The 72,089-nt window shown below is 34.6% G+C and overlaps 4 protein-coding genes across 5 annotated transcripts in view; 3 read left to right on the top strand and 1 right to left on the bottom strand.

Moving 5' to 3' along the window:
* The window catches only part of LOC145603685 (DNA mismatch repair protein MSH5-like), a 14,204-nt gene extending 5,242 nt beyond the window's left edge, over positions 1–8,962 (top strand). The window contains exons 14-34 of the mRNA XM_081659640.1: positions 483–584; positions 672–716; positions 1,839–1,916; positions 2,163–2,213; positions 2,306–2,387; positions 2,832–2,905; positions 2,991–3,090; positions 3,277–3,373; positions 3,468–3,557; positions 3,649–3,713; positions 3,853–3,911; positions 5,326–5,402; positions 5,488–5,574; positions 5,820–5,881; positions 6,012–6,073; positions 7,501–7,554; positions 7,650–7,735; positions 8,049–8,080; positions 8,177–8,200; positions 8,433–8,548; positions 8,768–8,962. Of these exons, the coding sequence (XP_081515766.1) occupies positions 483–584; positions 672–716; positions 1,839–1,916; positions 2,163–2,213; positions 2,306–2,387; positions 2,832–2,905; positions 2,991–3,090; positions 3,277–3,373; positions 3,468–3,557; positions 3,649–3,713; positions 3,853–3,911; positions 5,326–5,402; positions 5,488–5,574; positions 5,820–5,881; positions 6,012–6,073; positions 7,501–7,554; positions 7,650–7,735; positions 8,049–8,080; positions 8,177–8,200; positions 8,433–8,548; positions 8,768–8,851 (1,527 nt within the window). The 3' untranslated portion in view covers positions 8,852–8,962. The remainder of the gene's footprint in view (positions 1–482; positions 585–671; positions 717–1,838; positions 1,917–2,162; positions 2,214–2,305; positions 2,388–2,831; positions 2,906–2,990; positions 3,091–3,276; positions 3,374–3,467; positions 3,558–3,648; positions 3,714–3,852; positions 3,912–5,325; positions 5,403–5,487; positions 5,575–5,819; positions 5,882–6,011; positions 6,074–7,500; positions 7,555–7,649; positions 7,736–8,048; positions 8,081–8,176; positions 8,201–8,432; positions 8,549–8,767) is intronic.
* A 45-nt stretch (positions 8,963–9,007) lies between these two features.
* On the bottom strand, positions 9,008–11,835 carry LOC145603686 (uncharacterized). Of its 2 annotated transcripts, none has more exons than XM_081659641.1 (3): positions 11,223–11,364; positions 10,246–11,057; positions 9,008–9,757 (listed from the first exon to the last, which is right to left on the bottom strand). In XM_081659641.1, exons 1-3 carry the CDS (start codon positions 11,230–11,232, stop codon positions 9,449–9,451), a joined length of 1,131 nt encoding a protein of 376 aa, XP_081515767.1. In that variant the 5' UTR covers positions 11,233–11,364; the 3' UTR covers positions 9,008–9,448. The 2 variants fall into 2 exon arrangements, with proteins under 2 accessions (XP_081515767.1, XP_081515768.1); XM_081659642.1 differs by lacking the exon at positions 11,223–11,364 and adding an exon at positions 11,712–11,835 and having other exon boundaries at positions 9,015–9,757.
* A 5,572-nt stretch (positions 11,836–17,407) lies between these two features.
* LOC145604381 (subtilisin-like protease SBT5.4) lies at positions 17,408–25,904 on the top strand. Its single transcript, XM_081660293.1, has 11 exons — positions 17,408–17,470; positions 19,529–19,635; positions 20,066–20,163; positions 20,424–20,597; positions 20,964–21,072; positions 21,675–22,239; positions 23,317–23,432; positions 23,534–23,788; positions 24,626–24,740; positions 25,048–25,234; positions 25,360–25,904. Exons 1-11 carry the CDS (start codon positions 17,408–17,410, stop codon positions 25,902–25,904), a joined length of 2,334 nt encoding a protein of 777 aa, XP_081516419.1.
* A 3,449-nt stretch (positions 25,905–29,353) lies between these two features.
* LOC145604380 (subtilisin-like protease SBT5.4) lies at positions 29,354–34,456 on the top strand. The gene is made up of 9 exons (XM_081660292.1): positions 29,354–29,469; positions 29,573–29,643; positions 29,777–29,951; positions 30,711–31,269; positions 31,718–31,818; positions 31,929–32,183; positions 32,962–33,076; positions 33,468–33,654; positions 33,891–34,456. Exons 1-9 carry the CDS (start codon positions 29,354–29,356, stop codon positions 34,454–34,456), a joined length of 2,145 nt encoding a protein of 714 aa, XP_081516418.1.
* The last annotated feature ends 37,633 nt before the right edge of the window (positions 34,457–72,089 follow it).

The raw sequence follows: 72,089 nt of genomic DNA, 5'->3' as shown, positions 1-72,089 counted from the left end.
TGGAATACTATTTTACAGGCCTGGTCCATTATGTAGATATATTTGGGTTTTTTTTGTTTGTGAACCTGATTTATTATATAACATTCATCACTTAATGGCTGATGTTTTCTAAACTTCTAAGTTTGACTACGTGATTTCTACTTGTCGTGCAACACAGTTTATTGTGTTTCTGTGCTGACATAGTAGGCTATTATAGACTTATAGTTGCATTAGCCTGTCATGTCAAAATTTCTTGTTTAGTATTGTTCTAGGCACTGTAGTATGATATACATATCACTGTCTATGTCGTTATAAAGGTATGCATTGATGTACAGTGCACCATAATTACTGATCAGTACGCTGTTTGGCATTCAACTTAAGTTTGTCCATTTAAAACACTTGGGTTTCTTTTGTTCCCTCTTTGACCAGTTGTTTGCTAGTTCTTGTACTTTTTTGAAATTATCATCATGCCTACGGTGTATGATTTTAACCTTCTGTTCTAGAGCCTTTCTTCTCTCCTTCACCTGAACAAGATATTCGAAGTTGGCATTTCTGACAGTTTAAGGGGGCATGCCAATCAATTTTATCTGGATATTGCCGAGAAGGTAACAATAGATGACGATACTTTCAATCTCTACACTTTAAATGTTAAAATATGTGGAAACTCTTTATCATCTTTATTAATGTTTCAGGCAGCCTCATGTGTTACAACAGAGCTCTCTTATATATATGAACTGGTAATGCTCTTTAATTCTTTCCAATCCTCTTGCCTATCTATTACCACTTCCATACCTACATGTCTTGGCTATTGCTATATCAGCTGATGAGAGCATTTTGCAGTCCATATTTTGAGGCCACTCCGCCACTGAGGTTGAAATTATCTGCTGTGACTGCATTGATTAAACTCTGAATTGAAACAAATTTGGTAGTGTTGATGATCATCCATTGAGATGTTTTTTCCAAGGTTTCTCAAGCATATGGGAATTTTCTTTCATTTTTGCAGTGGGCCTTGTTGGCTGTCAATATGTTCCTATAATTTTATTTATAGCATTAATTCGAATACCTCTAATGGCAAGATCATCTGTAAATAGAGTGGTAACACATATTAGGATAAAAGCTGCTAAGCACCAATATTTTGGGGGAGGGGCACTTTAGGTAGTAGAAATGTAGAATTATAACTAACTTGTTAGTAGCTTGAAAGAGTAATATATATAGGTAGTTTGTTAGGGAGAGAGAGTTACGTGGAATATTATTGAGAGTTTATCATTAGTTTGCTTTACATTTTGGAAAAGAACAAGCCTCTCAAATGCTTGTAACTATTTTTTATTATTGCTGTTTTAATCAATTGAACTTAATCTTCTTCCCTTTTTATCTATCGTTGTCGATTTAACGGCGTCTAAGCTAAGTTTATTCTTTGCCAAAGCTTACGTGAACCAAATAAACAATGTATTGTTTGGTTATCAGTTTGGGTAGTCCTTTTGTATACTTCTTGGTAGGGAAGATCAGTTATTTTGTGCCTTTTTTCACATTTAATAAAAGTGGAATAACTGTAATTACCCTCAGGTTTTTATAAGAAATGTAAAGCATCTTGACAGCATTTCCTCTTGCTACTGCAAGCATAGCCTTAAGTAGTTAACAATGTCATAGCAAAGAGAGTGTACTTTGTCATACATCAAGGTCATCAACACCATGAGCTGAGGGTAAACAGCTAACTGGAAATTAAACCTTTTATATTAGACACTTTCTAAGTTGTTTTCTCCATAAATATTTTTCTTGTTCACGTAATATTGTGGCAATGATATTTCATCTATAATGTTGCGTACTTAATGGCCGTCAACAAGATAATATCGATTATGCAGGTTATTGGCATTATTGATGTCACTAGAGAAAAAGAGAAAGGTTATGGGACAATTGTCAAAGAGGGTTTCTGTGAAGAGGTTAGATTTCTAGTGCTTCACTTCTATGCTGAATGCTGTATGTTGCTTGTCTCTGCATTGCCTGTATTGACTTTGTTTTTTACCTCCTTACTTCATATTTTCTTTCAGTATTACTTGTTGGACTCGTGTTCATTTTGCTTTTCTACAGACATTGTTCAGTATTAAAAAGCGAACATTTTCTTTATTTATTATGATATCCATGAATGCGCCTAATCAATATTCAATATTCAACGTCTTCTTACGTAGTTAGATGAACTGAGACAAATATACGAGGAGCTGCCCGAACTTCTGGAAGAGGTAGCTATTAAGTCAAACAAGTCATCAAAGGGAGCAGTTTTCACATTCCTGGCTTTCATGTCCGACTTCATAGCAATTGTTCAAATGTGTAGGTGTCGTCATTGGAGCTTGCACGACTGCCTAATTTGCAACGTGACGAGCGTGTTCCATCTATTGTTTACATACATCAAATAGGTGGGTTTACAATCTGCGCTCTTGTGCCTGGGGTTAATTATGTCTTTTATAGTCTTTACACATTAAATAGGCTGAAAGCATGCATATGACATCTTACAACTTTAGATGTTAGGGGCCTAGTTCATATGCTTCCTTGCCTGAAAATAATTTGTGGACAAGATTGAGCAAATCAGCCTGTTTCCAATGTCCAGCAAGAGAATGTGAGATCCATACTAGTTTCCCAGAATCCGGTGACCTCTTAATTTTGACATTTGTCTTTGCAAGAAAATGCTTTGTCTGGCTTTCCTTGCTAGATGCGATTCCGTCTCATGTCGATACTATTCTATTTCATGAAGCTGATCCAGAAATTTATGCTTTTTTATACCCACATCTTATATTCCCTGGTCCTATGACTCTATGAGATTCCAAGTATCTTATAGCTAGACAACTTTGTGTGTTTTCCAGGATACTTGCTGTGCAAATTTGATGAAAAATTTGATGAGTGTACTCTACAGACGCTTGAAGATCTTGAATTTGCTGTAAGAGTAGTGGATTCCACTGAAAATGTTACTACAAAAATTTAGCAAAAGTACTTTAGTGACTGAGGTGTCAACTCTAATGCAGTTTTCTGATGGTGAAAATGAGCCAAAAAGGTTTTTCTATCGTACCTCAAAGACACGGGAGTTGGACAATCTTCTTGGGGACATATATCACAAAATTCTGGGTACTTTAAATTGTTCTTGTTTTCATGGCCTAATGTTATACTGTAATGTACTGGCAGCTTGAAGCCTTGAACTACATTTGACGAGACAGATCAGAGAGTGTTACTGTCTTATTTATTGTGTGAAATATAAACTTGCAAATTTTCCAAGGGATATTTCATAATTGTCTTCTTTGATAATTGTTTTAGACATGGAAAGGGTGATTACAAGGGACCTGATATCACATGTTCTCTTATTCTCAACACATTTGCTTAAAGCTATGAACTTTGCTGCAGAACTTGACTGGTAAATGTAAGCTTTATGGTTGAATTTTGTCATTTATGTGGTCTGGTTCATTGGTGCTATATTTCTGACTTCAAATAATTGTTTTCATTCGTAGCTTTTTGTCTTTGGCTTTGGTTGCTCAACAAAACAACTATGTAAGGCCTAATTTGACTACTGATGCCATACTCAATGTACGAAATGGAAGGTTATCAACATACTGCTGCTTCCTATATTCTTGATATTTTAATGAGTTGTTCTTTATAAAAGAATTTCTGATAAGAATGCATCCTCGCCAGACATGTTTTGCAGGAAATGACAGTAGATACATTTATCCCAAATGACACTAACATACTTGATGAAGGTCCGAGTATTCAAATTTCACCAAGCTTTCTTGTCATTTTCCTAGCTGATATTCATCTGAACTGAATCAGAAATATCATCTAAGCGGTCATCATTATATAGATGACTCAAATTGACAATTGGCATTTAATATTTCTCAGGAAAAATTAATATCATAACTGGCCCAAACTATTCTGGGAAAAGCATCTATATAAAACAGGTCTGCTATTATCTTTTAATTTATTACTTTCATATCCCCCTTCCTTAGTTTGGATTCTTTGAAAAACCTATTGGCGTTTGGTTCGCGGAATATAGGTATGAGGTATGGGTTTAGAATGACTAAAACCCATACCATATGTTTGGCTGTCAAAAGAATGAGTTTTAAACCCATACCTCAAACCCATGAGGTATGGGTTTTAGAAACCTTGGGGGGGAGGTGGGTTTAGCTCATTCCATTCCCTTAGATATCAAATAAAATAAGGAACTAGTTAGAGATTCCATTCCAGAATTGAACCAAACACATGATATTAAGTATCAAGTTCCAACCCGATACCACCTTAACCCCATTCCCGATTCCAAACCCATAGCACTCTACAAACCAAACGCCCCAGTCTTTGAATAGCTTTGAATAAGACTACATACCATTCGACCTCCCTAAATTTAACCCTGAGGAAATTCAATTAGATTCTTGTTGCTATAATCGTTTGATTGGACCTTCCCCTGATTAAATCTAAGTGGCCATTTGGTCAAACTATAGATGTAGAATTCACACTTTCTAAGGAAATTCAATTAGATTCTTGTTGCTATACCGAAAATGACTTGGTTGGAAGGAGTTAGGAAGGATATGAAGTATATGGATTTGTATTAGGATGAAGCATTGGATCGTAAGGGATGGAGGAGGAAGATTTATGTCGATGACTACACGGAATAATCAAATTTGGTTCATGTTAGCCGACCCCACCCCATTGTTATGGGATTAAGGCTTTGATTGATTGATTGATGAGAAAAGTATGGACAGATATCACATATCATAACTAGCTCTGCTGACTTTCAACTGCAGATTTTTAATTTTGCAATCTTCATACAAAGGTCAAAGTTGTGAAGAGATTTTTGAGTCTGGTTTGATTAAAAAGATACATTCACCTTGCTCTGAATCGTGTCTTCCAAGAATTCTTATGCTACAATGCAAGCTTTTATTATTATTGGCTTATTTTGAAGGGTTGAAATTGGGATTATTTATATATTTATTTAAGATGCAAACTTCAACTTAAAGGTTTGGTTTTGGGGGCTCTAGTTTTGAGGTTTTGGCTGTAAAACAGGTTTTGGCCACATATGGTCACAAATTTTGTTGTAATGTACTATGGACTATGGAGTACCTTTTTCTTTTCAACTTTGCAGATTTGAGTTGTATGATCTGGACCCTTGCTATCTCTAAATATCTTTTGAGTCTAAAATATATGAAGTGTTTTATTATGTAGGTTTTTTTTAATGTTTCATTGAAGAGAAAAAAGAAAAAGAATAGTTAAAAATCAGATTTAACCTTATGTATGTGACTTATGGAGGCTTCTTACTGTCTCAAGTCGTGTGATAGATTGTACAAGATAGTTATGTTTCATATGTATTTTTTTCTGCAGGTAGCATTGATTGTTTTCCTCTCTCACATTGGGAGTTTTGTACCTGCGGATGCTGCTGTGGTAGGATTAACCGATAGGTATGTTTATGATGGTCACATGCCTCTTTATGTGCTGGTGGCATATTTTCATAGCTGTGATAGGTTTTATTATACTTATTGACAGGATATTTTGCGCAATGGGAAGCAAGCTCATGGCTGCTGAACAGTCTACATTTATGATTGATCTACAGCAAGTAGGCATGATGTTGAGGTATACAGTTGTGAGAAATTGCTGAAAGTAATGTCTTGTGCTTGCTTGCTAATTTAATCATTTATTCTTAAATACTGCTAGTCAATTTCTGGTAACTGGTCAATTGGTCATCATATCTGTATTTGTATAAAAATTGGAAATTTGTGGTGAAATGTCTTTTATATATGTTAAATATGAAACTTCTTTACCTCATTATGGACACATAGTTTACTAGTGTACTTTGGAAATTAATATAACTTTTATAGGCAAGCTACGTCACGATCTTTATGCCTCTTGGATGAATTCGGTAAAGGCACACTTACAGAAGGTAAAAATTTATAGCCTCTTTTAAAATTGTATCTCTTCTATTCCAGACATTATGCTTCAAGATGTAATCGATGCTTATTTGCATACTTTCTACTCTGCTCAATAGATAATGCATCTTGTGTCTTTTTCAGACGGCGTTGGTCTTCTTGGTGGAACTGTGAACTATTTTGCTGGTAATGATGATACTCCAAAGGTTAGAGGTTAAATTTTCCCCCCTGAGTTTTCAGTCCTTCAGCTAACAAGTAAAGGCACAAAAGAAAAGGAGGTTATAGACCGAGTAAAATCAATAAACTGTTGACTGTTGATCATTTGAGTAAATTTTGAGACCTATATTACTGTCTGTGCTAGAGATATCTGACTAACTATATGCACTGATACAACTATGAGTCTCTCTATTCCATTTGTGCTTGAAAGGCTCTTGATCTTGTGACTCTTGTCTTCTGTATATCTGTACATTTATAGATCTACCCTCTATCCATCACTAACCATCATTTATAGTTGTACTTTAGTTTGATTTGCATTTTTGTAGGGAAGAGGAGGGCAAAGAAAAGAGTGGTAGGAAAAGGAGGTGAGAGGAGGGAAAGGTTTGAATGAATGTGATTCTATTTCCCTTCCAAATGTATTTGAAAAAAGGGGTAGAATTTGGTTCATTAATAGGCAAAGGAACCTGGATCCCTTCAGTTGTATCTTTCCTATAAATTTCTTTATCAAAACACACTATGAAGGGTGTATTAAGAAAGCCAATCATAAAAAAATGAGCAACTGTTTTAAGAATGTGATTATTTTTTCCAGCCATCATAAAATTGCTCATCTGACTATTAGTTCTGCTCTTCTGAACGGAGGGAGTACATTTCAAGTATAAAAATTAGTTTCTTCATATTATATATTATTATAACCAAATTTATTGTAATTGCTGAATTGGATGGCTCTCTTGAGAGATTAATTGAAGTTAGTTCTTTGAGGCATTCTCCCTAAAGATTGGTGGAGTTGATGTGTCCTGGTATTTTTGCTTGTCTTATTTGGGTACTCTCGCATGGGATTTTAACATTTTGCAGTGCCTTTCATTTTCTTTTGTTTTTTCTATAATATAGTTATTTGATGGTTTTATACTCTACCACTCTTGATGTCTAGATTAAGTCCTAATATCTTTGTTACATGTAAAGATTTTAATCATAGTTACTAACTACAGTCCTTGAAGAATTTATTGATTGACCTTCCACACAATTGTCAAGGCACTGCCCAATTTGGAACTTTTCCAAACCATGTGAGATTGATAGACCAGTCTATTTCCTGGAAGATGGCTGAAGTTAGAAGTTGTTCATGGCCTTTCCAGTTCTCCCCTCTAATAAAATGAAAACAGAAAGGGCAAGAGGGAAGTGAGAATTCTAGAGTCCTGCTTTCTGCAAAATAGCTCTTGAAGTCTACAGTATGTGCTTTTTGAAATATTTATTGAACCATTTGAGTTATACAGTAACTTTATATTAACACAAAATTGTACTACCATTTGTTTGAACATTAACCTTCATTTCTGATGAATCTGGCTTTTTGGTACGGTAAGAGAGTCTTAAATATTGACAGGAGTTTTGACTTTCAGCTCATGACAGAGACTTTGTATTGCAGGTTTTTGTTTGCACTCACTTGACTGAAATATTTCACAAGAATTTGCTGCCGAAGGTTTTCTCTTTGCCAATCTCTTAGTAGTAAGTACTACTGGATCATGGATTTTTAGTAACCCAACAGAATAATGATATTCTTTGAACTTTGTGCAGTCTGAAAAAATCAACTTCTACACTATGAGTGTGCTGAGACCTGAAGAAAGCAGTATGCCTTCAGAAGACATTGTGTTTCTGTATAGGTACCTTTCCGTAGCATACTGGTCATATCCTTTCCATTTTCTTTATTTACAATACATGTCTGTATGAAGTCTCATCAAGAAATGCCATTTGGCCAATTCATAGCTGTTCAGAATATTTTCTTTTATGATTTTATCTACTTTTGGTCCTGTGATTCAAATAAAACTAAAGTAGTACTCCATATTAGTTGTTATTTATTTCTAATTATCCCTATGAAAGACATTCGGTGAGAATATTGCAAGTTTTGTCACTCTATTTCCATTTGGTATAGCATGATGTGTGAACTAATTATTTCCTGAATATGCAATGACACAGATTAGTTCCAGGACAGGCACACTTGAGTTATGGTAAGTACTTTTTTATTTTTATATTTAACCGAATTATTATGTTCACACAATCACACTCATAGAGGTTTCTTAATTCCAATATCTTCTTCTTTGCAGGCCTACATTGTGCAATGCTTGCTGGTATGTCTTAGATTTAATTTGTCATGATAAAGTAGGATTGCATTCCAAATTTTATCTGCAATTGCTGTTTTGTCGAAATAATAGATGGATTGCATGCTCTTCTAATATCACTGTGGTTGATATTGTCCTGCTTCCTAGCTGTGATTTACGTAAGTTGGGTGGGTTGGGGTGTGACAATTTCACTATCTAGTTGTGGGCATAAACATCCCGGTATTTGTTTATCTTCACACAGGTATTTCTGATGATGTTGTAAAAAGAGCAGCTGAGATACTAGATGCAACTGGGAAGGGTAATCATGTTGAGCGACTCTCTAATGAGAATATACAGGCTCAAGATCAACAATACCAGGTGTTGTATCTTATCTGTATAATGTCATTGAAGCCCTCATTTCATCTTTGGTACCTATCTTTGGTCATGGCAAGGGCATGGATGCTTGAGTAGTCATTCTCGATTAAAATCTTAGAAATTCATTAAGATAGCAAAGTTCGACCCTTGCTTATGTATTCATGAGATTATAAGAGCATGTCGTTTTTATTTTTTATTTGTTATTACAATGTCATTATGCAGGAAGCACTTGAGAAACTATTGGCATTTGACGCTAGCCATGACAGCCTCGACCTGTTTTTTGAAGGTATGTTTCTTGCTTCTTAGGCCAGACATCAAGAGAAATCAAGACTGAGGTATTTTGCAATTCTCGCGCTTTAAGACTGGACCTTTGCTCCACTTTTAAAATTCCGTTAATAATATGATATCTTTAATATATTTTATTTGAACGGAAACATGAAACTTGTTAACAACTTCCGTAGCACTTTCCAATCTACTACAATGTAGAGTACATATTGACATATCGTGTCTTCAACAGCTTGGACTACTAAACATTAGTAATTTAATGAAAAATTTAAAATACTCCTATTACAATGCTGCCTTATTCAAAATGACTTTCTTGGCCATGACAGGAAAAAGTGACAAAAAACCTGACTTCAAGCCTGACAGCCTAATTACCTTTTTTTGATGCAAAATAAAAAATACTCGTACTACGTAAAAATTACAAGAACTGATTTTGGTACTTTCGAAAATGATTTTGGCATTTTTAGGAGGTAAAAAACCAAAAAATCATGACTTGTTTTACTGCTATAAGTTAAACGAAAATTTATAGTAACCGCTATAATTAAAATAGTGATGAGAAAAAGTGTCCCACTTTATTAACTACTGAATGAACGCCTTCCGCGAAACGATGCATTCCGTCCGCTATAATATGACCCAAATGAGAAACTTGGTCATGAACAAAGTGTATTCCGTCACCAATTTTTTGGCTACCTCTACAACTTCATGACCAACTTCTTCTGCAACCTCTGGAATTTCTTCGACGAGAAAATCTGCGGCATCTTTCAAGCCATGGTAAACATTCACTACCACATGCTCTAGATTATCAACTACTTCGCTGAAAATTTTCTGTATTAGTGCATCACGTATAAGGTTCTTTAGCCAACCCTTTTTACCTAAAAACTTTGGCGCGGACATTACCAAACCCTTTTTAGTCGTTTCTGTTGCATACAACTGCAAATTGCAAAACACGAGAAAATTAGATCAATTAATAATCCGAATAAAGGCATACAAAGCATGAAAGCACTATATGTTGGATGTAGTGATTCAAATTATAGTTGTCATAAGAGATTAGGCCTTATAAATCGGCCCATTAACTAAATGCAATACTAAGTACAATATTAGGGCTTAACACACTGAAAGATGATACTTATTTTTTGTTATCAGGTTTGCATTCAATTAGAAGTTAATTAGTGTGGTGTAATGGACAAGTAGAGAGTTACCTATAACCTACTATAGTAGATTATTAGTAGTAGTAGCTGCATATTTGTAGAACTGTAGGGTTATTTGCTTCATTAAGTTAATTTCCTACCTTTATTAAGGCTAGCTGTTATCTTTTTATGAATACATTTATGAATTTTACTAACTTTGTTGCAAATAATAAGAAATGGAGGTAGTATAAAATATACATTATCTAGCAGATCGATTACAAATTGACTTACCATTGGCATTGAACCATCATCTTTAAGAGCAATGTTGGCATTGAAAACTTTCTTAACTTGTCCTCGTAATAATCCGGCATTCGCCATTTTACCAGTGAAATAATCCAAGGCGTCAATCCAATGTTGAAGGTCTAATTTCAGCATCCTTATGAGCATAGTAAAGAGACTTTGGAGGTGGTGTTGCTCAGTTTTATTTATCATTGGTGAAGGGTTGACCAAACATCTTGCTAACATTTCATAGTGTGACTCAATAGCCAAAATGAATTCATTTTTAAAATGATCATTAATATTATGGTTTGAAGAAGGTTTACTACTGTCAGGGAAGCACCAAACAACTAACCAATACCAAAGGGTTAATAAACAGACTGTAAATTTGGGTTGTTCATGAATGTGATTAAAACTATCTCTTAGCGTGCTTGTGCTCTTCGTATCACTCGCATGTACCAGAAGGCGGTGTTGGTAATCCTTAAGGACATGGCTAATGGATACAACTTCCTCCATCAAGGAATGGAGCTCCCCTATCCATACCTCATGCGGGATTCCGGATTCCAAGACGATGCAATTGAAGTGTCTTGCTATTTCAGGGATGTTGTTGCTGTGGTGACTATGAATGGCAAAACGAAGGGGCCTCATGCACTCGTATATTGATTCCATTGCTCTGTGTGTCCTCGGAATGCTCCTTAATCTTTGGGCATGTTTGTTTGTAGAATCTGCGAAGAACCATGCAAATTTGCAATGCCATAGGGACAAAATCAAGGCAGAATTTTGGTCTACTGATCCTTTCATTGTGATTGTTTGACTTGATAAATAAGCTGTAATATATAAGACCAAAAAAAAAAATAATTATAGGTGAGAAACAGCCTAATGAAAAAATATATGATGCAATAACACTAAATATTTCTAAGGTGCACACAACAACCCATATTACACATTACAGATGCAAATTACAACAAAACTTCGTCCAAGTGTGCACGTACACAATGACATAAACTACACTATTGATGATTTGATGACAAAGTAGGGCAGCATCAACTTTTAACCATTTATGCTTCAATATACGAGTAGTAGTGATGATTTGATGACAAAGTAGGGCAGCATCAACTTTTAACCATTTATGCTTCAATATACGAGTAGTAGTTTATGTCATTGTGTGCAGCCTTGGTCAGAGTTTCCGCTTCTTTTTGTACCTGCAATATTTTATGTTGTAATTTGTAAAAAAAAAAAAAAAAAAAAAAAAAAAAAAAAAAATAAAAAAAATAATGTATGTTGTTATATGCAACTTTATATATAGTTGATGTTGTTGCTGTCGATTTTCTTATTTAATTTCAAACAACATTGATGAATGACCAACAAACGATGATTTGCATGTAAGAATATATATTCCCATTGCCCCCATTTTTTTGCCCCATTGCAATTTGGTGAGTCAAATATTTAGAAAACTGAATTGAAAATTAAAAAATTTATACCGTAGCAGCCTACTTAATATATTTATAAATATATGCTCAATCAATGAATAGATAGACTTTATCGCTATGGCACTGTGTAGAGCGCAGTGTTTTTATTTGAGAGGAGATTGGTAGTGTAGTTCACTAGTTCTTGCTGTGTTCTTTCACCAGCTTAACCTATTTATAGAAGCCGTGACTCTCTTTCCAGTTTCCACCACTCAATTGTATTTTTGTTATTTTTATTTTTTATCCACAAAAAATAGTAAATGAAAAACAAAAGTTTTAAAGGGAGCGAACTAGCCACTTCTAAAAAACCAATTTCTAATTATATTATCGTGTAAAAAATTTATATTGACATCTTGTCGGTTGATTACACAAGTTAAAGTCTTTCAACCATCACCAACAATGATTTTGTCAAAAAATAAAACCATTAACAATAATACTCCTCAGAATAACTGACATTAATTTTATCATATATTACATAAGTAAATATTAATGAAAATTATAAAACAAAAGTTATAGTATGGAACTTTATATCAATACCTATACCAAAACCCCATACTAAAACTCCATACCAAATCAGTAACACCCTACAAGTAACCCCTGACCAAAATCAGAAACACCTATACAAGTAATCCCAAAATATAAGGTTCTCCCATATCTAGCGCAAATTAATTCCACTTTAAAGAAGGGGTGGATGAGATTCGAACTCGTGACCTCTATGTCACGTTAACTTTGATACCATGTTATTGAACCATTTCAACCAAAAGCTTAAACTGATGGTTGAGACCCAAGAATATATTATACTCTATCAATATCTAAATATATCTTAAATCAAAATGGATAATTAATTTGCCTCTTATAACATAATATGATCGATTTTTTATATATCAATATATGTATATGTTAATATTCGACATTTGCAACAAAAACTTTATTGTAAAACTTAATCAACAATAATCTAGACATCGTCCGGGCATAAAAATAGTGTGAATATATAATTTCTTATTATAAATAAATGGTAGACAATATAATTTGTGTGGTCAAAAATTGTAAAACTTGTCTCACAAAAACACAACGAAACAAACATAAAAAGTGAGGGATAGGAGAAAAAACAAAGTCGAATAAGGGTAGGAGGAAAAAACCAGTTCCACGGCCCATTCCGACACTTCCCCTCCTCCCACGTAATCAAGTAACCCCTAACTTTGTAGCTATCTAGACAGTCGACCCTTCCACATGCAACACACTTTGTTAAGTACAACTACATATGAATCCAAATGGATAAGAATAAGCCTATAATTGAAGATATGGAAGTCCCAGTCGATCTTGAATCTAATGGCCTGGAGTGGAGACCATCCTATTCAATTATTCAAATAATAGAGACCATCCTATACAAATTAGAGGTAGTTTTAATTCATCACAGTTGGACATTATATAAGCAAAATTGCATAATAACCTTTTTATACTACAGGTTGTCCTAATAGTAATAATGAGATGTTTTTTTAAGTACTACTAAGAGTGTCTTTTATAGTAGTGGAAGCATATATAGTACTAACGAAAATGTTCAATAGTACTATTTTACCTGTCAGTAATACTCTCAAAATTGTCATTATTACAAAATTGTCATTTATGCATGTATTTGTTTGTGTCTAACCGTGATGTATTAGGATTTCGTAATACAAACTACTGCTATGTGCTTCCCTTTTATTTGCTCAAGAGCGTGGAGTTATTTTTTTAAATTTTTAGTTGAAATTAGTTGATGAGAGAGAGAGAGAGAGAGAGAGAGAGAGAGAGAAGAGGTGGTGTTAGATGTAGTGGTTGTGAGTAGAGTCGTCAAAGCTAACAGACTTGATCCGAAACTGACTCACGCGCGAAAATAGCCAAGTTTACATTTCAACTTGTATGAATACACAATTTAACATGACTTAAATTTAAAAAAGATCTAACCTCATTACTTGACACGACCTCATTGAACTCGATACAAACACTCAAATTGACACTTGTACTTGTGAGATTAAAGTTATAGTTCTTATAACCTAAAATAATTTGAGACAAACTTAAATAAACGAACCAAAAAAGAAAAAAAGGAAATTTTGACATTTGCTACCACTAAAAACACCATGTTTCTGATTTGCTACCGGTTTAAATTTTTTTTTTTTTACTTTACTACCACCCAAATTAGAGTTTGTTAAAAATAACTACCTGATGCCTTATACCGTTACTATTTTCGTTAGTGAGACCTAACCATTGTTCAGCCACCTCCACCGACTCCCTCTCTATGAATTCAGCCCCTCCATTTTCGGCCAGTTCCCCACCCGTACTTCCCTTTTTGGCTGCCCTTCCCCTGCCAGCGTTTTTTCACCGCTCCCCCTTCACCTCATTCCTTATTAATTACCGGCCACCCCCAATTTCAATTTCCCGGCAACCCACCCAAAAACATTACGGAGTAGTATTTACTTAATGAAGTAATAAGCTGACAAACAATACCCGCACCTAGCATACTTGTTTATATATAATGCATGCATGAGTGTGCTGTGAGTTTGTGACTTTAGTTGTCGAATATATGGTTTGATTATAGGTGTAACAAAAGTTTAAATAAAACTTGTTATAAAAATTCAGAGATTTCGAGTTTAGGATTTGGTAACAAATGGGCTACCGGAGGGTATTAAGGACCATGGTAAACATCTCGGCAATTTTTATTTCCGGGTGAAAAAAGATAAAAAAATTCCAAAATTGAAGGCTATTATCCACGTTTTTTGAAGACTTTTGGAGGTTTCGAGACCCGGTATCAGAAAGTCTTGAGATGCTAGGGGATACATCTCGGGGTCATATAATGACGTTTGGAACCATATATGACCATTATATGTTGTCATAAATGTTCGTGGTGTAGCTTGATTTTATGAAATCAATGCAAGTTATAATCGGGTAAATTGACTGTTTAAAAGCATATTGGATGGTTTTACCCACCCAAATGGGCTAGCAGAGGTTATTAAGGACCATGGTAAACATCTCGACAATTTTTATTTCCGGTCGAATAAAGGTCTAAAAATTCCAAAATTGAAGGCTATTATCCACGTTTTTTAAGAAATTTTGGAGGTTTCAGGACCTAGTATCGGAAAGTCTTGAGATGCTAGGGGATACATCTCGGGGTCATATAATGACGTTTGGAACCATATATGAACATTATATGTTGTCATAAATGTTCGTGGTGAAGCTTGATTTTATGAAATCAATGCAAGTTATAATCGGGTAAATTGACTGTTTAAAGGCAAATTGGATGGTTTTACCCACCCAAATGGGCTATAGGAGGGTATTAAAGACCATGGTAAACATCTCGGCAATTTTTATTTCAGGGCAAAAAAAGGTAAAAAATTTCCAAAATTAAAGGCTATCCACGTTTTTTGAAGAATTTTGGAGGTTTCGAGACCCGGTATCGGAAAGTCTTGAGATGCTAGGGGATACATCTCGGGGTCAAATAATGACGTTTGGAACCATATATGACCATTATATGTTGTCATAAATCTTCGTGGTGTATCTTGTTTTTATGAAATTAGTGCAAGTTATAATCGGGTAAATTGACTGTTTAAAGGCATATTGGATGGTTTTACCCACCCAAATGTGCTACTGGAGGGTATTAAGGACCATGGTTAACGTCTCAGCAATTTTTATTTCCGGGCGAAAAAAGGTCAAAAAATTCCAAAATCGAAGGCTATTATCCACGCTTTTTGAGGAATTTTGGAGGTTTCGGGACCCGGTATCGGAAAGTCTTGAGATTCTAGGGGATACATCTCGGGATCATATGACGACGTTTAAAACCATATATGACCACTATATGTTGTCATTGTCATAAATCTTCGTGGTGTATCTTGATTTTATGAAATTAGTGCAAGTTATAATCGGGTAAATTGTCTGTTTAAAGGCATATTGGATGATTTTACCCACCCAAATGAGCTATCGGAGGGTATTAAGGACCATGGTAAACATCTCGGCAATTTTATTTCCGGGCGAGAAAAGGTCAAAAAATTCTAAAATTGAAGGCTATTATCCACGCTTTTTGAGGAATTTTGGAGGTCAAAATTGAAGGCTATTATCCACGCTTTTTGAGAAATTTTGGAGGTCAAAAAAATTCCAAAATTGAAGGCTATTATCTCAGGGTCATATAATGCCGTTTGGAACTATATATGACCATTATATGTTGTCATCAATGTCCGTGGTAGGCTTGAGTTCACGAAATCGGTGGAAGTTGCGAACGGGTAAATTGACCGTTTAAAGGCATATTGGATGGTTGCACCCACCCAAATAGACTCCCGGGGTGTATTAGGGTCTATGGTTAGAATCTCGGCAATTTTATTTTCGGGTCAAAATAAGTGAAAAATTGGCTAAAATTGAAGGCTAAAATACACGATTTCGAGTTAGTTTTTGACATTTTTTAAAAAAATGTATTGAGTGTGTTGGATGAAACTTGGGGTCATATAAGGTGGTTTGAAACCATCAGACACCGATAAAGATGTCCATAAAGTACTAAGAATGAGTTTTGACTATTTTGAATTCATGAAATATAGTGATGTCATATAAGTGTAATAATGTGATGTGACTTGAATATAATGATATCATGTAAGTATATTGAAGTGATGTGACTTGACTATAATGATTTTAACAAAGTATATGTATTAAGTGATGTGATTTGACTATAATGATGTCATATTATGAAAATAAGTTTTAATGATGTGATGTCATAATATGACTTGAGTTGACAACAATGATGTCATAAAAGTATAATTATGCTATATAAGTGATGTAATACGATTAAAATAGTGATGTGATGTAACCATAATAGTGATGTGATTTGACAATAGTAATGGAAATGAACACATTATATTGATTTGACAATATAGTGACTATTCATTATTACTATTCACATGTATGTTGATTTGACAATAGTGACTATTCATTGTTACTATTCACATGTGTGTTGATTAATATGATGTGTGATGTGTTATGTTGAGTTGATTGATATATTTCAACAAATTATTTATGTTTGTAATGTAAGTATCATATGTTATTTCATGTAAACAATCACCAACAACACAAACTGTCCCCCAATCACCCTATTTTGGGGTCAATCACTATATTCTTGGTCTAGGTCCCAAACCTCAAAAAAAGCACAATAAGGGAAATATGGGATGTAAAAAGTGTTGAAACCCCATTTCCCTCATATTCCCAACCTTTTCCCCATCTTCTAGACTGTTTCAGCAAATTTTCATTTTTTTTGCCAACTACCGCCTTTTTTCCCATATTTACCCTTTTTGGGGCCCACAAAAAATATTTTTTGAAAAAATAAAAGTGTCAAAATGTAGATTAATACCCAGTCTTTAGATTCCACCAAAAAAGAGGGTGTTATTATCACACTTCACAAGTTTTGACCCATTATTGTGTTATTGTTAATTGGGTGTTCATTAAAATTTTACAAGAGGTACAATATTAAGCTCTATAGGGGAAGGTGGGCAATACAATGTTGAATAGCTATAATATAGTTATTCAATGTTGATTCCTTCTCTGGACCTGAGGTAGGATGTGTGCATTGCCAGACGCTAGGAAGAATGCACACAAAAATCTCACCTAGGGCAAGGCAGAAAATATGACGGTGTCATAGCTTCGAGGCCGGGAATGTTGACCCGGCCATATGCTTGGAACGATGCAGACGCGACCTCGAATCTATGAAGTCGATATTGTTCGCCTTGCCTTCGACTAATCGTCCCACTGTTGATGTTATACTTTATGTTAGTTTAGGGTGTTTTTAGCTATATTTTCTCGTAATGACTTTTTGTTATTGCAGGACTCGTAGTTCGGGGATTCACTCGGCGAAGTAGTGGTATAGTATAATGCGACAAATATTCGTTGATGGAGAACCTATGTAAGTTTGGGGATTCCAGCTTTTGTTACCGTGGGAAACCTTGGCGAACTAATATAACACCATCTGTTGCCTTATTTCAGTTGTCTACAAAGGGGTATCCGCGAAACAATGAGGAAGTAGTGTTTAGGGTGGCTTGATGCGGACTATAATCAAATACAAGTGATAACGATTAGTATTATTGATATAGATAGATTATTTTTTCAATTAATAAATTATTAGTGTATTGTGTGGCTCGGATGATGCCTCAATATGTTACTTCTAAAATCATGACCATATTTTTCATTTAGTGGGACTACAAAATTTTACCTGTTCTTTTCTTTATCTTATTTATTTATTCCACAATCAAATGAGTATTTTAAAGAAATCAAAGATTGACATTATCCATAAAATCAGTTAAACAATGATTGAACTTATCCATAAATTGTTTTTTTTAAAATAATAAATCAATAATGACATCGTACATTAAATTGACGGGGCATTTTTTTAATGAGGAAGCGACACATAGAATAGGGAGAGGGGTTGATGGTGTCAGTAACATTTAGTTTTAGCATTAGTTAATGAATATAGATTTATAATTACAGTTTCAATAAATTAGATCTCCTTACGACTCATACAAGTGTGCAACGTAGAGATTTTTGAGGAGAAACATTCATTATTTTTGTTGCAAAGTCCCGAGAAAAAACAAATTTAAATAAACTACTCTTTTTTTTTTGAAGACTAAATAAGATACTAAATATTATGTAAATTTTACTAAAATAACATCCAACACGAACCTAAATATAAAATATTATTCCTAAGCAATTAATAGAAATTTATAATAGTCACATAATTAATAAATAAGTACTAACTAAATATGGAAGATAAAACTAGGTTATGAATTTAATTTGGATTAAGAAAAAAAGAAAGTAAAAAAAAAAGTTGAAAACGTTTTTGCGGTCTAATTAAGAAGCATCCACTTGTAATAATTTATTAAGTTTTTCTAATTAATTAACCATCTAAATGTTATGTAAATTTTACTAAATTTGTGAATTAAACATCTAAACAAATTCGAATTTTAAAGAGAAATTAATAAATTTATATCATTCATTCTCAAATTTGATCGAAAACTAAAGGAAGGAGACTAAATGAGAAGAAAGAGCTAATTAAATACCCAAATTAAAAATGCAGATTTCAACGTTTTTATATTGTTTCCTATCAATTCTTCTTTTTTCATTGTGGCAAGTACCTACCTTTGCTGCCCCTAAGGCAAGTCTTCAACCTGATTCATCCTTCAATTCCTTTATGAGAAATTTGCCTTATTATAAATTTATTACTTTATCTGTTTCTTTTTGATGTTCTTATTTAAAGTTTGAGGGAGAAATCAAGGTACTTCAATCACAAAAGTTACTCTCTTGATCTCTCTAAATACTAAGAACTTTATTATTATTTTTTTTCCTATGTAACTTATTTATTTTTTTTTATTTTTAAAAAAACTTATTATATTGCTTATATTCTTGTTAATATTAAATCAAACCGATCACATCCCTTAGAAAATACTTTTTTTTTTTTTGAAACACCCTTAGAACATACTTAGATAAGAATCATTAGATCAAGCCAGCGTATTAATTTCTACAATACTAAATATCTTTAATTTTGTGTTATATAATATTGTAATAGTAATTAAATATTTAGAGAATATAAATTGAGACAAATATACTAGACCTCGATCACTTGATAATGTTTCGCCTCATACAATATTGTAAAATTCAGTCAATATATTATATATAAATCATACGTGATACATGCACTTCAATTCTAGTAAAGAGAACAAGTTCTTAAGAAAAGTTACTCATGCTATTTGTAAAATGTAAGTTAATTGCTGATCAACTTAAGCGTAGAATGAATAATATAATTAGCGTCATTAATTGTTCTCATGGAAATGCAGCACTACATTATCTATTTGGCATCTCACCATGCAGAACCTCGTTTATCGGCTAATCCCGATAATGTTACAAACTCACATCATGAATTGATTTCTTCTGTGTTAATGAGGTACATCTAATGTTTTCATTTCCTTCAAATATATGAAAATAGCTACTCCCTCCGTCCCAAAAAGAACGACCCATTTGACCAAAACTTTGTCCCAAAAAGAATGACCCATTTGCATTAAATCACCCACCAATTTGCTACAATATTTATGCAAAATTAGCTTCCCCATATAAAAATTTGATTTTCCATGTTATTTTATTACTTTCTCTCTCTATTTTTTTACAAACTCTATGTAAATTTATCTTTCCAATATACTTTTACTTCGTTTTACTTAACTTCCTTAATACCCACATAATCAACCCAAATGGGTCGTTCTTTTTGGGACGGAGGGAGTAGAATCACATAAATAAATCACTCATTTTTATTTGTTTAATTTTAGAACATCATTTTCATTCTTTTCATTTGATGATGAATATATGCTTGAATTGCACAGTGATTTAAAACCTTCAGAAAGGATCGTATATTCATATAATAAAATATTTAATGCCTTTGCTGCAAACCTGCATGAAGAGGAGGCCAACGAACTCGCAAGTAAGACATAAAATCAAGATATATTATTCATTGATTTATCTTAATTTTCATGCTTTTATTTAATTTTACATATACTAGAGAGATCCATTCTCTTAAAACAATGCAAGCTTACATGATTTACTAGTATATTTTTCACAAATGATATTATATTGATTGTGTATTTTAAGAGAGAAACCTGTCCTTTGTCTCAAAAAATAAAATGTAAGAAGGACTAATTAATCGTTTATCCTTTAATCTATTTTTAATTTTTTCAAATGCAGAACATCCTAGCGTAGCATCCTTAATTGAAAGCAAGCCAGTAAATTTGTTTACAACTCGATCGGTGGATTTCATTGGATTTCCAAATCAACATACAGATGACTATACCATTGATGAGTCCATATGGAAGAAAGCAAGCTTCGGAGAAGACACAATTATAGGACACATAGATTCCGGTAAGTTTTTTTTTTTTTTTTGAGTTACTCAGTGAATTTATTATCTTTTGCGCCCTAAAATTTTGGGGGCCCTGTTCTGTGGGTGAGAAAAACCGCCCAAGAGACGAGCCTGCTTTGTTTGCACTTTAATATTATTAATTAAATCTTATTTTTACTTAAATGATTCTTTTTTTGCTATTTTTATTGAACCTAAATCATTTAAACCGCATATAATTTAAATAAGGTGAAGTGAATAGAGCATAATGTTAGTCAAAAATGAATTTTTAAAATATTACTTGTATAACAAGTCAAATAAAAGGAGTATTATTTAATAGAAGTTCTAATATAGTCTCACTAACTTTATTTATGTATATTAATGTGTGACAGGTGTGTGGCTAGAGAGTCAGAGTTTTTCAGATGAAGGCTTTGGCCCAGTTTCCAAAAAATTCAAAGGAAAATGTGAAAATGAATATGATCCAACATTCAAGTGCAACAAGTATGGTTATCGATCGATATATACCATTTAGAGCTTGTTCTCTTCACCTTATAAAAAATAAGTTCATATCAGTTCAAATAAATTACAATAAAATCAAATAAATTTAATAGGTCTAATAAGTTTAATAAGTTTTAATAAGTTCCATAAATTCTAATCAAGTTTAATAATAAGGTCTAATAAGGTCCAATAAGTTTCACTAAGGAGCAATAAGTTTTAATAAGTTAGCCCAATAAGGAGCAATAAGTCTCAATTATATTGGGATGAACATAGACTATATAGGGCCTGTTCATATTTACTTATTAATTTCAGTTCAGTTCAATTCAGTTCAGCTCCAATCAGTTCATTTCAATTCAGTTCAGCTCCAATCAGTTCAGTTCAGTTCAGCTCCTAATTTCCTTCGTTCATAAAATATTCATTTCAGCTCAATTCAATTCAGTTCAGTTCAGTTCAGCTTCAATAAGTTCAGTTTAGTTTAGTAAATGTGAATAGGCCCGTAATACTCCATATTGTGATAATTAGATTAGATTTTTGTTCTCTAGATCACCATGCATGAGTATTATTGCATGTAATTATATTTAAAGTAACAAATTAACTATTTACAGGAAGATTGTAGGAGCTAGATATTTTTACAAAGGGATTAAGGAAGAAGGTAGGTTAGCAAACTATACCTTCAACTATAAGTTGACTCCTGGAGATATTAAAGTAGGGCATGGCACTCACACCCTATCTACTTCCGGAGGAAATATTGTCCCCGGAGTTAGCTGGGATGGATTAGCAAACGGGACTGCGAAAGGCGTGGCGCCGAGAGCACGTCTGGCTTCCTACAAGAATGTTTGGCCTCCTTCAGCTAGTTTTCCAATTGCAGGGAATGCAATGGATTTTGTGGCTGCTTTTGAAGCTGCCATCGATGATGGCGTAGACTTAATCAATTTATCAGAGGGAATATTTGTTAAAGATAAGAACAAGTATTTTGATAATGATCCTGTTGCTATTTCTTCATTCCATGCTATGAAGAATGGCATCCTTACTATTGCTAGTGGTGGAAATGATGGACCTACACCTGGGAGTATTTATAATTCAGCTCCGTGGATGTTAACTGTTGCTGCTAGTACTATTGATAGAGAATTTTCGGCTTTTGTCGTACTCGGTAACCATCAAAAGATCAAGGTTTGTTAATCATTAATTTTTGGAAAATTTGACAATTACCACCTTCTGTTATGTCCATTTTAGCAATTACCACCTTCTATTTTTTTTTTGAAAATTACCACCTTCTATTTTCAAAAACATCAAAAGTCACCACCTTCTTGCCCCCCCAACTACCACGTGACGTCATTTTGGGCCCATTCTTTCCCTTCCCTCCCTATTTCCCTCACATTTCTCATTCCTATTTGGATTCTCATCTCCCCTTTCACTTTTTTCCCCCAAATCACCAATAATTGTTCGTCAATTTTGATTTGGAGGAGTGAATTGAAGTGTTTTTGATTGTTTGGGGGAAATAAAAGTGAAAGGGGGGATGAGAATCGAGTTAGGAATGAGAAATGTGAGGGAAATAGGGAGAAAAGGGAAAGAATGAGCTCAAAATGACGTCACGTGGTAGTTGGGGGCAAAAATGTGGTAACTTTTGATGTTTTTGAAAATAGAAGGTGGCAATTTTCAAAAAAAAAAAATAGAAGGTGGTAATTGCTAAAATGGACATAACAGAAGGTGGTAATTGTCAAATTTTCCTTAATTTTTCCATATAAGTGTTGTTTGAATTATAGACATTGATAGTGGCGGATTCAGAATTTTTGAGATGGCCTTGAAGACTGGTTGTTAAACACAACCGATCTCTTTTAGTTAAAAAAAAAGTGCTGGCATCTAAGAGATCAGTTATCTATAATAATAGATCTCTTTGATTGATTTTTTATAAAAACTTTAAAAATCTTGAAATTTAAATTGTTTTTTTTTTTGGGACGGTGATATGCACGTGCATCAGTGTTCAATTAACCACTGGACATTGATATTATTACATACATGTGACGACTAGAACAAATTTTTTTTTATGATAACATTCCTATTAATACTCTACTATTTCCTACTTAAATGGTGAATGTCTCGCATACAAAAAAGTTAAAACATGACAACTTTATATAGGCGAGGCAACAATTAACTTTAAACTAGTTATTATTCTGATAAATACAATTACACAAATATATGTGATTCTTTTAATTATATTGCATACATTATATTGAAATTAAAATTTAGTTGAACAAATGCAGGGTTCGCCGATATTTGGATGAGAAAACAAATGACCCTAATAAATTCTATCCTATAATTATTGGCGCGGAGGCTCGTATTCCTACTGCTAATTACATTAACGCGTGAGTTAATTTAATGATTTTTTTAAAAGCTTTGATACATTTCATATTTACAATATTGTTGAGTACTGTTCATTTGTGTGTGACGTTTACAATTGATCTAGTTTGGTGTGTCAACAAGGAACTCTAGACGCAGCGAAGGTGAAGGGAAAGATGGTAGTTTGTCTTAACTCGCACAATGAAACATACGAACTTGAAAGTGTACGAAGCATTGAAGCTAAAAATGCAGGAGCTATTGGGCTTATCTTAGTAGATGAAAATACCACGGTAATTAGCCCTAGTAACCCTTATTCGGTTTCCACGGTGCACATTAGCTACCTGGACGGCGAAGCACTTTTTTCTTACATCAACTCTACAAGGCAAGAATAATTTAATTTCGTATATATTACCATTTTTGTTTCATAATATAGTTCTTAATTCTAAGCTCGCCATCAATCATTTTAAAAAGTCATTTTTGTGAAAAACTACCTTATAAAACACTTTTTTTTTTTGCGAGAAACTACCTAATAAAAAAAATGTTATAAGAAACTATCTTATAAAAAGGTAAATGTTGTAAGAAACATACCATTGGTGGGAAAGTCACCTTTGACTTTCATTTTCCGGCGTTGAACACATCATGTGCCAATCATGTGACTTTAAATTCACCATATTCCTCCTTTATTCTTAATTGGCACATGACATGGTCAATGCCGGAAAATAAAAAGTCAACGATGACTTTTCGACCAAAGATAGTCTCTTACAACATTTACCCTTTTATAATGTAGTTTCTTACCACGTTTTTTTTAATTAGGTAGTTTCTCGCAAAAAAAGTGCATTATAAGGTGATTTTTCACAAAATGTCCTTTTAAAAAGAGAATTTAGAGGTTAAATAGATTAATTAGGATTTTATTAGTTCAATTCATTCATAAATACTATCCTGATATATGCGTGCTTACGTACGTGCACTTATGGCTTATTCTTGTACTAGTATCTTATTTGAACTGGTTACCCTCATGCAATGTTCTTTACATAAGTTATTTGGACAATCAATTATACTGATTGTTCCACTATACATATATTCAATTGCTCAAAGAAATTATGTAAAGAACATGAAGGGTAACTAACTGTGTAGACACAAAATCGTGTCTCCTCCACAATAACACGGTGATTGAATAATCAATTTTAACAATTCACTAAAACTATATCATATGCAACAGCTCTCCAACTGCAACAATTACCGACGAAAGGACTACAATTGGAGTAAAGCCTTCACCAGTCATGGGTTCATTCTCGTCACGAGGTCCAGACAGCATTACCCCAGGAATTTTAAAGGTTTCTTACTAACACCCGTCATGCTAATTAAAAGTTATTTAACAAATGTGCATCACAAATTCTCATATGTGACTGGCCACATAGTGTGGTCAACCATCATGAGGGTACTTCGTTAAGTGTTATAAGGGTTACTCGTTTAGTTTTAAAGGGGTTATTTCATGAGTGTTATATGAGTTACTCAGTCATTATTATAGAGGTTACTTGGTCAGTGTTATAGGACCTACTTTTTTCTTTTACAAGCGGCCACATGGTGTGATTAACTGCACACAAGTGTCATTTATCTTATCACGTTTGTCCATGCACACAGCCTGATATTACAGCTCCCGGTGTAGATATTCTGGGTGCTTCTCCTCCGAATATTGCGAATGCTCCATACATCATGAGATCCGGAACATCAATGTCAGCTCCTCATGTCACTGGCATTGCAGCTTTTATTAAAAAGTTACACCCTAATTGGAGTACTGCAGCTATCAAATCAGCAATTATGACAACAGGTACACAATTGCAGCTCTTATTTGAATTGATTATGAAGATTAATGAGATGATGTTTGTTAACCCCAATTTTAATCAAGTAAGTTGTGTAATCAATTAACTAATTCCACGACTGTTAATAATGCAGCAAGTCCCCTAGACAGTAAGGGGATGCCAATACGTGATCATGATAAGGTAACAGAGGCAACACCTTTTGCATACGGGTCGGGTCACATGACACCCAACAAAGCAATGGATCCTGGGTTGGTTTATGACATGAATCAATATGATTACCTTAACTTCATTTGCTCGCGTTCTCATAACAGTACAACCATGATGAATGCATATATTACCCACCATTCTTATAAATGTCCGGCCTCCTTTAATATCTTGGATTTCAATTATCCGTCCATAACTATTCACGACTTTTCTGGCCATGCCATTGCTACTCGAAAGTTGAAAAATGTTGGAAAACCAGGTACCTACCGGCCACGAATATATGCACCACCCGGGGTGTCAATCGTCGTAGAGCCTAAAAAATTGGTGTTCTCCAAGAAGAATCAAAAGAGAAAGTTTAAGCTTATCTTTACGGCGGATGTTAAACATCTTCCTAAAGATTACATATTCGGAAGTTTGGTTTGGTCTGACGCTAAACATGATGTAAGAAGCCCTATTGTGATCAAGGCCAAATAAAGCTAAAGAATGTTATCAGGCCAATTTTTGTTTTACGGAGTATAAGTTATTGTAGCATGTACACTATTAATTTTTTGTCTTACTTTCATTGCTTATTAGGAACACTAATTACTAGTTATTGGACTATGAGTTAAATTGCATTAGTCCAATTGTTCTTAGTCAACGCAAGCTGTGTTTGGTAGCTAGGGCTTAAATTAAAGACAAAGACATCATGTATTCATATGAAATTTAAAGTTCAGTTTACATGTTGATACAAAAGTATATGTAAGTTCAAACAGCTAAGTTGTACATTTCATATATTACTTCAATCATAGAACTAATATATAATAGATTAGTATTTATTTTCTTTTTCACATTCATATTGAAGAACAATATTCGATCATGTACTAATACATGAATAAGATCACTAAATAATCAATTAAGATTATACGTTGTATTTATGCAACTTCAACTAGTTTTCAGGCCTCCACCAAGTAAAAGCTTTTCGTATTACCCACCATGGCAAATCCCATCGGCTAGTCTCCTCTTTGAATCTGATGAGCTGAGCATCATATTGATGCCTGATATTTATAGTACGATTACTGATAATAGTAGTAGGAGGAGCAACACGAGTACGAATGGGAGTACACATTGTGGTTTCACTTAGAAAAAGAGTGATAAGGAGTGACAAAACCAAAAAATGTTGAATGATTCTGCGAGCCATGAATCCCATGATCCAATTTTTGAAGAATGATATTGGTTGAGTAATATCTTGGTTGAAATTTATAAGCTTTCATGTTTCTAAAATTCGAATTGAAGCTTCCTTTTATATAGCACATCCAGTCACATATATGCCCCCAAACGTTTCAATATACAATGTACATTTACTTACAAATTTGGTTGAATAAATTTTGTATGCATGGAAACGCTTTGATGGTGTATAAAACTATAAATGCAAACACATGCTTCATGTACGTTTGTAACTTCAATCCTAATCAAACCCTTCTTAGTGCGGGCCCGATCTATTGTTTATTGAAATTCTTTAGTGGATGACATAAATGATGAAATATATATCTTTACGTACTACTTAGAATTTCCTCCGGTTTTTTACTTGCAACTGCCTTTGACACGCAGTATTAGGCAGCGATTAGTGAAAGTAAATGAATGAATTTTTTCAAACTATTTCAACACTAGGATTAGAAAAGGGTTAGATATCATGTGTAAAAATCAATTTGATTAATTTAGGCACTTACATTATATAATCTCAACCTCAAAGTGCATGTCACAACTCACAAGACTGTGTTGCAAGTATTTAAAAACTGATGAAGTAATTATTTATTTTTTAAACAATCGATGAAGTATATAATACAAAGTACCACAAACCATCACACAAACCACATTATGTCACACTCATCATTTAACTTTTTTTTACTTTTTTTTATATAATATTTATATTAAAATCTACAGTAAAGTTGATTATAACCTTTACATTCTCATTAACTTAAGTATAGATTATTTGTCAAATGGTTAAAGACTCTACACATTCCATAAATAGTATAATTTAAGTAACAAAATGAGGTGTTTTATTTTGTCAATTAAAAAAAAGGAGGTGTTTCATTTTCTAAAAAAACACACCTCGAGAAAAATTATCTATGAGAAATAACTCGTGCATCAAACAGGGCAAAAGACTAGTTATATTAATGATATTCCCCAATAAAACTAGCTCATGAAATGTAGAGATTATTGAGTAATTAGACATCTATCAGATTGTATTTGACATACAATAATAAACTCTATATATAGCTAGCTCTATAGCCATTTATAACAATAAATAACATTCACATTTATTTTATACCAACTAAATATGTAACTATGTTAGGAAAATTGTTTTAATTTAAAAAATAAATAAATAATAAAATGAAGAATAGGCTTAAATGTTTTTGCAGTATAAGAATCACCCACTTGTAAGAATTTATATTAAATTTGCTAATTAATCAACCATCTAATAAACATTATGTAATTAAGGCAAAGTAAATTATTGTGAATATTTTTGTTAATCAACCAACAAAACAAATTTGAGTTTCAAAGATAAAACAACAAATTAATTCCATGCATTCTCAAATTTAATCTAGTACAAAAGGAAGGAGAAAACTAGAAGAAGAAAAAGATTTTCATACTCTATCAAAAATGCAAATTTCAATGCATTTACATGATTTCGTCCTTTCAATTTTTCTTTTGTCATTGTGGCAAGTTCCTACCTTTGCTGCCCCTAAGGCAAGACTTTTAATTGCTTTGTCCTTCATTTTTTCGAAAGCTATTTTAATTTAGTACTCCTTTCGTTTCTTATTTATTATGTTGTTGTTTGGATTGAATGAGAAATATAAGATCCAATAATACATGGTTTATTTTTCTTTATATTTAATACTCTTTCTTAGAGTCTTAGATACTTATAATAGCTAGCAACTGCCTGTGGCTTATGCTCCTCTCTTTTGAAAAAAAATGGTATAGGTCACATAAGTGGGACTTATGAGAATGTAAATGGAAACAAAATTATCATAAAATGAAAATAAATTTGTTATGTTTGGCATTATTTTTTGTTTTTAGTTTCCAGTTTTTTTGAAAACAAAAAACTAAAAACATGAAACAAGAAAAAGATGTTTCCACTTTTCTGTTGTCAATTTTCAAAATTATCATGATTTTAATATGTTTGATTAATTTTTAATTCATTATATAACATATATCACTGGATTTTAAAAAGAAAAAAAAAATAAAAAAACAGAAAACCACATTGATGCCAAACGAAGAGGAACGTTTGACATCACTGTGGTTTTCTGTTTTTTGGTTTTCAAAATCATATGATATATGTCATATAATGAATAAAAAAATTAGTCAAATTTATTAAACTCATGCATGATAATTTTGAAAACTGACAATAAAAAAGTGGAAACAATGCCAAACAAGCCCTTAATTTTTTTCTCTTTGAAATTTTAAAAAAAGTTTGAAACAGTCACATATATAAACAATACAATACATATTAAATTACTCTCGCCTCCAAGGGCTCCAATCACTAGGCTAAACAACTGTAATCTTATAATGAAATTTAAAAAACAAAAAAAAAAAAAACTTACAGAGAAAAATCTTGATGTAAAAATTGTGTACATAACAAACGACGGAAATAAGAACACTAGTACAATATTTAATGATACGGAAAAATCTTGATGGTAAAAATTGTGTACATAATAAACGACGGAAACAAGAACACTAGTACAATATTTAATGATACGTTACATTATCTCTTCAAACTCGCATTTTCAATGATGTTTAATTGAAAAACACATAAGTACTAAATACGAGTAGCTAGGAAAATTGACAACAAATTTACTATGGAATAATACACTAGGGTTGTTTAATTTTACATAATCAAATACATATGTATTTGAAAAACCTAATGCATGTCATATTTTTCATTAATGCCGCAGCACTACGTTGTCCATTTGGGATCTCACCATGAGGAACCTTATTTATCAGCGAGCCCAGAGACTATTACGAACTCACATCATGAATTGATTTCATCTGTATTCGCAAGGTATATCATCAACATTATTCCTTTTTTTTTTTTTATATAAAATCCTTATATATTTTGCCAAATTTTTTTATTCTTAAATTAAATAGTGATTTCAACCCTTCAGAAATTCATATAATAAAATATTCAATGCCTTTGCTGCAAACCTTCATGAAGAGGAGGCCAACGAACTCGCAAGTAAGACATAGAAATATATACAAGTAATTGAAATATATGTTTGTCTCATCTATTTTGTCTAATAATGTATTATTTGAACTTATGTAGTGTCCACTTCACCCTAATTGTATCTTTTCTTATTGTTTTATTTCAGAGCACCCTAGTGTTGCATCAATAATGGAAAGCAGGCCATTAAAGTTGTTAACAACTCGATCAGTGGATTTCTTAGGATTTCCAAATCAACATAACAACTACAAAACTGATGAGTCCATTTGGGTGAAAGCAAGCTTCGGAGATGGCATGATTATAGCAAACTTGGATTCCGGCAAGTATAAGTTTTCTTCTCTTAAGCAAATTTCTCTATTTACTTAATAACTAATACAAGGTCGTTCTTTAATTATTAGCAACTTAAAGTATACTAGGTTACCTTCAATACTTCTTAATACTAAACGTTTGGTTTAATTTGTATATGATGGCACCTTTACTACAATTCATTATTTACAAACATCTAATGGAGAAACTATCATAAATAATACCACCTATATCCAGTCTTTCAAAAATAAAATAACCTTTTGATTATCTCAGAATAGTTAAACTCAATAATAATGTGTGACAGGTGCGTGGCCAGAGAGCCAAAGCTTTTCAGATCAAGGCTTTGGCCCTGTTTAGAAAAAATTCAAAGGGGCGTGTGCAAATGAAAATGATCCAACATTCAAGTGCAACAGGTTGTCAATATACTCTTTATAGTCATTATTAGTTAAACAGTACACGTTATTATTTCAGCTTGTTAATATATAAGATCGTGTTCTTTTGAGCAGAACTGTGTTGAACTAAATTGAATCGATCTAAACTAAACTGATCTGAAACTTATTCATCATTGATAATAATTAATTATTTAGTTAATAACAATAACAAATAATACTTTCAATTTGTTTCTTTTTAGTTGCAACAAATAAAAGGAATTTTTATGTCTCCAAAATAACCTTTTGATAACTAATTGCACTCACAAAAGGCAAATAAGAAGAATCTCATGAACAAAGGGACTATTTTTCTTAGATGTAAACTAACTAATGGGAAATTAATTATAGGAAGCTTATAGGAGCAAGATATTTTTACAAAGGAATTATGGAACAAGGGAAGTTAAATAAATATATCTTCAATGACACATTAAGTCCTCGAGATCACAACGAAGGGCATGGCACACACACTCTATCAACAGCCGGAGGTAATATTGTCCCTGGAGCAAGCTGCAACGGATTCGCAAATGGGACTGCGAAAGGCGTGGCACCAAGGGCACGGGTAGTTGCGTACAAAAACGCTTGGCATGCTACTGAAACTTTTCCATTCCAAGGCAACTCAATGGATTTACTAGCTGCTTTTGAGTCTGCCATTGACGACGATGTAGATGTCATTAATGTATCGATGAGTCAGGATAATGATGATGATTATTTTGTTAGCAATGCTATTGCTGTTCCTGCCTTCCATGCTATGAAGAAAGGAATCGTCACGGTGGCTAGTGCTGGAAATAATGGACCTGAATCTGGATCTGTTCAAAATGTAGCCCCTTGGTTGATTACTGTCGCTGCTAGTACTATGGATAGAGAGTTTTTGGCCTTTGTCAAACTCGGTAACAATCAGAAGATCAAGGTACGTATTCGTTAACTGATGATTCATATGTTTTTTTTAATATAACAAGTTAGGTTTAATTAGTTGAACAAATGCATAATAATTTAGAAATCTCTAAAGCATGTATCATGTGCATGTAGAAATCTAATTAAAGTCACTGGTGTATATAACTTTGCAATTTTTTTTATGACACGCTACCTTAATTATACAATTCGGTATTTATGATAAACTACCTTATAAAAAAAATTGTTAGAAACTATTTTATAAAAGAAAAGTTGTACGACATTGGTAAGCGTGAATTTAAAAAATATTTAGTCTAAGTTTAGTTTTCTAAACACATGTATTGTGTGCTTATAGAAACCTAATAAAGTGGCTAGTGTATGTAAAATTAGAAATTTAAAGCGTGCATCGTGTGCATATGAATCTAGTGAATAGTATAGCTACTAATGTTCGTTTTGAATGATTACAGGGAGTACGCTTTATGGATTCAAAGACAAATGACCCTAAAAAATCCTATCCTTTGATCAGTGGTGCAGAGGCTCGCAGTGTTATGGCTAATATCAAAGATGCGTGAGTTACAAAACTAAAAAGCTTAATCTTATAGCTTGGTAAATAAGCAAGCAAATTAAAACATAAGCATTGATTTTAATTGATATCCTTAATAATGTATCTATCTTTAGAACGGCATGTCATGTTGGAGCCTTAGATGCAGCGAAGGTGAAGGGAAAGATCGTAGTATGTCAAAATTCATACAACGAAGCCGGAAATATGGACAGTTTAAGAAGCACGGAAGCTCAAAGAGCAGGAGCTGTTGGACTTGTCCTAGTAAATGATAAAGGCAAGGGATTTGGAGCTAGCCAACCTCATTCAATCGCCACCGTGACCATTAGCTATAATGATGGAGTAACGCTTTTATCTTATATCAATTTTACTAGGTAAGTATATTTATGCTTTTATTTGATCAATATATATTGGATTACAATAAGCTAAGGGTAGAGTCCTAATTTACTAATGATATTAGGTATGTCTAGGAAAAAAAATTATTTAAATATAGAAAGAGAATATCAGTACATATTTTCTAAAAAGTTCAATTTTTTCAGCTCATAGTTACTACCTTGTCTTCAATCATCTTCACTTGATTTTTGTCGAACTGAAATTATTTTTGCTAGTTTTTCTAGTTTTTATTGAAGTTAATTATTTTTTGTAAAAAAAATATAAAACTAATCATCAACAAAACAATATGTTTATTGAAATTATGAAATTAGTTTTCTTATTAACTTTAGGTATTATGTATTTTGAACTTAAATTACTCTTATTAAAACTTTTTTTACTAATTTGTTATTATATTTGTTCTTTAAAGTTACAAATTTCTATTAATTAAAACTTATTTTTATCGAATTGAATTTATTTTTGTTAAAATAAACTCATTTTTCTAAACTCATTTTATTTTCACTTATTATAATTCATATATATATATGGTGGAGAACCTTTATTTTTTTTATTTTTTATTTACAAAATACAAATGTTACTTGGATAAGGGGGAGAGAATAGGCTTAACATGATATTATATCCGTAGTCAATGAAGTCAAAATGATATCTTTTAATTTGATTTGATTTTTAATTGCTCCAAATACAATTGCCTTAATGTAAATACTTTAAATAAAAACAACGACTTTACCAATTCAATACAACTCTACCTGTCATATGCGACAGGTCTCCAACAGCGTCAATGAGCGAAGGAACAACAACAATTGGAGTAAAGCCATCTCCCGTCATGGCTTCATTCTCGGCTAGGGGTCCAAGTAATATTACCAAAGGCATTTTAAAGGTTTTTCACTATCTATATAATCTTCATAATCCTTGTTATTTCATACTTGGTTCCTCAATTCCAAATTAGATGATACGTTTCTTTTATCTTATTTGTCAATGCATAGTTTTAACCGTAAATATATCTAATTTTCAATAAGTAAAAATTACAAAAAGTTGATATTTTGAATATATTTATGAAGAGGATTCCAACAAAATTTCACTTGACTGTTTTTTTTTTCTTATTTATAATTCAAAAAACTAAATCAAAGTAGAATTTGTTAATAATGTTGAAAGTCAAAACGAGTTATCTAATTGAAACAACAAATGCATATATAACTTTACTATAATACGCCGTAATATTAATCCTCATCATCTAATGACTAATGTTCTCATATTTATCTATGACACAGCCTGATGTTACAGCTCCGGGGGTCGATATTCTCGCTGCTTATCCACCAGCTATTGCAAAAATGCCATTTGTCATAATATATGGAACATCAATGTCAACTCCTCATGTCGCTGGCTTAGCAGCTCTTGTCAAAAAGCTACACCCAGATTGGAGTATTGCAGCTATAAAATCCGCAATCATGACTACTGGTACTTCCACTACCCCTATTTAATACGCTTAATTTATAACAATATACAACAATATACTAGTACAGTTTTAGAAGATAAATCTTTTTAAACTACTTCATTTTTTATTATTTGCAATAAAAGAATATTTTATAAAAAAAATCCATTAACACGAATAGGATCGGATCATGTACGTGTAATTTAATCCCTAAATTTAATCAGTATTTTATTTAATTAGTCCATAATTATTAACAATGCAGCAAGCCCCCTAGACAATAAAGGGATGCCAATACGTGATGAAGATTTGGTAAGTGAGGCAACACCATTTGCATACGGGTCGGGTCACGTAACACCCAACAAAGCAATGGATCCTGGCTTGGTCTATGACTTGACCCTAAATGATTATCTTAACTACATTTGTTCAAGTACTAATCAGAAGAGCACAACCATGAAGGTGTATACAAATGACCCGTCTTATAAATGCCCACCCTCCTTTAATATCTTGGATTTTAATTATCCTTCCATAACTATTCTGGACTTTTCCGGCAATGCAATTGCTACTCGGAAGTTGAAAAATGTTGGGCAACCAGGTACCTACACTGCAAAAATTGAAGCACCACCTGGGGTGTCAATCGTCGTGGAGCCTAAGACTTTGGTGTTCTCTACGAAGAATCAAGAGTTGAAGTTTAAACTTACCTTCACGGCTGATCCTAAGAGTCTTCCTAAAGATCATATATATGGAAGTTTGGTTTGGTCTGACGCTAAACATGTTGTAAGAAGTCCTATTGTAATCCAGAGGCCAAAAAAATCTGAACATAGTTATTAGCAATTTTTTTATTTTTTTATTTTTCATTCCCTATGTTGTATAAGAGGAACGAATTTAGTATGTGCAGTGTATTATGTTTTCATTCTTAGAAGAAGTTTTCTAGGGTTTTAATCTATGGAATTAATTTCCCTTATATAAGAAAGTCACTTAAATTTTAATAAGAAGTAATTAAGTAGTGTATATTATTCCAGGCAATAACCTGGTTTGTTACTTTTCTTAACTGTTTGTTTGATGAGGAAATATTACATTTATGATGTGTCAAGGAATTGCATGATAAATATTTGAAAGCTTTTTAAAAATTTGGGATGAAAAAAATCATAATCATATAGAGTTAGGGTTAAAAAAAAACCTATGATGATACTTTCTGGTATTAGTATAGATGTGGTGGAGGTATAATAACTAATTAATGAGTAGAAAATATTTTAATTTAAGATGTAATCGTGAGACATTTTTTATTTAGTTTACACCATAACACAATGATTTTAGTTTAGCTCGTTAAACCCAAAAAAAATTGGAAGAGAGAGCACCAACAAATAAAGGTAAATTATATTATATAACATTGTACTACTTCACCAATTTTTTTCCCAAGTATTTTTCGTTTTGTCATAGCATTTCATGAGAATTATGAAGTGTGTAGAGCAATGAAAGTGATGGTAATGAGTGTAGAGTTTTGATATACGCACATTAATGAGTGTAGAGTTTTGATATACACACATTATTGTCTTATAAAGAGGAAATCCACATTCAACAATTTAATATTTGAACTTGAAATAAAAAAGTTTTTCTTAACCAAATATGATAAATATTATTAATTCAAGTAATACAATTATAACATGCATGAGAGTATGCCCTCAAGTAAATTACAATTCAAGAATAAATGCTACCTTATTTTAGGTCACTTTCTTGGCCTTGAAAGGAAAAAGTGACAAAAAAACCTATCTTAATGCCCGTAGTCCATATTTTTTTTTTTTTTAACATTCGTCCATAATAATTGCCATTGATACCATCATGCCCAAACTTTCATCTCCCACCATTTTTATATACACCCGGATACAATGTACACAAAATTAATGGGTATTTTCTTATCATTTGATTTTTTTTCCCGCTCATTTTAAAGTTAGAAAATGAATAAAAAAACCACCCTTAGGTGCATGTACTTCTATGTACACTCAGGTGTATACGAAAGGTTTTAGGATGATGCTGTACCTCAGAACCCAAATAAGCTTCCCAGTCCTTTCCACACTTGACCACCAAAATCTTCCACTTCTTTAACTCCCTGTTTGAGTGCGTTGCCAACTGTTTCAGTAGCATCATTGAATGCGTCTTCAACCTTTTTAGTAGCATCTTTCAATTCATCCCATACCTTTCCTCCGAAACATTCCAATTCGCCCACGGCATTTTTCACTGCTTCCTCTATACCAGTACCTAGTTCTGCCATTCCCCTCTTTGTTACATCCACTAGACCTTCTATTTCTTTAATAACATTATTAAACTCTTTTTCGGCTAAATCTGCCACATCATGACCCATTTCCTTTAGTTTCTCCAAAATTACTTCCCTATTTTCGGAAACTAACTTAATACCTTCCTGGATCACAGTCGTTACGATGCCTTCAGCTACTTCTTTTCCCACTTTCGAAATGAAACTTATATACGGTGTGTTGTTGTATGTGCTATTAAATGGTTTCAAATATGTCGGTAAAGTCACAATAGGTTCAGATGCTTCTGCTGCTTTAGTTGGCTGCAATGTCTGTAAATCATAAAACAATTATATATATGTATATATATATCGTGTTCAATTCGAAGTCATTTTCATATATAGTGATCAAACTCAGCCCCCAAACAATAAACAAACAACCATGTCTTATTCTGTTATAAACAAGATAACAAATCCAGCCTAAAGATAAACCATATCATTTTACTATGTACAATGTAATACTATCTGTTTTTAGTTTTTGAGTAAATTGTTGCAGTTAAAAGTGAACAGAGGTTGTAATATTATTAATCAGTCAAAGTTATTTGTATGTAAATAAGGTACAAGTGTTCTATTAAACAAATGCATTTAATTATCTAGACATAGAGTCATAGAGGAAGTATGTTACTCTCTCAGTCTCAAAATAAACTGACACAAACAAAGTTTATATTAATCACATGTCAATGCACTAATAGTTAGACCTTATTATTATATAAGTAAATATTAATAAAAGTTAAATATAAGAAAATCCATTATATTATGAAACTTTATATCAAAACCTATCTAACAATTTATATTATGATAAAACATGTCGTTATTATGTTAATGAAAAACTCTAGTTTAAATTAGTATATAATTTAAAAAAAAAAAATAAGTTCAACGTATCAGCTATTGTGAGACGAAGTGAGCATTATATAGGTACTACATGATGACTGTATCGTAAATCCATGTGTTTCATAACATATAAAGTATACATGAACTTATTTGATTAGGAACTTACCAATGTATCAATTAAGTGATTCAAGGAATTCATCCAAAGTTGATAGTCCACTTTCAACATTTGAAGTAGCTTGGAAAGGAGAATTTGGAGTTCTTGTTGCTCAATAGGGTCAATAATTGGGGTGTTTTTAACCATAAGGAATCCCAACGCTTTGCTCTGAGCCTCAATAGCCCGAATGAACTCATCTTTAGCAAAATGATCTTTCGGTTGTTCGAGGGAAGACCAAGCTGCTAACCAATACCAAAGAGTTAGTAATGTGATTATATCTTTGGGTTTGTTATCATTCAACAAAGTACTAGGATTGCTCAAGTCGATGCTACAAAGGCGCTCCTTAAGACCCTTGAGTTCGTCTTGCATAGTGACTACTTCTCGCATAAACGAACAGAACTCTTCAATCCATTTCTCTTTCGACATTCCAGAGAAGATAGCATTGAAGGGTTTTGCTATTTCAGGGATGCTGATCAAAGCCGGGTTGTCGATCCCGTGTGTTAGTTGAGACGAACTCTACAAGAGGGGGGGTGAATTGTAGATAAGTTCCTAATGACTATTTTTTCGAATTATAAAACATAACAAAACAGAATGAAATAGGAACTTGTAAAGCACACAGTATTTTACGAGGAAACCTTCTAGTGCCCAACTAGAAGTAAAACCTCGACCCTACCTTAGGGATTTCAAACACAAATCACTTCACTATAATAGGGCAAACACCAAGTTACAACCTACTATAATAAAGACTATACTCTCAAGTTCCTAAAAGAACTCTCTACAGAACAGCACCCTGTTCTACCCTGTCTAAGTCCCACACTTAGACTCACTCGTACTCCCCAAGTACAAATCTTCCCCTTCTCACTAGAAGCTAACACAATAAACAAGATTAACAAATTACTCACTACCCAATTAACCCAAACCAAATACAAATAATAAACACCTAGTATATGATAGGCAAGCTATGCATGAAACCCGAAACTAATATGACAAGTTTATAAGCTTGGCAAACTTACACAATTTAAGCTCTGTAATTCTTCACGCATCAAACTCACAAAAACCTAAACCCATTTCAACCTCTACTATTTATACAAGCAAGACTCGTATAGAAAGTAGGTTTTCAAAAAGATAAATAAGTTAAACTTAACTTATCTTAAAACACGATTTTAAGTAAATCTATGTGAAGAAAATCTTTTCAGAAAATAAGATAGAAATATTTAGTTAAAAAGCATAATATCTTTTTAACAAACAGATTTTAGGAAATTAGCTTTTAAGTTAAAAATCTTTTTCGAATTCTATCTTTTTATATTTTCCAGATTTAATTAATTTGCCAAGCTATCTTGTCACGCTTCTAATAAATTCCATGCATATCCTACTTAACATATTTAACAATAAATCTAGAAGATAAAATCTTAACTAAACTATTGCTGTGCTGCGCTCTTGATCTGGTTGGACTACTTGGGCTCCACGTTTTACTAAGTTCCTCCAAAGAACTTAGTCCTTCATCTTCAGGTTCCTGTTAGGGAACGTTCCTGTTAGGGAACTTAGCTCCTGTGAGGGAACTCTTCTTCTTATTGAATAACTTTCTGAATAAAAAACTTCTTCAAGGCTTCCTAGCATCAGCTACTTCTTCCATCTCCAAGATCAATTTCACCTAAGCTAAACAAACACTTGAGAAACCTTTATTAGATGAGTTTGCTTCAGTTTAAGTTCCTCATCATCAAAACCTATATACATCAACAATTTCCCCCTTTTTGATGATGACAAACTTAAGCAAACTCTTTGAGAAAGTTAAAACAAGTAGAAGGACGTATTTTTGGATTTTTGAATAAAAAACAGAAAATAAACACAGACAGAAAAGAAAAACAAAAAAAAAATAACTAAGGCAGAAAAATAACTAAACTATAGCATCATATCAGAAGAAAGTTTCTGATACTTTCTCAACTGGAACCCAGAACAACTTCAGCCTCCATGTTTGCTTCTTCTTTTCCCCCTTTTGGCATTATCAAAAAGTCCTGCTTTTTCAAGTTTATTAAGCATCTACCTACATTCCCACAAGCAATTCATCGAGTGTGGGAAACTGAAGGCAGCGCTGCTAACTTCCCTTAGGCAAATTCCACTCTCCTGTTTAAGCATTCATAACAGACAATTGCATACATGTATAGACAGTTCCAAAAGCATTCATTAAAACCAAAAAAAAAAAAAATTAACATCCTGCTAAAGTTATTACAATCCAAAATATATTTAAACATTTTAAAAACAAAAGAAAATGTTCATGACTGCTAGAAGTGAAGATAGGCTATTTAAGAAAGCTAAAAGGGAATTAAGATAGGCTAGGTCTGCAATAGGTCTAGGATCTGCTTGCTGTCTTCCTTCTGCTGTGCAACCAGAGCTTCCAACCGTTGCTCAAGACTTCCCAGCTTCTGTTGGAACTCCTTCTCTTGTTCCTTCAGAGCCTTGTCCTGTGCCTGCACTGATTTCTTCAGTTCTTTTAGTGCCTTCCCCTGCTCCTGCACTTGTTTTTCCAACTTTTGAAGCTGAATCTTTCCAGCAGACTCCTTGACCTGGATTTCAACCCTCTCCATCCTATCCACCAACTCAGACACTTGCCCTTCAATCACCTTATCATCTGTATCTAACTCTAAGGGCTCCTCCATGCTGGTCTTAGGCAGTGAGCTTGCAGATGCAGATAGCCTCCTGCTCTTCCTGACAGGTTTTTCACTCATTTCTTTTTGCTTTCTCTTTCCTGTTGATTTCTCAGCCTTCTCTTCTTCCTTTTCCAACTTCTGAATCTTTCCCTGAACTACTTCCAAACTTAATCCTGCCAAAGTATTTCCATCGATCACATTTTCTGGTTTCTCCTCCAAACCAGCATATTTTCCCTTCAGCTTCACCCCTAAACTTTCAAAGACCGTAGACAAAATAGCACCATAACCTACTTTTGTTCCACTTGGAACACAATGTGCTAAGTGTTGAAACATAAGTGAGGGAAAATTAATTTTAATTCTCCTAGACAGACAGAAAATGACAGCCATGTCCATCAAACAAGCTTCACCCTTCTTGGCAACTCTTGGTAAGATCGTTTTCTTAACCAAATTGAACAGTAGTTTATTTAAGGGACTCAGATCATTATGACTCATAATATTCTTCCCCCTTTTTCCTCCTAGGGCTTCAACTATATCACCACTTAAGTAATTTCCAACCTTGACACTTGACTTACCCTTAATGTAAGTCTCATACCCCTCCATGGGTGTTCTCAGGATTTTACTTAAAGTTTCAACATTAAATTCAATTTTGATTGTACCAACTTGACTCGTTATTATTCCCAATTTAGCTTCAAAATTATCACAAAATTCAGTCATAGCACTCGGATACATCAAATTATTCGATACTTTGACTAACAGATACTCCCACCCTTGAAATTTGATTAAATCAATAAACTCAAGAAATCTAGCTTTTCTACACCAATCCAAATCAATTCGGTGTCCAACAACATACCTATCTGATTGCACTTCAAGCTTAGCTTGATCAATTTCTTCTTCAGCCTCTGACTTCTCATTCTCGGAACCCTCCTCTTCCAAATTTCGAGCAAACTCCTCAACTTCCTCAATGTGATCCTCCAGGGACTTCTCTTGACCTTTCTTCGCCTTCCATTCCCTCAATTTGTCGAGGACTGACTTGGTGATGTTTTCCATTTGTTCGGGGTTAGGGTTTTGCATGGTGGAAGATGGTGGGTTGATGATTTGTGTTTCGAAATTCGAGACAATCGGAAGTGATGAAACTTCTTCTTGCTCAGAGGTTTGGTTGTGGTGTGAGTTTTCAGACGAGCTTAGGGAGGTGATTATGGCCATGATTTCTTGTTCAAGAGTGTTTTGGAATAGTGTGGAAGGTTTTTTCACAGTGGAGTAAATGATTTTGACAGCGTGATGATGTAAGGTGGTTGAGAGTGCCTTTTATATTTAATGAAGCGGTGTAAGGGAGTTAATGGGTTTACTGAGCAGTCATTAATTGAACAAATTCAATTAATTTTCTAAAATCAAAACACGCAAGATGTATTTACCAAAAATAATTTGTTTCCAAGTTCATTTAATTTTCAAAGCAATATCATTGTTCACAAATACGCAATTGGAACACGCTTTCTACACATATACACTGTACATTACTACTAGCAAAAGTAATTGAGTGTTTTAATGAATTTACCTTCAGTAATTAACAACGGTGACACTTCAGCTATGTTTATCACACCAAAGTTGTGATAAATGCTCTTTTTCCTTTATTTACATTATTTTTGATTCTGCCATATCTTGGAACTTCAGAGGCTAGTACTTTAGCTTGATCATCCCAAGTTCCAGTCTCAATTTCTCAAACCTTTCTTTGTTCAAGGGCTTGGTTAGAATATCTGCAATTTGATTTTCAGTTTGGCAAAATTCTAACTTAATATTCCCTTGCTCCACATTATCTTTTAAAAAGTGATGCCTAATGTGGATATGTTTTACCTTTGAGTGTTGAACTGGATCTTTAGAAATACATATGGCACTTGTGTTATCACAGTAAATAGGTACACATTTAAAAATAATACCAAAATCTCTAACCTGTTGTTTTATCCATAGAACTTGTGAACAGCAAGCAGCTGCTGCCACATACTCAGCTTCAGCTGTTGATAAAGTAACTGTGTTTTGCTTCTTGGAACCCCAAGAAACTAAACAAGGTCCTAAAAATTGTACCATACCTGAAGTGCTTTTCCTATTTACCAAATCACCTGCATAGTCAGCGTCAGTAAAACTATTTAAATCAAAAGAATCACTTCTAGGATAGAAGAGACTCAAATCATCAGTTCCTTTCAAGTATCTAAGGATTCTTTTTACTGCTGTAAGGTGAGACTCCTTTGGATTTGCTTGGAACTTGGCACACAGACCTACACTAAAAGATATGTCAGGTCTACTAGCTGTTAAGTAAAGTAGTGAGCCTATCATACCTCGATACATAGATTGATCTATGCAAGTTCCAGATGGATCTTCATCCAATCTAGTAGCAGTTCCCATTGGAGTATTGTTGGTTTTGGCATTTTCCAACTTGTATTTCTTGATCAGTTCCTTAATATATTTTTGCTGATGAATCATAATTCCCTCTTCAGTTTGCTTAATTTGCAAACCAAGAAAGAAATTTAATTCTCCAGTCATGCTCATTTCAAATTCTCCACTCATAAGGTCAGCAAAGTACTTGCACAAAGACTCATTAGTTGCACCAAATAAAATATCATCAACATAAATTTGTACAACTAGGATATCAGTTCCATTTGACTTCAAAAACAAAGTTTTATCAATTTTACCACGTTTAAATCCATTAGCCAAAAGGAACTTTGATAACCTTTCATACCATGCTCTAGGAGCTTGCTTAAGCCCGTATAGAGCCTTGTCAAGCTTATAGACATGGTTTGGGAACTCTGGATTTTCAAATCCAGGAGGCTATTCCACATAGACTTCTTCATTTAGATATCCATTTAAGAATGCACATTTTACATCCATCTGGTACAGCCTAAATCCCATGTAAGCAGCAAAAGCAATAAGTAAACGAATAGCTTCTAACCTGGCTACTGGAGCAAATGTTTCTTCATAGTCTATTCCTTCTTGCTGATTGAAACCCTGTACAACTAATCTTGCTTTGTTCCTGACAATAATACCATGTTCATCTAGTTTGTTTCTGAACACCCATTTTAGTCCAATTGACTTTTTGTCTTTTGGTCTAGGTTCCAGATGCCAAACTTTATTTCTTTCAAATTCATTCAGTTCAGCCCGCATAGCATTAATCCAGTCAGCGTCAGTTAAAGCCTCAACATAATTTTTAGGTTCCATAGAAGAAAGGAATGCATTGAATGCACAGAAGTTCCTAAGCTGAGATCTAGTTTGAGTTCCTTTGGTTATGTCACTCATGATTGCATCTACTAGATGAGATTTCTGATGTTTCCAGGGCCTTGGAGTGAAATCTTTGATTGGATACAATCTTTCTTCATTATTGTTGACTAGTTCTTCTGTAGAAACTTCATTCTGGATCTCAGGTTGAACTTCCTCAGGGGTTTCCACTTGTTGTCCTTCATTATGATTTTCGTTTGGTTCTTGATGTGGAGTTCCTGGTGCATTCTCCAATACTAGTTCTGCATTTGCTTCAGGGTTCGTTACTTCAGTAGTTTCCACTTGCTGCTTCTGCAGTGATGCTGGTTCCTCATCTGGATTCTGCTTGCGCACAAGTCCAATCTCAAAATCATCATCACAATCCTGTACATCAATCAATTGTTCAGTTTCATCAAATATAATATGTACAGACTCCTCAACACACATAGTCCTTTTATTATAGACTTTGTAGGCTTTACTATTTGAAGCATATCCTAGGAATACAGCCTCATCACTTCGTTCATCAAACTTTCCCAAGTTCCTCTTACCATTATTATGGACAAAACATTTACAACCAAAAGATATAAAGTAAGAAATATTAGGTTTTCTCCCTTTCATCAGTTCATAAGGAGTTTTGTTAGTGATGGCTCTAACAGATACTCTATTGAGTATATAACATGCTGTGTTTACTGCTTCAGCCCAGAAGTTCCTAGGCAGTCTACTTGATATCAGCATTGTCCTTGACATGTCTTCAAGACTCCTATTCTTGCGTTCCACCACTCCATTTTGTTGTGGAGTTCTTGGGGCAGAGAAGTTGTGGTCCATACCATACTCATTACAGAATTCATCAAATTTGGAGTTTTCAAATTTTGTTCCATGATCTGATCTTAGATGTATCAAGTTATTTCATGTCCTTCTCTGTTCTTTCTTAACAAAAGCAACAAACTCATCAAACGTTTCATCCTTGCTTACAAGAAAGAAAACCCAAGTGAACCTAGAGAAATCATCAACAATAACCATTACATATTTCTTACCACTTCTGCTTTGGATTCTCATTGGACCACAGAGATCCATATGAATGAGTTCCAAAGGCCTTTTGGTACTTACCATCTTTTTGGACTTGAAGGAAATTCGAGTCTGTTTTCCTTTAGCACAAGCTTCACACACTTTGTCATACAAAAACTTGATGCAAGGAAGTCCTTCCACTAAGTTCTTAGATCTTAATTTATCAAGTAAAGAAAAGCTTGCATGGCCAAATCTTTTGTGCCATAGAAGAGGATCATCCTCAATAACACTAAGACATGTTAAACTGCTATTAGGAACCTCGTTGAGATCCACAACATATGTGTTCCCTTTTCGAGTTCCTTCTAAAATAATGTTCCCAGTGTCATTGTGGATGATTCTACACTTATTAGAAGTAAAGCTAACAGAGTTACCTTTGTCACAAAATTGTGAAATACTTAACAGATTGTGTTTGAGACCCTCGACTAAGAATACGTTCTCAATAGCATGGGAACGTGACCTTCCTATTTTACCAATAGCAATTATATCTCCTTTCATGTTATCACCAAAGGTCACGGTTCCTCCATAGTAGGCATCCAGTGAGAGAAATCTAGTTTTATCTCCAGTCATGTGCTTAGAACAACCACTGTCGAGGTACCAAGTGTTGTTCCCCCTCACTGGAACCTGCAAGAAGAATTAAATGTTAGAGTCAGGAACCCAGGTTTCCTTGGGTTCCTGTGCAACAGGAGTTGATTCATTTTTCTTAACCCAGACTTGTTCTACATGTTTGACATTCTTCTGAGTGCATTTTTCTTTCTTAGGACATTTAACCTGCTTATGTCCAGTATTACCACAGAAATAACAAACAATACTACTGGGCAAATTAACATACTTCTTTTCTTTCTGGAACTTCTTCTTATAGCCTAGGCCTTCAGTTCTCTTGGTCTGAGCTTTAGTAATCCAGTCAAGAACTCTATACTCTATTGGCTGTTTACCTTTCCTAACTCTCTCAAGTTCCCCCTCAAGACGTGCTTTATCCGTTTTTAGATCTTCCAAATCATATTTTAATTTTTCAAAATTCGGATATTCCGTAAGTGGAGGAACTTCAGAGTTAGGAGTATCTACACTGAGCTTTAGTAAAGATAATTCCACATTTAGAAGTATATTATCATGTTTCAGGTTTTCAACGGTCTCTTTCAAAATTTTATTATCATCAAACAGACTAAAGAACCTATATTGAATATCAAACTTCATGTTATCAATCCACTCACTGTTCTCTTTGTAAGTTTCTAAAGCTTTATCACTTTGCTGTTTGGATCTATATAATTCCTTTATATCTTCCTGAATTTCCAAAACAGCATTTATTAGATTCTCTTTAGACAGATGTTTCAAATTATTGTAAGAGTACCATACCTCAGATTCCAACTCTTTCAGTTTGGCAGCTTCATCAGTTTTTGCCATCAAACACAGATGAGCCGTTTCTTCTAAAGGTTGGTCCTCCTCTTCCTCTGAATCTGTATCTCCCCAGGCAGCTAACATGGCTTTCTTGACGTTGTCCTTGGTGAATTAAGGCTTGTAGACTCTTGACTCTTTGGATTGCTCCTTGCTTTTAGTCTTTCCTTTCTCTCCATCCTGAACAGGACAATCTTTGATAAAGTGATCTTTTGGTCCACACTTAAAGCACGTTGTGTTTCTGGAACTTGTAAACTTCTTGTTCCTATCAAATTTCCTATTGTTCATCATTTTCTTAAACTTCCTGACTAGCATAGCCATCTCTTCCTCATCGACTTCTGATTCTTCAGAGTCTTGAGCCTTGAGTGCCAAACTCTTATTTCTTGAATTTTCAGTGTTGGAACTCAAATGAAGTTCATGAGTCATCAATGATCCAGCTAGTTGTTCCATGTTGAACTTTGTGAAATCCTTAGCTTCCTGCATGGCAGTCACCTTGGATCTCCATCGTTCATCTTGTGGAAGGCTTCTTAGAATTTTCCTAGCCTGTTCATCAATAGGAATATGTCTGCCAAGGGAGTTCAGTTCATTAATTATATCATTGAATCTAGTAAACATCTCCTCTATGGTTTCCTTAGATTGCATTTCAAACCTTTCATATCTAGACATTAATAAATCAATTTTGGAACGTTTTACCTCATTTGTACCTTCATGAGTTACCTGTAGCAAATCCCATATCTGTTTAGCAGACTTGCACCCCATGATACGATTATGTTCATGAGGTCCAAGTCCACAGTGTAAATACTTTATTGCTAAAGCATTCAATTCAAGTTTCTGATAATCTTCCTTATTATAATCAGAAATGGATTTAGACACTACCTCATGTTTGTCATTGGTTTGAGTTATTTCAAAATCACCAGTTTCAATAACACGCCAAACCTGGTAATTTTCAGCCTTGATGAAGATCTCCATCCTGTTCTTCCAGTATGCATAGAACTTACCATTGAACATAGGTGGACGTTGGGTTGAGTACCCTTCTTCTAGTTTCTCCTTGTAATTCATCTCTCCAGGAACTTACTCAGCAAAGTTATCTGCAAACACTTGAGAACCTTGCTCTGATACCAATTGTTAGTTGAGACGAACTCTACAAGAGGGGGGGTGAATTGTAGATAAGTTCCTAATGACTATTTTTTCGAATTATAAAACATAACAAAACAGAATGAAATAGGAACTTGTAAAGCACACAGTATTTTACGAGGAAACCTTCTAGTGCCCAACTAGAAGTAAAACCTCGACCCTACCTTAGGGATTTCAAACACAAATCACTTCACTATAATAGGGCAAACACCAAGTTACAACCTACTATAATAAAGACTATACTCTCAAGTTCCTAAAAGAACTCTCTACAGAACAGCACCCTGTTCTACCCTGTCTAAGTCCCACACTTAGACTCACTCGTACTCCCCAAGTACAAATCTTCCCCTTCTCACTAGAAGCTAACACAATAAACAAGATTAACAAATTACTCACTACCCAATTAACCCAAACCAAATACAAATAATAAACACCTAGTATATGATAGGCAAGCTATGCATGAAACCCGAAACTAATATGACAAGTTTATAAGCTTGGCAAACTTACACAATTTAAGCTCTGTAATTCTTCACGCATCAAACTCACAAAAACCTAAACCCATTTCAACCTCTACTATTTATACAAGCAAGACTCGTATAGAAAGTAGGTTTTCAAAAAGATAAATAAGTTAAACTTAACTTATCTTAAAACACGATTTTAAGTAAATCTATGTGAAGAAAATCTTTTCAGAAAATAAGATAGAAATATTTAGTTAAAAAGCATAATATCTTTTTAACAAACAGATTTTAGGAAATTAGCTTTTAAGTTAAAAATCTTTTTCGAATTCTATCTTTTTATATTTTCCAGATTTAATTAATTTGCCAAGCTATCTTGTCACGCTTCTAATAAATTCCATGCATATCCTACTTAACATATTTAACAATAAATCTAGAAGATAAAATCTTAACTAAACTATTGCTGTGCTGCGCTCTTGATCTGGTTGGACTACTTGGGCTCCACGTTTTACTAAGTTCCTCCAAAGAACTTAGTCCTTCATCTTCAGGTTCCTGTTAGGGAACGTTCCTGTTAGGGAACTTAGCTCCTGTGAGGGAACTCTTCTTCTTATTGAATAACTTTCTGAATAAAAAACTTCTTCAAGGCTTCCTAGCATCAGCTACTTCTTCCATCTCCAAGATCAATTTCACCTAAGCTAAACAAACACTTGAGAAACCTTTATTAGATGAGTTTGCTTCAGTTTAAGTTCCTCATCATCAAAACCTATATACATCAACAATTTCCCCCTTTTTGATGATGACAAACTTAAGCAAACTCTTTGAGAAAGTTAAAACAAGTAGAAGGACGTATTTTTGGATTTTTGAATAAAAAACAGAAAATAAACACAGACAGAAAAGAAAAACAAAAAAAAAATAACTAAGGCAGAAAAATAACTAAACTATAGCATCATATCAGAAGAAAGTTTCTGATACTTTCTCAACTGGAACCCAGAACAACTTCAGCCTCCATGTTTGCTTCTTCTTTTCCCCCTTTTGGCATTATCAAAAAGTCCTGCTTTTTCAAGTTTATTAAGCATCTACCTACATTCCCACAAGCAATTCATCGAGTGTGGGAAACTGAAGGCAGCGCTGCTAACTTCCCTTAGGCAAATTCCACTCTCCTGTTTAAGCATTCATAACAGACAATTGCATACATGTATAGACAGTTCCAAAAGCATTCATTAAAACCAAAAAAAAAAAAAATTAACATCCTGCTAAAGTTATAACAATCCAAAATATATTTAAACATTTTAAAAACAAAAGAAAATGTTCATGACTGCTAGAAGTGAAGATAGGCTATTTAAGAAAGCTAAAAGGGAATTAAGATAGGCTAGGTCTGCAATAGGTCTAGGATCTGCTTGCTGTCTTCCTTCTGCTGTGCAACCAGAGCTTCCAACCGTTGCTCAAGACTTCCCAGCTTCTGTTGGAACTCCTTCTCTTGTTCCTTCAGAGCCTTGTCCTGTGCCTGCACTGATTTCTTCAGTTCTTTTAGTGCCTTCCCCTGCTCCTGCACTTGTTTTTCCAACTTTTGAAGCTGAATCTTTCCAGCAGACTCCTTGACCTGGATTTCAACCCTCTCCATCCTATCCACCAACTCAGACACTTGCCCTTCAATCACCTTATCATCTGTATCTAACTCTAAGGGCTCCTCCATGCTGGTCTTAGGCAGTGAGCTTGCAGATGCAGATAGCCTCCTGCTCTTCCTGACAGGTTTTTCACTCATTTCTTTTTGCTTTCTCTTTCCTGTTGATTTCTCAGCCTTCTCTTCTTCCTTTTCCAACTTCTGAATCTTTCCCTGAACTACTTCCAAACTTAATCCTGCCAAAGTATTTCCATCGATCACATTTTCTGGTTTCTCCTCCAAACCAGCATATTTTCCCTTCAGCTTCACCCCTAAACTTTCAAAGACCGTAGACAAAATAGCACCATAACCTACTTTTGTTCCACTTGGAACACAATGTGCTAAGTGTTGAAACATAAGTGAGGGAAAATTAATTTTTAATTCTCCTAGACAGACAGAAAATGACAGCCATGTCCATCAAACAAGCTTCACCCTTCTTGGCAACTCTTGGTAAGATCGTTTTCTTAACCAAATTGAACAGTAGTTTATTTAAGGGACTCAGATCATTATGACTCATAATATTCTTCCCCCTTTTTCCTCCTAGGGCTTCAACTATATCACCACTTAAGTAATTTCCAACCTTGACACTTGACTTACCCTTAATGTAAGTCTCATACCCCTCCATGGGTGTTCTCAGGATTTTACTTAAAGTTTCAACATTAAATTCAATTTTGATTGTACCAACTTGACTCGTTATTATTCCCAATTTAGCTTCAAAATTATCACAAAATTCAGTCATAGCACTCGGATACATCAAATTATTCGATACTTTGACTAACAGATACTCCCACCCTTGAAATTTGATTAAATCAATAAACTCAAGAAATCTAGCTTTTCTACACCAATCCAAATCAATTCGGTGTCCAACAACATACCTATCTGATTGCACTTCAAGCTTAGCTTGATCAATTTCTTCTTCAGCCTCTGACTTCTCATTCTCGGAACCCTCCTCTTCCAAATTTCGAGCAAACTCCTCAACTTCCTCAATGTGATCCTCCAGGGACTTCTCTTGACCTTTCTTCGCCTTCCATTCCCTCAATTTGTCGAGGACTGACTTGGTGATGTTTTCCATTTGTTCGGGGTTAGGGTTTTTCATGGTGGAAGATGGTGGGTTGATGATTTGTGTTTCGAAATTCGAGACAATCGGAAGTGATGAAACTTCTTCTTGCTCAGAGGTTTGGTTGTGGTGTGAGTTTTCAGACGAGCTTAGGGAGGTGATTATGGCCATGATTTCTTGTTCAAGAGTGTTTTGGAATAGTGTGGAAGGTTTTTTCACAGTGGAGTAAATGATTTTGACAGCGTGATGATGTAAGGTGGTTGAGAGTGCCTTTTATATTTAATGAAGCGGTGTAAGGGAGTTAATGGGTTTACTGAGCAGTCATTAATTGAACAAATTCAATTAATTTTCTAAAATCAAAACACAAGATGTATTTACCAAAAATAATTTGTTTCCAAGTTCATTTAATTTTCAAAGCAATATCATTGTTCACAAATACGCAATTGGAACACGCTTTCTACACATATACACTGTACATTACTACTAGCAAAAGTAATTGAGTGTTTTAATGAATTTACCTTCAGTAATTAACAACGGTGACACTTCAGCTATGTTTATCACACCAAAGTTGTGATAAATGCTCTTTTTCCTTTATTTACATTATTTTTGATTCTGCCATATCTTGGAACTTCAGAGGCTAGTACTTTAGCTTGATCATCCCAAGTTCCAGTCTCAATTTCTCAAACCTTTCTTTGTTCAAGGGCTTGGTTAGAATATCTGCAATTTGATTTTCAGTTTGGCAAAATTCTAACTTAATATTCCCTTGCTCCACATTATCTTTTAAAAAGTGATGCCTAATGTGGATATGTTTTACCTTTGAGTGTTGAACTGGATCTTTAGAAATACATATGGCACTTGTGTTATCACAGTAAATAGGTACACATTTAAAAATAATACCAAAATCTCTAACCTGTTGTTTTATCCATAGAACTTGTGAACAGCAAGCAGCTGCTGCCACATACTCAGCTTCAGCTGTTGATAAAGTAACTGTGTTTTGCTTCTTGGAACCCCAAGAAACTAAACAAGGTCCTAAAAATTGTACCATACCTGAAGTGCTTTTCCTATTTACCAAATCACCTGCATAGTCAGCGTCAGTAAAACTATTTAAATCAAAAGAATCACTTCTAGGATAGAAGAGACTCAAATCATCAGTTCCTTTCAAGTATCTAAGGATTCTTTTTACTGCTGTAAGGTGAGACTCCTTTGGATTTGCTTGGAACTTGGCACACAGACCTACACTAAAAGATATGTCAGGTCTACTAGCTGTTAAGTAAAGTAGTGAGCCTATCATACCTCGATACATAGATTGATCTATGCAAGTTCCAGATGGATCTTCATCCAATCTAGTAGCAGTTCCCATTGGAGTATTGTTGGTTTTGGCATTTTCCAACTTGTATTTCTTGATCAGTTCCTTAATATATTTTTGCTGATGAATCATAATTCCCTCTTCAGTTTGCTTAATTTGCAAACCAAGAAAGAAATTTAATTCTCCAGTCATGCTCATTTCAAATTCTCCACTCATAAGGTCAGCAAAGTACTTGCACAAAGACTCATTAGTTGCACCAAATAAAATATCATCAACATAAATTTGTACAACTAGGATATCAGTTCCATTTGACTTCAAAAACAAAGTTTTATCAATTTTACCACGTTTAAATCCATTAGCCAAAAGGAACTTTGATAACCTTTCATACCATGCTCTAGGAGCTTGCTTAAGCCCGTATAGAGCCTTGTCAAGCTTATAGACATGGTTTGGGAACTCTGGATTTTCAAATCCAGGAGGCTATTCCACATAGACTTCTTCATTTAGATATCCATTTAAGAATGCACATTTTACATCCATCTGGTACAGCCTAAATCCCATGTAAGCAGCAAAAGCAATAAGTAAACGAATAGCTTCTAACCTGGCTACTGGAGCAAATGTTTCTTCATAGTCTATTCCTTCTTGCTGATTGAAACCCTGTACAACTAATCTTGCTTTGTTCCTGACAATAATACCATGTTCATCTAGTTTGTTTCTGAACACCCATTTTAGTCCAATTGACTTTTTGTCTTTTGGTCTAGGTTCCAGATGCCAAACTTTATTTCTTTCAAATTCATTCAGTTCAGCCCGCATAGCATTAATCCAGTCAGCGTCAGTTAAAGCCTCAACATAATTTTTAGGTTCCATAGAAGAAAGGAATGCATTGAATGCACAGAAGTTCCTAAGCTGAGATCTAGTTTGAGTTCCTTTGGTTATGTCACTCATGATTGCATCTACTAGATGAGATTTCTGATGTTTCCAGGGCCTTGGAGTGAAATCTTTGATTGGATACAATCTTTCTTCATTATTGTTGACTAGTTCTTCTGTAGAAACTTCATTCTGGATCTCAGGTTGAACTTCCTCAGGGGTTTCCACTTGTTGTCCTTCATTATGATTTTCGTTTGGTTCTTGATGTGGAGTTCCTGGTGCATTCTCCAATACTAGTTCTGCATTTGCTTCAGGGTTCGTTACTTCAGTAGTTTCCACTTGCTGCTTCTGCAGTGATGCTGGTTCCTCATCTGGATTCTGCTTGCGCACAAGTCCAATCTCAAAATCATCATCACAATCCTGTACATCAATCAATTGTTCAGTTTCATCAAATATAATATGTACAGACTCCTCAACACACATAGTCCTTTTATTATAGACTTTGTAGGCTTTACTATTTGAAGCATATCCTAGGAATACAGCCTCATCACTTCGTTCATCAAACTTTCCCAAGTTCCTCTTACCATTATTATGGACAAAACATTTACAACCAAAAGATATAAAGTAAGAAATATTAGGTTTTCTCCCTTTCATCAGTTCATAAGGAGTTTTGTTAGTGATGGCTCTAACAGATACTCTATTGAGTATATAACATGCTGTGTTTACTGCTTCAGCCCAGAAGTTCCTAGGCAGTCTACTTGATATCAGCATTGTCCTTGACATGTCTTCAAGACTCCTATTCTTGCGTTCCACCACTCCATTTTGTTGTGGAGTTCTTGGGGCAGAGAAGTTGTGGTCCATACCATACTCATTACAGAATTCATCAAATTTGGAGTTTTCAAATTTTGTTCCATGATCTGATCTTAGATGTATCAAGTTATTTCATGTCCTTCTCTGTTCTTTCTTAACAAAAGCAACAAACTCATCAAACGTTTCATCCTTGCTTACAAGAAAGAAAACCCAAGTGAACCTAGAGAAATCATCAACAATAACCATTACATATTTCTTACCACTTCTGCTTTGGATTCTCATTGGACCACAGAGATCCATATGAATGAGTTCCAAAGGCCTTTTGGTACTTACCATCTTTTTGGACTTGAAGGAAATTCGAGTCTGTTTTCCTTTAGCACAAGCTTCACACACTTTGTCATACAAAAACTTGATGCAAGGAAGTCCTTCCACTAAGTTCTTAGATCTTAATTTATCAAGTAAAGAAAAGCTTGCATGGCCAAATCTTTTGTGCCATAGAAGAGGATCATCCTCAATAACACTAAGACATGTTAAACTGCTATTAGGAACCTCGTTGAGATCCACAACATATGTGTTCCCTTTTCGAGTTCCTTCTAAAATAATGTTCCCAGTGTCATTGTGGATGATTCTACACTTATTAGAAGTAAAGCTAACAGAGTTACCTTTGTCACAAAATTGTGAAATACTTAACAGATTGTGTTTGAGACCCTCGACTAAGAATACGTTCTCAATAGCATGGGAACGTGACCTTCCTATTTTACCAATAGCAATTATATCTCCTTTCATGTTATCACCAAAGGTCACGGTTCCTCCATAGTAGGCATCCAGTGAGAGAAATCTAGTTTTATCTCCAGTCATGTGCTTAGAACAACCACTGTCGAGGTACCAAGTGTTGTTCCCCCTCACTGGAACCTGCAAGAAGAATTAAATGTTAGAGTCAGGAACCCAGGTTTCCTTGGGTTCCTGTGCAACAGGAGTTGATTCATTTTTCTTAACCCAGACTTGTTCTACATGTTTGACATTCTTCTGAGTGCATTTTTCTTTCTTAGGACATTTAACCTGCTTATGTCCAGTATTACCACAGAAATAACAAACAATACTACTGGGCAAATTAACATACTTCTTTTCTTTCTGGAACTTCTTCTTATAGCCTAGGCCTTCAGTTCTCTTGGTCTGAGCTTTAGTAATCCAGTCAAGAACTCTATACTCTATTGGCTGTTTACCTTTCCTAACTCTCTCAAGTTCCCCCTCAAGACGTGCTTTATCCGTTTTTAGATCTTCCAAATCATATTTTAATTTTTCAAAATTCGGATATTCCGTAAGTGGAGGAACTTCAGAGTTAGGAGTATCTACACTGAGCTTTAGTAAAGATAATTCCACATTTAGAAGTATATTATCATGTTTCAGGTTTTCAACGGTCTCTTTCAAAATTTTATTATCATCAAACAGACTAAAGAACCTATATTGAATATCAAACTTCATGTTATCAATCCACTCACTGTTCTCTTTGTAAGTTTCTAAAGCTTTATCACTTTGCTGTTTGGATCTATATAATTCCTTTATATCTTCCTGAATTTCCAAAACAGCATTTATTAGATTCTCTTTAGACAGATGTTTCAAATTATTGTAAGAGTACCATACCTCAGATTCCAACTCTTTCAGTTTGGCAGCTTCATCAGTTTTTGCCATCAAACACAGATGAGCCGTTTCTTCTAAAGGTTGGTCCTCCTCTTCCTCTGAATCTGTATCTCCCCAGGCAGCTAACATGGCTTTCTTGACGTTGTCCTTGGTGAATTAAGGCTTGTAGACTCTTGACTCTTTGGATTGCTCCTTGCTTTTAGTCTTTCCTTTCTCTCCATCCTGAACAGGACAATCTTTGATAAAGTGATCTTTTGGTCCACACTTAAAGCACGTTGTGTTTCTGGAACTTGTAAACTTCTTGTTCCTATCAAATTTCCTATTGTTCATCATTTTCTTAAACTTCCTGACTAGCATAGCCATCTCTTCCTCATCGACTTCTGATTCTTCAGAGTCTTGAGCCTTGAGTGCCAAACTCTTATTTCTTGAATTTTCAGTGTTGGAACTCAAATGAAGTTCATGAGTCATCAATGATCCAGCTAGTTGTTCCATGTTGAACTTTGTGAAATCCTTAGCTTCCTGCATGGCAGTCACCTTGGATCTCCATCGTTCATCTTGTGGAAGGCTTCTTAGAATTTTCCTAGCCTGTTCATCAATAGGAATATGTCTGCCAAGGGAGTTCAGTTCATTAATTATATCATTGAATCTAGTAAACATCTCCTCTATGGTTTCCTTAGATTGCATTTCAAACCTTTCATATCTAGACATTAATAAATCAATTTTGGAACGTTTTACCTCATTTGTACCTTCATGAGTTACCTGTAGCAAATCCCATATCTGTTTAGCAGACTTGCACCCCATGATACGATTATGTTCATGAGGTCCAAGTCCACAGTGTAAATACTTTATTGCTAAAGCATTCAATTCAAGTTTCTGATAATCTTCCTTATTATAATCAGAAATGGATTTAGACACTACCTCATGTTTGTCATTGGTTTGAGTTATTTCAAAATCACCAGTTTCAATAACACGCCAAACCTGGTAATTTTCAGCCTTGATGAAGATCTCCATCCTGTTCTTCCAGTATGCATAGAACTTACCATTGAACATAGGTGGACGTTGGGTTGAGTACCCTTCTTCTAGTTTCTCCTTGTAATTCATCTCTCCAGGAACTTACTCAGCAAAGTTATCTGCAAACACTTGAGAACCTTGCTCTGATACCAATTGTTAGTTGAGACGAACTCTACAAGAGGGGGGGTGAATTGTAGATAAGTTCCTAATGACTATTTTTTCGAATTATAAAACATAACAAAATAGAATGAAATAGGAACTTGTAAAGCACACAGTATTTTACGAGGAAACCTTCTAGTGCCCAACTAGAAGTAAAACCTCGACCCTACCTTAGGGATTTCAAACACAAATCACTTCACTATAATAGGGCAAACACCAAGTTACAACCTACTATAATAAAGACTATACTCTCAAGTTCCTAAAAGAACTCTCTACAGAACAGCACCCTGTTCTACCCTGTCTAAGTCCCACACTTAGACTCACTCGTACTCCCCAAGTACAAATCTTCCCCTTCTCACTAGAAGCTAACACAATAAACAAGATTAACAAATTACTCACTACCCAATTAACCCAAACCAAATACAAATAATAAACACCTAGTATATGATAGGCAAGCTATGCATGAAACCCGAAACTAATATGACAAGTTTATAAGCTTGGAAAACTTACACAATTTAAGCTCTGTAATTCTTCACGCATCAAACTCACAAAAACCTAAACCCATTTCAACCTCTACTATTTATACAAGCAAGACTCGTATAGAAAGTAGGTTTTCAAAAAGATAAATAAGTTAAACTTAACTTATCTTAAAACACGATTTTAAGTAAATCTATGTGAAGAAAATCTTTTCAGAAAATAAGATAGAAATATTTAGTTAAAAAGCATAATATCTTTTTAACAAACAGATTTTAGGAAATTAGCTTTTAAGTTAAAAATCTTTTTCGAATTCTATCTTTTTATATTTTCCAGATTTAATTAATTTGCCAAGCTATCTTGTCACGCTTCTAATAAATTCCATGCATATCCTACTTAACATATTTAACAATAAATCTAGAAGATAAAATCTTAACTAAACTATTGCTGTGCTGCGCTCTTGATCTGGTTGGACTACTTGGGCTCCACGTTTTACTAAGTTCCTCCAAAGAACTTAGTCCTTCATCTTCAGGTTCCTGTTAGGGAACGTTCCTGTTAGGGAACTTAGCTCCTGTGAGGGAACTCTTCTTCTTATTGAATAACTTTCTGAATAAAAAACTTCTTCAAGGCTTCCTAGCATCAGCTACTTCTTCCATCTCCAAGATCAATTTCACCTAAGCTAAACAAACACTTGAGAAACCTTTATTAGATGAGTTTGCTTCAGTTTAAGTTCCTCATCATCAAAACCTATATACATCAACAATTTCCCCCTTTTTGATGATGACAAACTTAAGCAAACTCTTTGAGAAAGTTAAAACAAGTAGAAGGACGTATTTTTGGATTTTTGAATAAAAAACAGAAAATAAACACAGACAGAAAAGAAAAACAAAAAAAAAATAACTAAGGCAGAAAAATAACTAAACTATAGCATCATATCAGAAGAAAGTTTCTGATACTTTCTCAACTGGAACCCAGAACAACTTCAGCCTCCATGTTTGCTTCTTCTTTTCCCCCTTTTGGCATTATCAAAAAGTCCTGCTTTTTCAAGTTTATTAAGCATCTACCTACATTCCCACAAGCAATTCATCGAGTGTGGGAAACTGAAGGCAGCGCTGCTAACTTCCCTTAGGCAAATTCCACTCTCCTGTTTAAGCATTCATAACAGACAATTGCATACATGTATAGGCAGTTCCAAAAGCATTCATTAAAACCAAAAAAAAAAAAAATTAACATCCTGCTAAAGTTATTACAATCCAAAATATATTTAAACATTTTAAAAACAAAAGAAAATGTTCATGACTGCTAGAAGTGAAGATAGGCTATTTAAGAAAGCTAAAAGGGAATTAAGATAGGCTAGGTCTGGAATAGGTCTAGGATCTGCTTGCTGTCTTCCTTCTGCTGTGCAACCAGAGCTTCCAACCGTTGCTCAAGACTTCCCAGCTTCTGTTGGAACTCCTTCTCTTGTTCCTTCAGAGCCTTGTCCTGTGCCTGCACTGATTTCTTCAGTTCTTTTAGTGCCTTCCCCTGCTCCTGCACTTGTTTTTCCAACTTTTGAAGCTGAATCTTTCCAGCAGACTCCTTGACCTGGATTTCAACCCTCTCCATCCTATCCACCAACTCAGACACTTGCCCTTCAATCACCTTATCATCTGTATCTAACTCTAAGGGCTCCTCCATGCTGGTCTTAGGCAGTGAGCTTGCAGATGCAGATAGCCTCCTGCTCTTCCTGACAGGTTTTTCACTCATTTCTTTTTTCTTTCTCTTTCCTGTTGATTTCTCAGCCTTCTCTTCTTCCTTTTCCAACTTCTGAATCTTTCCCTGAACTACTTCCAAACTTAATCCTGCCAAAGTATTTCCATCGATCACATTTTCTGGTTTCTCCTCCAAACCAGCATATTTTCCCTTCAGCTTCACCCCTAAACTTTCAAAGACCGTAGACAAAATAGCACCATAACCTACTTTTGTTCCACTTGGAACACAATGTGCTAAGTGTTGAAACATAAGTGAGGGAAAATTAATTTTAATTCTCCTAGACAGACAGAAAATGACAGCCATGTCCATCAAACAAGCTTCACCCTTCTTGGCAACTCTTGGTAAGATCGTTTTCTTAACCAAATTGAACAGTAGTTTATTTAAGGGACTCAGATCATTATGACTCATAATATTCTTCCCCCTTTTTCCTCCTAGGGCTTCAACTATATCACCACTTAAGTAATTTCCAACCTTGACACTTGACTTACCCTTAATGTAAGTCTCATACCCCTCCATGGGTGTTCTCAGGATTTTACTTAAAGTTTCAACATTAAATTCAATTTTGATTGTACCAACTTGACTCGTTATTATTCCCAATTTAGCTTCAAAATTATCACAAAATTCAGTCATAGCACTCGGATACATCAAATTATTCGATACTTTGACTAACAGATACTCCCACCCTTGAAATTTGATTAAATCAATAAACTCAAGAAATCTAGCTTTTCTACACCAATCCAAATCAATTCGGTGTCCAACAACATACCTATCTGATTGCACTTCAAGCTTAGCTTGATCAATTTCTTCTTCAGCCTCTGACTTCTCATTCTCGGAACCCTCCTCTTCCAAATTTCGAGCAAACTCCTCAACTTCCTCAATGTGATCCTCCAGGGACTTCTCTTGACCTTTCTTCGCCTTCCATTCCCTCAATTTGTCGAGGACTGACTTGGTGATGTTTTCCATTTGTTCGGGGTTAGGGTTTTGCATGGTGGAAGATGGTGGGTTGATGATTTGTGTTTCGAAATTCGAGACAATCGGAAGTGATGAAACTTCTTCTTGCTCAGAGGTTTGGTTGTGGTGTGAGTTTTCAGACGAGCTTAGGGAGGTGATTATGGCCATGATTTCTTGTTCAAGAGTGTTTTGGAATAGTGTGGAAGGTTTTTTCACAGTGGAGTAAATGATTTTGACAGCGTGATGATGTAAGGTGGTTGAGAGTGCCTTTTATATTTAATGAAGCGGTGTAAGGGAGTTAATGGGTTTACTGAGCAGTCATTAATTGAACAAATTCAATTAATTTTCTAAAATCAAAACACGCAAGATGTATTTACCAAAAATAATTTGTTTCCAAGTTCATTTAATTTTCAAAGCAATATCATTGTTCACAAATACGCAATTGGAACACGCTTTCTACACATATACACTGTACATTACTACTAGCAAAAGTAATTGAGTGTTTTAATGAATTTACCTTCAGTAATTAACAACGGTGACACTTCAGCTATGTTTATCACACCAAAGTTGTGATAAATGCTCTTTTTCCTTTATTTACATTATTTTTGATTCTGCCATATCTTGGAACTTCAGAGGCTAGTACTTTAGCTTGATCATCCCAAGTTCCAGTCTCAATTTCTCAAACCTTTCTTTGTTCAAGGGCTTGGTTAGAATATCTGCAATTTGATTTTCAGTTTGGCAAAATTCTAACTTAATATTCCCTTGCTCCACATTATCTTTTAAAAAGTGATGCCTAATGTGGATATGTTTTACCTTTGAGTGTTGAACTGGATCTTTAGAAATACATATGGCACTTGTGTTATCACAGTAAATAGGTACACATTTAAAAATAATACCAAAATCTCTAACCTGTTGTTTTATCCATAGAACTTGTGAACAGCAAGCAGCTGCTGCCACATACTCAGCTTCAGCTGTTGATAAAGTAACTGTGTTTTGCTTCTTGGAACCCCAAGAAACTAAACAAGGTCCTAAAAATTGTACCATACCTGAAGTGCTTTTCCTATTTACCAAATCACCTGCATAGTCAGCGTCAGTAAAACTATTTAAATCAAAAGAATCACTTCTAGGATAGAAGAGACTCAAATCATCAGTTCCTTTCAAGTATCTAAGGATTCTTTTTACTGCTGTAAGGTGAGACTCCTTTGGATTTGCTTGGAACTTGGCACACAGACCTACACTAAAAGATATGTCAGGTCTACTAGCTGTTAAGTAAAGTAGTGAGCCTATCATACCTCGATACATAGATTGATCTATGCAAGTTCCAGATGGATCTTCATCCAATCTAGTAGCAGTTCCCATTGGAGTATTGTTGGTTTTGGCATTTTCCAACTTGTATTTCTTGATCAGTTCCTTAATATATTTTTGCTGATGAATCATAATTCCCTCTTCAGTTTGCTTAATTTGCAAACCAAGAAAGAAATTTAATTCTCCAGTCATGCTCATTTCAAATTCTCCACTCATAAGGTCAGCAAAGTACTTGCACAAAGACTCATTAGTTGCACCAAATAAAATATCATCAACATAAATTTGTACAACTAGGATATCAGTTCCATTTGACTTCAAAAACAAAGTTTTATCAATTTTACCACGTTTAAATCCATTAGCCAAAAGGAACTTTGATAACCTTTCATACCATGCTCTAGGAGCTTGCTTAAGCCCGTATAGAGCCTTGTCAAGCTTATAGACATGGTTTGGGAACTCTGGATTTTCAAATCCAGGAGGCTATTCCACATAGACTTCTTCATTTAGATATCCATTTAAGAATGCACATTTTACATCCATCTGGTACAGCCTAAATCCCATGTAAGCAGCAAAAGCAATAAGTAAACGAATAGCTTCTAACCTGGCTACTGGAGCAAATGTTTCTTCATAGTCTATTCCTTCTTGCTGATTGAAACCCTGTACAACTAATCTTGCTTTGTTCCTGACAATAATACCATGTTCATCTAGTTTGTTTCTGAACACCCATTTTAGTCCAATTGACTTTTTGTCTTTTGGTCTAGGTTCCAGATGCCAAACTTTATTTCTTTCAAATTCATTCAGTTCAGCCCGCATAGCATTAATCCAGTCAGCGTCAGTTAAAGCCTCAACATAATTTTTAGGTTCCATAGAAGAAAGGAATGCATTGAATGCACAGAAGTTCCTAAGCTGAGATCTAGTTTGAGTTCCTTTGGTTATGTCACTCATGATTGCATCTACTAGATGAGATTTCTGATGTTTCCAGGGCCTTGGAGTGAAATCTTTGATTGGATACAATCTTTCTTCATTATTGTTGACTAGTTCTTCTGTAGAAACTTCATTCTGGATCTCAGGTTGAACTTCCTCAGGGGTTTCCACTTGTTGTCCTTCATTATGATTTTCGTTTGGTTCTTGATGTGGAGTTCCTGGTGCATTCTCCAATACTAGTTCTGCATTTGCTTCAGGGTTCGTTACTTCAGTAGTTTCCACTTGCTGCTTCTGCAGTGATGCTGGTTCCTCATCTGGATTCTGCTTGCGCACAAGTCCAATCTCAAAATCATCATCACAATCCTGTACATCAATCAATTGTTCAGTTTCATCAAATATAATATGTACAGACTCCTCAACACACATAGTCCTTTTATTATAGACTTTGTAGGCTTTACTATTTGAAGCATATCCTAGGAATACAGCCTCATCACTTCGTTCATCAAACTTTCCCAAGTTCCTCTTACCATTATTATGGACAAAACATTTACAACCAAAAGATATAAAGTAAGAAATATTAGGTTTTCTCCCTTTCATCAGTTCATAAGGAGTTTTGTTAGTGATGGCTCTAACAGATACTCTATTGAGTATATAACATGCTGTGTTTACTGCTTCAGCCCAGAAGTTCCTAGGCAGTCTACTTGATATCAGCATTGTCCTTGACATGTCTTCAAGACTCCTATTCTTGCGTTCCACCACTCCATTTTGTTGTGGAGTTCTTGGGGCAGAGAAGTTGTGGTCCATACCATACTCATTACAGAATTCATCAAATTTGGAGTTTTCAAATTTTGTTCCATGATCTGATCTTAGATGTATCAAGTTATTTCATGTCCTTCTCTGTTCTTTCTTAACAAAAGCAACAAACTCATCAAACGTTTCATCCTTGCTTACAAGAAAGAAAACCCAAGTGAACCTAGAGAAATCATCAACAATAACCATTACATATTTCTTACCACTTCTGCTTTGGATTCTCATTGGACCACAGAGATCCATATGAATGAGTTCCAAAGGCCTTTTGGTACTTACCATCTTTTTGGACTTGAAGGAAATTCGAGTCTGTTTTCCTTTAGCACAAGCTTCACACACTTTGTCATACAAAAACTTGATGCAAGGAAGTCCTTCCACTAAGTTCTTAGATCTTAATTTATCAAGTAAAGAAAAGCTTGCATGGCCAAATCTTTTGTGCCATAGAAGAGGATCATCCTCAATAACACTAAGACATGTTAAACTGCTATTAGGAACCTCGTTGAGATCCACAACATATGTGTTCCCTTTTCGAGTTCCTTCTAAAATAATGTTCCCAGTGTCATTGTGGATGATTCTACACTTATTAGAAGTAAAGCTAACAGAGTTACCTTTGTCACAAAATTGTGAAATACTTAACAGATTGTGTTTGAGACCCTCGACTAAGAATACGTTCTCAATAGCATGGGAACGTGACCTTCCTATTTTACCAATAGCAATTATATCTCCTTTCATGTTATCACCAAAGGTCACGGTTCCTCCATAGTAGGCATCCAGTGAGAGAAATCTAGTTTTATCTCCAGTCATGTGCTTAGAACAACCACTGTCGAGGTACCAAGTGTTGTTCCCCCTCACTGGAACCTGCAAGAAGAATTAAATGTTAGAGTCAGGAACCCAGGTTTCCTTGGGTTCCTGTGCAACAGGAGTTGATTCATTTTTCTTAACCCAGACTTGTTCTACATGTTTGACATTCTTCTGAGTGCATTTTTCTTTCTTAGGACATTTAACCTGCTTATGTCCAGTATTACCACAGAAATAACAAACAATACTACTGGGCAAATTAACATACTTCTTTTCTTTCTGGAACTTCTTCTTATAGCCTAGGCCTTCAGTTCTCTTGGTCTGAGCTTTAGTAATCCAGTCAAGAACTCTATACTCTATTGGCTGTTTACCTTTCCTAACTCTCTCAAGTTCCCCCTCAAGACGTGCTTTATCCGTTTTTAGATCTTCCAAATCATATTTTAATTTTTCAAAATTCGGATATTCCGTAAGTGGAGGAACTTCAGAGTTAGGAGTATCTACACTGAGCTTTAGTAAAGATAATTCCACATTTAGAAGTATATTATCATGTTTCAGGTTTTCAACGGTCTCTTTCAAAATTTTATTATCATCAAACAGACTAAAGAACCTATATTGAATATCAAACTTCATGTTATCAATCCACTCACTGTTCTCTTTGTAAGTTTCTAAAGCTTTATCACTTTGCTGTTTGGATCTATATAATTCCTTTATATCTTCCTGAATTTCCAAAACAGCATTTATTAGATTCTCTTTAGACAGATGTTTCAAATTATTGTAAGAGTACCATACCTCAGATTCCAACTCTTTCAGTTTGGCAGCTTCATCAGTTTTTGCCATCAAACACAGATGAGCCGTTTCTTCTAAAGGTTGGTCCTCCTCTTCCTCTGAATCTGTATCTCCCCAGGCAGCTAACATGGCTTTCTTGACGTTGTCCTTGGTGAATTAAGGCTTGTAGACTCTTGACTCTTTGGATTGCTCCTTGCTTTTAGTCTTTCCTTTCTCTCCATCCTGAACAGGACAATCTTTGATAAAGTGATCTTTTGGTCCACACTTAAAGCACGTTGTGTTTCTGGAACTTGTAAACTTCTTGTTCCTATCAAATTTCCTATTGTTCATCATTTTCTTAAACTTCCTGACTAGCATAGCCATCTCTTCCTCATCGACTTCTGATTCTTCAGAGTCTTGAGCCTTGAGTGCCAAACTCTTATTTCTTGAATTTTCAGTGTTGGAACTCAAATGAAGTTCATGAGTCATCAATGATCCAGCTAGTTGTTCCATGTTGAACTTTGTGAAATCCTTAGCTTCCTGCATGGCAGTCACCTTGGATCTCCATCGTTCATCTTGTGGAAGGCTTCTTAGAATTTTCCTAGCCTGTTCATCAATAGGAATATGTCTGCCAAGGGAGTTCAGTTCATTAATTATATCATTGAATCTAGTAAACATCTCCTCTATGGTTTCCTTAGATTGCATTTCAAACCTTTCATATCTAGACATTAATAAATCAATTTTGGAACGTTTTACCTCATTTGTACCTTCATGAGTTACCTGTAGCAAATCCCATATCTGTTTAGCAGACTTGCACCCCATGATACGATTATGTTCATGAGGTCCAAGTCCACAGTGTAAATACTTTATTGCTAAAGCATTCAATTCAAGTTTCTGATAATCTTCCTTATTATAATCAGAAATGGATTTAGACACTACCTCATGTTTGTCATTGGTTTGAGTTATTTCAAAATCACCAGTTTCAATAACACGCCAAACCTGGTAATTTTCAGCCTTGATGAAGATCTCCATCCTGTTCTTCCAGTATGCATAGAACTTACCATTGAACATAGGTGGACGTTGGGTTGAGTACCCTTCTTCTAGTTTCTCCTTGTAATTCATCTCTCCAGGAACTTACTCAGCAAAGTTATCTGCAAACACTTGAGAACCTTGCTCTGATACCAATTGTTAGTTGAGACGAACTCTACAAGAGGGGGGGTGAATTGTAGATAAGTTCCTAATGACTATTTTTTCGAATTATAAAACATAACAAAACAGAATGAAATAGGAACTTGTAAAGCACACAGTATTTTACGAGGAAACCTTCTAGTGCCCAACTAGAAGTAAAACCTCGACCCTACCTTAGGGATTTCAAACACAAATCACTTCACTATAATAGGGCAAACACCAAGTTACAACCTACTATAATAAAGACTATACTCTCAAGTTCCTAAAAGAACTCTCTACAGAACAGCACCCTGTTCTACCCTGTCTAAGTCCCACACTTAGACTCACTCGTACTCCCCAAGTACAAATCTTCCCCTTCTCACTAGAAGCTAACACAATAAACAAGATTAACAAATTACTCACTACCCAATTAACCCAAACCAAATACAAATAATAAACACCTAGTATATGATAGGCAAGCTATGCATGAAACCCGAAACTAATATGACAAGTTTATAAGCTTGGCAAACTTACACAATTTAAGCTCTGTAATTCTTCACGCATCAAACTCACAAAAACCTAAACCCATTTCAACCTCTACTATTTATACAAGCAAGACTCGTATAGAAAGTAGGTTTTCAAAAAGATAAATAAGTTAAACTTAACTTATCTTAAAACACGATTTTAAGTAAATCTATGTGAAGAAAATCTTTTCAGAAAATAAGATAGAAATATTTAGTTAAAAAGCATAATATCTTTTTAACAAACAGATTTTAGGAAATTAGCTTTTAAGTTAAAAATCTTTTTCGAATTCTATCTTTTTATATTTTCCAGATTTAATTAATTTGCCAAGCTATCTTGTCACGCTTCTAATAAATTCCATGCATATCCTACTTAACATATTTAACAATAAATCTAGAAGATAAAATCTTAACTAAACTATTGCTGTGCTGCGCTCTTGATCTGGTTGGACTACTTGGGCTCCACGTTTTACTAAGTTCCTCCAAAGAACTTAGTCCTTCATCTTCAGGTTCCTGTTAGGGAACGTTCCTGTTAGGGAACTTAGCTCCTGTGAGGGAACTCTTCTTCTTATTGAATAACTTTCTGAATAAAAAACTTCTTCAAGGCTTCCTAGCATCAGCTACTTCTTCCATCTCCAAGATCAATTTCACCTAAGCTAAACAAACACTTGAGAAACCTTTATTAGATGAGTTTGCTTCAGTTTAAGTTCCTCATCATCAAAACCTATATACATCAACAATTTCCCCCTTTTTGATGATGACAAACTTAAGCAAACTCTTTGAGAAAGTTAAAACAAGTAGAAGGACGTATTTTTGGATTTTTGAATAAAAAACAGAAAATAAACACAGACAGAAAAGAAAAACAAAAAAAAAATAACTAAGGCAGAAAAATAACTAAACTATAGCATCATATCAGAAGAAAGTTTCTGATACTTTCTCAACTGGAACCCAGAACAACTTCAGCCTCCATGTTTGCTTCTTCTTTTCCCCCTTTTGGCATTATCAAAAAGTCCTGCTTTTTCAAGTTTATTAAGCATCTACCTACATTCCCACAAGCAATTCATCGAGTGTGGGAAACTGAAGGCAGCGCTGCTAACTTCCCTTAGGCAAATTCCACTCTCCTGTTTAAGCATTCATAACAGACAATTGCATACATGTATAGGCAGTTCCAAAAGCATTCATTAAAACCAAAAAAAAAAAAAATTAACATCCTGCTAAAGTTATTACAATCCAAAATATATTTAAACATTTTAAAAACAAAAGAAAATGTTCATGACTGCTAGAAGTGAAGATAGGCTATTTAAGAAAGCTAAAAGGGAATTAAGATAGGCTAGGTCTGCAATAGGTCTAGGATCTGCTTGCTGTCTTCCTTCTGGTGTGCAACCAGAGCTTCCAACCGTTGCTCAAGACTTCCCAGCTTCTGTTGGAACTCCTTCTCTTGTTCCTTCAGAGCCTTGTCCTGTGCCTGCACTGATTTCTTCAGTTCTTTTAGTGCCTTCCCCTGCTCCTGCACTTGTTTTTCCAACTTTTGAAGCTGAATCTTTCCAGCAGACTCCTTGACCTGGATTTCAACCCTCTCCATCCTATCCACCAACTCAGACACTTTCCCTTCAATCACCTTATCATCTGTATCTAACTCTAAGGGCTCCTCCATGATGGTCTTAGGCAGTGAGCTTGCAGATGCAGATAGCCTCCTGCTCTTCCTGACAGGTTTTTCACTCATTTCTTTTTGCTTTCTCTTTCCTGTTGATTTCTCAGCCTTCTCTTCTTCCTTTTCCAACTTCTGAATCTTTCCCTGAACTACTTCCAAACTTAATCCTGCCAAAGTATTTCCATCGATCACATTTTCTGGTTTCTCCTCCAAACCAGCATATTTTCCCTTCAGCTTCACCCCTAAACTTTCAAAGACCGTAGACAAAATAGCACCATAATCTACTTTTGTTCCACTTGGAACACAATGTGCTAAGTGTTGAAACATAAGTGAGGGAAAATTAATTTTAATTCTCCTAGACAGACAGAAAATGACAGCCATGTCCATCAAACAAGCTTCACCCTTCTTGGCAACTCTTGGTAAGATCGTTTTCTTAACCAAATTGAACAGTAGTTTATTTAAGGGACTCAGATCATTATGACTCATAATATTCTTCCCCCTTTTTCCTCCTAGGGCTTCAACTATATCACCACTTAAGTAATTTCCAACCTTGACACTTGACTTACCCTTAATGTAAGTCTCATACCCCTCCATGGGTGTTCTCAGGATTTTACTTAAAGTTTCAACATTAAATTCAATTTTGATTGTACCAACTTGACTCGTTATTATTCCCAATTTAGCTTCAAAATTATCACAAAATTAAGTCATAGCACTCGGATACATCAAATTATTCGATACTTTGACTAACAGATACTCCCACCCTTGAAATTTGATTAAATCAATAAACTCAAGAAATCTAGCTTTTCTACACCAATCCAAATCAATTCGGTGTCCAACAACATACCTATCTGATTGCACTTCAAGCTTAGCTTGATCAATTTCTTCTTCAGCCTCTGACTTCTCATTCTCGGAACCCTCCTCTTCCAAATTTCGAGCAAACTCCTCAACTTCCTCAATGTGATCCTCCAGGGACTTCTCTTGACCTTTCTTCGCCTTCCATTCCCTCAATTTGTCGAGGACTGACTTGGTGATGTTTTCCATTTGTTCGGGGTTAGGGTTTTGCATGGTGGAAGATGGTGGGTTGATGATTTGTGTTTCGAAATTCGAGACAATCGGAAGTGATGAAACTTCTTCTTGCTCAGAGGTTTGGTTGTGGTGTGAGTTTTCAGACGAGCTTAGGGAGGTGATTATGGCCATGATTTCTTGTTCAAGAGTGTTTTGGAATAGTGTGGAAGGTTTTTTCACAGTGGAGTAAATGATTTTGACAGCGTGATGATGTAAGGTGGTTGAGAGTGCCTTTTATATTTAATGAAGCGGTGTAAGGGAGTTAATGGGTTTACTGAGCAGTCATTAATTGAACAAATTCAATTAATTTTCTAAAATCAAAACACGCAAGATGTATTTACCAAAAATAATTTGTTTCCAAGTTCATTTAATTTTCAAAGCAATATCATTGTTCACAAATACGCAATTGGAACACGCTTTCTACACATATACACTGTACATTACTACTAGCAAAAGTAATTGAGTGTTTTAATGAATTTACCTTCAGTAATTAACAACGGTGACACTTCAGCTATGTTTATCACACCAAAGTTGTGATAAATGCTCTTTTTCCTTTATTTACATTATTTTTGATTCTGCCATATCTTGGAACTTCAGAGGCTAGTACTTTAGCTTGATCATCCCAAGTTCCAGTCTCAATTTCTCAAACCTTTCTTTGTTCAAGGGCTTGGTTAGAATATCTGCAATTTGATTTTCAGTTTGGCAAAATTCTAACTTAATATTCCCTTGCTCCACATTATCTTTTAAAAAGTGATGCCTAATGTGGATATGTTTTACCTTTGAGTGTTGAACTGGATCTTTAGAAATACATATGGCACTTGTGTTATCACAGTAAATAGGTACACATTTAAAAATAATACCAAAATCTCTAACCTGTTGTTTTATCCATAGAACTTGTGAACAGCAAGCAGCTGCTGCCACATACTCAGCTTCAGCTGTTGATAAAGTAACTGTGTTTTGCTTCTTGGAACCCCAAGAAACTAAACAAGGTCCTAAAAATTGTACCATACCTGAAGTGCTTTTCCTATTTACCAAATCACCTGCATAGTCAGCGTCAGTAAAACTATTTAAATCAAAAGAATCACTTCTAGGATAGAAGAGACTCAAATCATCAGTTCCTTTCAAGTATCTAAGGATTCTTTTTACTGCTGTAAGGTGAGACTCCTTTGGATTTGCTTGGAACTTGGCACACAGACCTACACTAAAAGATATGTCAGGTCTACTAGCTGTTAAGTAAAGTAGTGAGCCTATCATACCTCGATACATAGATTGATCTATGCAAGTTCCAGATGGATCTTCATCCAATCTAGTAGCAGTTCCCATTGGAGTATTGTTGGTTTTGGCATTTTCCAACTTGTATTTCTTGATCAGTTCCTTAATATATTTTTGCTGATGAATCATAATTCCCTCTTCAGTTTGCTTAATTTGCAAACCAAGAAAGAAATTTAATTCTCCAGTCATGCTCATTTCAAATTCTCCACTCATAAGGTCAGCAAAGTACTTGCACAAAGACTCATTAGTTGCACCAAATAAAATATCATCAACATAAATTTGTACAACTAGGATATCAGTTCCATTTGACTTCAAAAACAAAGTTTTATCAATTTTACCACGTTTAAATCCATTAGCCAAAAGGAACTTTGATAACCTTTCATACCATGCTCTAGGAGCTTGCTTAAGCCCGTATAGAGCCTTGTCAAGCTTATAGACATGGTTTGGGAACTCTGGATTTTCAAATCCAGGAGGCTATTCCACATAGACTTCTTCATTTAGATATCCATTTAAGAATGCACATTTTACATCCATCTGGTACAGCCTAAATCCCATGTAAGCAGCAAAAGCAATAAGTAAACGAATAGCTTCTAACCTGGCTACTGGAGCAAATGTTTCTTCATAGTCTATTCCTTCTTGCTGATTGAAACCCTGTACAACTAATCTTGCTTTGTTCCTGACAATAATACCATGTTCATCTAGTTTGTTTCTGAACACCCATTTTAGTCCAATTGACTTTTTGTCTTTTGGTCTAGGTTCCAGATGCCAAACTTTATTTCTTTCAAATTCATTCAGTTCAGCCCGCATAGCATTAATCCAGTCAGCGTCAGTTAAAGCCTCAACATAATTTTTAGGTTCCATAGAAGAAAGGAATGCATTGAATGCACAGAAGTTCCTAAGCTGAGATCTAGTTTGAGTTCCTTTGGTTATGTCACTCATGATTGCATCTACTAGATGAGATTTCTGATGTTTCCAGGGCCTTGGAGTGAAATCTTTGATTGGATACAATCTTTCTTCATTATTGTTGACTAGTTCTTCTGTAGAAACTTCATTCTGGATCTCAGGTTGAACTTCCTCAGGGGTTTCCACTTGTTGTCCTTCATTATGATTTTCGTTTGGTTCTTGATGTGGAGTTCCTGGTGCATTCTCCAATACTAGTTCTGCATTTGCTTCAGGGTTCGTTACTTCAGTAGTTTCCACTTGCTGCTTCTGCAGTGATGCTGGTTCCTCATCTGGATTCTGCTTGCGCACAAGTCCAATCTCAAAATCATCATCACAATCCTGTACATCAATCAATTGTTCAGTTTCATCAAATATAATATGTACAGACTCCTCAACACACATAGTCCTTTTATTATAGACTTTGTAGGCTTTACTATTTGAAGCATATCCTAGGAATACAGCCTCATCACTTCGTTCATCAAACTTTCCCAAGTTCCTCTTACCATTATTATGGACAAAACATTTACAACCAAAAGATATAAAGTAAGAAATATTAGGTTTTCTCCCTTTCATCAGTTCATAAGGAGTTTTGTTAGTGATGGCTCTAACAGATACTCTATTGAGTATATAACATGCTGTGTTTACTGCTTCAGCCCAGAAGTTCCTAGGCAGTCTACTTGATATCAGCATTGTCCTTGACATGTCTTCAAGACTCCTATTCTTGCGTTCCACCACTCCATTTTGTTGTGGAGTTCTTGGGGCAGAGAAGTTGTGGTCCATACCATACTCATTACAGAATTCATCAAATTTGGAGTTTTCAAATTTTGTTCCATGATCTGATCTTAGATGTATCAAGTTATTTCATGTCCTTCTCTGTTCTTTCTTAACAAAAGCAACAAACTCATCAAACGTTTCATCCTTGCTTACAAGAAAGAAAACCCAAGTGAACCTAGAGAAATCATCAACAATAACCATTACATATTTCTTACCACTTCTGCTTTGGATTCTCATTGGACCACAGAGATCCATATGAATGAGTTCCAAAGGCCTTTTGGTACTTACCATCTTTTTGGACTTGAAGGAAATTCGAGTCTGTTTTCCTTTAGCACAAGCTTCACACACTTTGTCATACAAAAACTTGATGCAAGGAAGTCCTTCCACTAAGTTCTTAGATCTTAATTTATCAAGTAAAGAAAAGCTTGCATGGCCAAATCTTTTGTGCCATAGAAGAGGATCATCCTCAATAACACTAAGACATGTTAAACTGCTATTAGGAACCTCGTTGAGATCCACAACATATGTGTTCCCTTTTCGAGTTCCTTCTAAAATAATGTTCCCAGTGTCATTGTGGATGATTCTACACTTATTAGAAGTAAAGCTAACAGAGTTACCTTTGTCACAAAATTGTGAAATACTTAACAGATTGTGTTTGAGACCCTCGACTAAGAATACGTTCTCAATAGCATGGGAACGTGACCTTCCTATTTTACCAATAGCAATTATATCTCCTTTCATGTTATCACCAAAGGTCACGGTTCCTCCATAGTAGGCATCCAGTGAGAGAAATCTAGTTTTATCTCCAGTCATGTGCTTAGAACAACCACTGTCGAGGTACCAAGTGTTGTTCCCCCTCACTGGAACCTGCAAGAAGAATTAAATGTTAGAGTCAGGAACCCAGGTTTCCTTGGGTTCCTGTGCAACAGGAGTTGATTCATTTTTCTTAACCCAGACTTGTTCTACATGTTTGACATTCTTCTGAGTGCATTTTTCTTTCTTAGGACATTTAACCTGCTTATGTCCAGTATTACCACAGAAATAACAAACAATACTACTGGGCAAATTAACATACTTCTTTTCTTTCTGGAACTTCTTCTTATAGCCTAGGCCTTCAGTTCTCTTGGTCTGAGCTTTAGTAATCCAGTCAAGAACTCTATACTCTATTGGCTGTTTACCTTTCCTAACTCTCTCAAGTTCCCCCTCAAGACGTGCTTTATCCGTTTTTAGATCTTCCAAATCATATTTTAATTTTTCAAAATTCGGATATTCCGTAAGTGGAGGAACTTCAGAGTTAGGAGTATCTACACTGAGCTTTAGTAAAGATAATTCCACATTTAGAAGTATATTATCATGTTTCAGGTTTTCAACGGTCTCTTTCAAAATTTTATTATCATCAAACAGACTAAAGAACCTATATTGAATATCAAACTTCATGTTATCAATCCACTCACTGTTCTCTTTGTAAGTTTCTAAAGCTTTATCACTTTGCTGTTTGGATCTATATAATTCCTTTATATCTTCCTGAATTTCCAAAACAGCATTTATTAGATTCTCTTTAGACAGATGTTTCAAATTA

This window comes from Chenopodium album, chromosome 22, assembly GCF_948465745.1.
Source record: "Chenopodium album chromosome 22, dcCheAlbu1.1, whole genome shotgun sequence".
Taxonomy (NCBI): Eukaryota; Viridiplantae; Streptophyta; class Magnoliopsida; order Caryophyllales; family Amaranthaceae; genus Chenopodium; species Chenopodium album.
The sequence above is the reverse complement of the archived record's forward strand: the minus strand, read 5'-3'. Positions and strand labels throughout refer to the sequence as shown.

What these genes read in the sequence shown, in the direction of transcription:
- LOC145603686 (XM_081659641.1), bottom strand. An exon ending in ATGATGGTTCAATGCCAATG is followed by an intron (nt 9,758 to 10,245) that starts GTAAGTCAATTT and finishes TGCAATTTGCAG; the next exon opens with TTGTATGCAACAGAAACGAC.
- LOC145604381 (XM_081660293.1), top strand. Translation starts at nt 17,408, where the DNA reads ATGAAGTCGATATTGTTCGCCTTGCCTTCGACTAATCGTCCCACTGTT. An exon ending in ATTTCTTCTGTGTTAATGAG is followed by an intron (nt 19,636 to 20,065) that starts GTACATCTAATG and finishes TGAATTGCACAG; the next exon opens with TGATTTAAAACCTTCAGAAA. An exon ending in ATCAGCAATTATGACAACAG is followed by an intron (nt 25,235 to 25,359) that starts GTACACAATTGC and finishes TTAATAATGCAG; the next exon opens with CAAGTCCCCTAGACAGTAAG.
- LOC145604380 (XM_081660292.1), top strand. Translation starts at nt 29,354, where the DNA reads ATGCCGCAGCACTACGTTGTCCATTTGGGATCTCACCATGAGGAACCT. An exon ending in GCAAACTTGGATTCCGGCAA is followed by an intron (nt 29,952 to 30,710) that starts GTATAAGTTTTC and finishes AATTAATTATAG; the next exon opens with GAAGCTTATAGGAGCAAGAT. An exon ending in TTACCAAAGGCATTTTAAAG is followed by an intron (nt 33,077 to 33,467) that starts GTTTTTCACTAT and finishes TCTATGACACAG; the next exon opens with CCTGATGTTACAGCTCCGGG.